Here is a 72,089-nt window from a genome sequence, read left to right as displayed (position 1 = left end):
GGAACATAGAGCTGTGGCTGAAATGGAGAGGAACATTGAGCTGTTGCTGAAATTGAGAGGAACACAGAGCTGTGGCTGAAATGGAGAGGAACATAGAGCTGTGGCTGAAATGGAGAGGAACATAGAGCTGTGGCTGAAATGGAGAGGAACATAGAGCTGTGGCTGAAATGGTTCGGATCATAGAGCTGTGGCTGAAATGGTTCGGATCATAGAGCTGTGGCTGAAATGGAGAGGAACATAGAGCTGTGGCTGAAATGGAGAGGAACATAGAGCTGTGGCTGAAATGGAGAGGAACATAGAGCTGTGGCTGAAATGGTTTGGTACATAGAGCTGTGGCTGAAATGGTTTGGTAAATAGAGCTGTGGCTGAAATGGAGAGGAACATAGAGCTGTGGCTGAAATGGTTTGGAACATAGAGCTGTGGCTGAAATGGTTCGGATCATAGAGCTGTGGCTGAAATGGAGAGGAACATAGAGCTGTGGCTGAAATGGAGAGGAACATAGAGCTGTGGCTGAAATGGAGAGGAACATAGAGCTGTGGCTGAAATGGAGAGGTACCTAGAGCTGTGGCTGAAATGGTTTGGTACATAGAGCTGTGGCTGAAATGGAGAGGAACATAGAGCTGTGGCTGAAATGGAGAGGAACATAGAGCTGTGGCTGAAATGGAGAGGAACATAGAGCTGTGGCTGAAATGGAGAGGATCATAGATCTGTGGCTGAAATGGAGCAGTACATAGAACTGTGGCTGAAATGGAGAGGAACATAGAGCTGTGGCTGAAATTGAGAGGAACATAGAGCTGTGGCTGAAATGGAGAGGATCATAGAGCTGTGGCTGAAATGGAGAGGAACATAGAGCTGTGGCTGAAATGGAGAGGATCATAGAGCTGTGGCTGAAATGGAGAGGAACATAGAGCTGTGGCTGAAATGGAGAGGATCATAGAGCTGTGGCTGAAATGGAGAGGAACATAGAGCTGTGGCTGAAATGGAGAGGAACATTGAGCTGTGGCTGAAATGGAGAGGAACATAGAGCTGTGGCTGAAATGGAGAGGAACATAGAGCTGTGGCTGAAATGGAGAGGAACATAGACCTGAGGCTGAAATGGATAGGAACATAGAGCTGTGGCTGAAATGGAGCAGTACATAGAGCTGTGGCTGAAATGGAGAGGAACATAGAGCTGTGGCTGAAATGGAGCAGTACATAGAGCTGTGGCTGAAATGGAGCAGTACATAGAGCTGTGGCTGAAATGGAGAGGAACATAGAGCTGTGGCTGAAATGGAGCAGTACATAGAGCTGTGGCTGAAATTATTTATGATTAATAAAGGGTTGATCTACAGCCTTGAAGACATTATAAACTGACTGAGGAAGGCAATTAGTCCCAAATAGAATCCTATTCCCTATCCCATTCCTTGAGACAGTGCAACATAGGACTCTGGTCAAAAGTAGTGCACTATGTAGGGAATAGGGAATCTGGGTTGCTGACAGGGAATGTTCTGGGCTGCTGAGGAATGCTTGGTGAGGGACCAGATGGAAGAGAAGAAATTCTTTCTCTTGCTCTGAACGGAGCTCTTAAACTCAGACAATAAACCAAAGCCTCCATTTTCAACAGAAACACTAGTTTTTTAAAAATCACATTGTCTAAAGAATTGAGCCACAGTGCCAAGTCGTCGTAATCAATCTATTTTATTACTGAACAAATAGCTGATGTGTCTGAAATGCCTACCTCATTGCTAAACATGAACCTTTTAAGGATCTTACCCTTTCCCCCCCCCCATTTTCACCTAAAATTACATACAGTACTCAAATCAAACTACCTGTAGCTCAGGACCTGAAGCAAGGAAATGCATATTCTTGATACCATTTGAAAGGAAACACTTTGAAGTTTTTGGAAATGTGAAATAAATGTAGGAGAATATAACACATTAGATCTGGTTAAAGATAATACAAACCAAAAAACATGCATTTCATTACTTTTTTTCCCATCATCTTTGAAATGCAAGAGAAAGGCTATACTTACAGATAGGAGTCTAGGTGTAATTTAGATTTTTGCCACCAGATGGAAGCAGTGCGTGTGCAAAGTTTCAGACGGATCCAGTGAAGAATTACATTACTGCATAATAATTTATATCAAGTCTGCTAGGAGTTTGCCCAAATGTACCGAATTGATACATTTTATTTATACATTTAAAACATTTTTTTTTTTACCCCTTTTTCTCCCCAGTTTCATGGGATCCAGCTGGAAGTTACAGTCTCGTGGTATCCAATTGGTAGTTACATTCTAGTGGTATCCAATTGGTAGTTACAGTCTAGTGGTATCCAGTTGGAAGTTACAGTCTAGTGGTATCCAGTTGGAAGTTACAGTCTCGTGGTATCTAATTGGTAGTTACAGTCTCGTGGTATCCAATTGGTTGTTACAGTCTAGTGGTATCCAATTGGTAGTTACAGTCTAGTGGTATCCAATTGGTAGTTACAGTCTAGTGGTATCCAATTGGTAGTTACATTCTAGTGGTATCCAATTGGTAGTTACAGTCTAGTGGTATCCAATTGGTAGTTACAGTCTAGTGGTATCCAATTGGTAGTTACAGTCTAGTGGTATCCAATTGGTAGTTACAGTCTAGTGGTATCCAATTGGTAGTTACAGTCTAGTGGTATCCAATTGGTAGCTACAGTCTAGTGGTATCAATTGGTAGCTACAGTCTAGTGGTATCCAGTTGGAATTTACAGTCTAGTGGTATCCAGTTGGAAGTTACAGTCTCGTGGTATCTAATTGGTAGTTACAGTCTCGTGGTATCCAATTGGTAGTTACAGTCTAGTGGTATCCAATTGGTAGTTACAGTCTAGTGGTATCCAATTGGTAGTTACAGTCTAGTGGTATCCAATTGGTAGTTACAGTCTAGTGGTATCCAATTGGTAGTTACATTCTAGTGGTATCCAATTGGTAGTTACAGTCTAGTGGTATCCAATTGGTAGTTACAGTCTAGTGGTATCCAATTGGTAGTTACAGTCTAGTGGTATCCAATTGGTTGTTACAGTCTCGTGGTATTTAATTGGTAGTTACAGTCTAGTGGTATCTAATTGGTAGTTACAGTCTAGTGGTATCTAATTGGTAGTTACAGTCTCGTGGTATCTAATTGGTAGTTACAGTCTAGTGGTATCCAATTGGTAGTTACAGTCTAGTGGTATCCAATTGGTAGTTACAGTCTAGTGGTATCCAATTGGTAGTTACAGTCTAGTGGTATCCAATTGGTAGTTACAGTCTAGTGGTATCCAATTGGTAGTTACAGTCTAGTGGTATCCAATTGGTAGCTACAGTCTAGTGGTATCAATTGGTAGCTACAGTCTAGTGGTATCCAGTTGGAAGTTACAGTCTACTGGTATCCAGTTGGAAGTTACAGTCTCGTGGTATCTAATTGGTAGTTACAGTCTCGTGGTATCCAATTGGTAGTTACAGTCTAGTGGTATCCAATTGGTAGTTACAGTCTAGTGGTATCCAATTGGTAGTTACAGTCTAGTGGTATCCAATTGGTAGTTACAGTCTAGTGGTATCCAATTGGTAGTTACAGTCTAGTGGTATCCAATTGGTAGTTACAGTCTAGTGGTATCCAATTGGTAGTTACAGTCTAGTGGTATCCAATTGGTAGTTACAGTCTAGTGGTATCCAATTGGTTGTTACAGTCTCGTGGTATCTAATTGGTAGTTACAGTCTAGTGGTATCTAATTGGTAGTTACAGTCTAGTGGTATCTAATTGGTAGTTACAGTCTCATGGTATCTAATTGGTAGTTACAGTCTAGTGGTATCCAATTGGTAGTTACAGTCTTGTGGTATCCAGTTGGTAGTTACAGTCTAGTGGTATCCAATTGGTAGTTACAGTCTCGTGGTATCCAATTGGTAGTTACAGTCTAGTGGTATCCAATTGGTAGTTAAAGTCTAGTGGTATCCAATAGGTAGTTACAGTCTAGTGGTATCAATTGGTAGCTACAGTCTAGTGGTATCAATTGGTAGCTACAGTCTAGTGGTATCCAATTGTTAGTTACAGTCTAGTGGTATCCAATTGGTAGTTACAGTCTTGTCTCCTCGCTGCAACTCCCGTGCGGACTCGGGAGAGGCGAAGGTCAAGAGCCGTTCGTCCCCCGAAAAAAAACATCCCAACCAAGCCGTACTGCTTCTTGACACAATGCCCACCTAACCCGGAAGCCAGTGTGTCAGAGGAAACACCTGGCGACCGTGTCAGCATGCACTGCAACCAGCCCGCCACAGGAGTCGCTAGTGCATGATGGGACAAGGACATCCCTGCCGGCCAAACCCTCCCTTAACCCGGACAATGCTGGGCCAATTGTGCGCCGCCCCATGGGTCTCCCTGCAGAGCCTGGACTCAAACCCAGAATCTCTAGTGGCCACAGCTGGCACTGTGATGCAGTGCTTTAGACCACTGCGCCACTCGGGAGGCCAATTGATACATTTTCAAGTACATGACTGTAGAGAACATATGGTAATAAATGGTAATAAAAAAATGAATGTTTACATACTCCCAGGAATGTCGTACATGATGGATCATTAGCTTATACACTAACTTTCACACATCTAGATGGCCGGTCGGGTGGGTGTGTAGCTAGAGATAGTAGTGGGGTCAAACTGTAGACCCCAGTTCCTACATTTGAACATAAAAATAGATTTTATCAAACAAAACTATGCTACATTTTATCTCTGGGACCTCCAGGATGACAAATCAGAGCAAGATCACTGAATGTAGGTACATTATTTACCTTCAGAGGTGAATGTATCAAACCAGTTGCCATGATAGAAGTGTTTTGTTGTTGTCCACTCTCCTGAAACAATAGCATGGTATTTTTTCACTGTAATAGCTACTGTTAATTGGACACTGCAGTTAGATTAACAAGAATTAAAGCTTTCTGCCCATATGAGACATGTCTATGTCCCGGGAAATTTGGCTGTTGTATTACAAAGTCATTCCAGTCACATTAGCGCACGTTAGCAACAACCGTCCCAGTTTAGGGACATCCATCCTATAGAGGTCAAAGGTCCAATCCAGCCAATTTCATCTACATACAAATGAAGTGCCTTACTGTAATTGTTTTCAATGGAATTGTAAAAAAAAAAAAAAAGAAGCAAAAAATAACTTCTTAGCAAAGAGCAATTTCTCAGGCAATAAGTTGGCTAGGACTGTCTGGGAGTGGTCTGAGAGGGGAGGGTACATTTTAAAACTAGCTTGTTAATTGGCAGGGAGGTTTGGAACTCTTCCTTATTGTTCTATAAACTAAGCATGGTGATGTCACCATGGAAAGGCCAAAGCTCCATCCAACCAAAACGGGCAGAAATTTTAGGCAGTCTTTTCAAACAGTTCTTACACTTAAAGGGCATTATCATAATTGATGTGTGGAAATATATATAAAACACAGGGAAATCACATTTTTTTTATTGCACTGGGCCTGTAGCCCTTTCCTGAAGTCAAATGACCTAGTGGCCTCATGGATGGAATGTTATATTTTTCATAATTTCATAATTAATATATATTTATTTTTTTCTTCTGAAAAATCTGGAATTCCTGTGTTTCTATGTCAAACAGTTTTGTTATATTTTCAGTCTTCTGTGATGTACAGTACCAGTCAAAGGTTTGGACACACCTACTCATTCAAGGGTTTTTCTTTATTTGGACTATTTTCTACATTGTAGAGTAATAGTGAATACAGTGGGGCAAAAAAATATTTAGTCAGCCACCAATTGTGCAATTGGTGGCTGACTAAATACTTTTTTGCCCCACTGTATATCAAACTATGAAATAACACATATGGAATCGTGTAGTAACCAAAAAAGTGTTAAACAAACCAAAATATATTTTATATTTGAGATTCTTCAATGTAGCCACCTTTTACCTTGATGACAGCTTTGCACACTCTTGGCATTCTCTCAACCAGCTTCACCTGGAATCAGTTTTTAGGAGTTTTAAGGAGTTACCACATATGCTGAGAACTTGTTGGCTGCTTTTCCTTCACTTTACGGTCCAACTCATCCCAAATCATCTCAATTGGGTAGGGCTTGGCAGGATTGTGTTTAGGAGGACGCATGGCTTTAGAACTTCACTTCTCCCGAATCCGTAAGGGAGTTGTAGCAATGGGACAAGACTGCAACTACCAATTGGGGAGAAAAAGGAGTAAAAAGTGCCACAAAAAAAGTAGCATGGACTCACTTAGTTTAATGTTGAACATGATTTTAGAATGACTAAGTTATCTATTTACCCCACACATACAATTATCTATAAGGTCCCTCAGTCAAGCAGTGAATTTCAACCATAAAGACCAGAGAGGTTTTTTCAATGTCTCGCAAAGAAGGGCACCTCTTGGTAGATGGGTAAAAAAAAACACACATTGAATATCTCTTTGAGCATGATGAAGTTATTAATTACACTGAAGTATCACTCTTCATATTTTTTCAAGCATGGTGGTGGCTGCATCATGTTATGGGTCTGCCTGTCATTGACAAGTACTAGGGAGTTTTTTTAGATTAAAAAAAACTAAGCACAGGCAACATTTTTGAGTAAAACCTGGTTCAGTCTGCTTCCATCAAACACTGGTTAAATTCACCTTTTAGCAGGACAATAACCTATAGTACAAGGCAAAATATACAATGGAGTTGCTTACCAAGATGACATTAAAGGTTCCTGAGTGACCTAGTTACAGTTTTGACTGAAATCAGCTTGAAACTCTATGGCAAGATTAGAAAATGGCTGTCTAGCAATGATCAGCAAACCAACTTGACAGAGCTTGAAGAATTTTGAAAAGCATAATGTGCAGATATTGTACAATCCAGGTATGCAAAGCACTTAGAGAATTACCCAGAAAGACTTACAGCTGTAATCGCTGCCTTAGGTGATTCTAACATTCTAACTCAGGGTTGTGAATACTTGTGTAAATGAAATATTTCTGTATTTAATTTTTCGATAAATGTTTTAAATGTGGTATTGTGTGTAGATGGGTGATTAAAATGTAATATTTAATTGATCATGAATTCAAGGCTGTAACACAACTAAATGTGGAATAAGTCAAGGGGTATGAATACTTTGTTATGCCATTGTTTAAACCTCCTCAAACTTGTTAAGACCTTGTTGTCGATGGTTCACATTAGTTTGGATATTTACAAGCTCCTATTTTAATTACATTTAACCTTTATTTAACTAGGCAAGTCAGTTAAGAACAAATTCTTATTTACAATGACGGCCTACCACCGGCCAAACCCGGACGACACTGGGCCAATTGTGCACCACCCCATGGGACTCTCAATCACAGCCGGTTGTGATACAGCCGGTTGTGATACAGCCTGGAATCAAACCATGGTGTCTGTAGTGACACCTCTAGCACTGAGATGCAGTGCCTTAGACAGCTGCGCCACTCAGGAGCCATGTCAGAACCAGTCCAGAACCACTCAAATAGGGGACTTAACATCTAAGATTGACTTACCCATTTAAGCTAATTTTTGAGGCAAGACTTTTTTAACAGAGGTGTTTCCTATAATAGGTGTTAGTTAGCTACCCTCTAATACAGAAAACTAACACATGGCTATTCTGGGGTTATGAGTTTAATTAATGTGTCCAAGCTTTTGTTGCTATCATCAAATAACCATCTTGATTTCTCTCTCCCCCCTCCTCTATCGCTCTATTACTCTTTCTCTCACTCTCTCCCTCTCTCTCTTCCTGCATCCCCCCCCCCCCCCCCAGACCTGACGCGTAGTGCCAGCCTATCAGAGAAGGAGTTGAAGGAGGCGAGGGTGAGGTCACAGATCATCGCGGCCCAGCTGACCGTCCCGTCTGGCTGCTCCAACTCCCGCGGAGTCCAGCTCTTCAACCGCCGCAAGCAGAGGGTCGACGCCTTCACGCTAGAGAGCTGCGGGGAAAGAACGAGAGGAGTGGAGAGAGACGGAGACAACAGGAACAACAACCTGACATGGGAAGGTGAGAGGGAGGGTCCTAGTGGAGGGACAGAGACAGACAGACAACTGAACTGGAAGAAGGGCAGCGGGACAAAACCACCACTCTGGTCGCCACCTTTTGGAAGTGAGGTCACAGGAAGTGACATCATGGAGGACCCAGGTGACGAGCACATCTACGAGGAAGTGGACGTGATACAAGAGAGACACTTCCAGCCAGTGAACGAGAGAGAAGAGGAGGAGGAAGAGAGGAGTGGAGAGAGAGAAAGAGAGGAGATATACGAGGATATTGAGGGTGAAGTGAAGGATGAGATTATATCAGTAAATGACAACAACACTGGTCCAGTCAGAGAGGAAGTGGGGATGAATAGGGGGTCATACACATACCCCACAGCTCCCCCTGAGAGCCGGCGTAATGGCTTCCACAGCACCCAGGGCTCTGCTGGAGAGATCCAAAATGGCGGGCGAGTTTCTATGTCCCTGTCCAGACAGGCCCCCACCATCGTCAACCGGACAGCCAGACCCTTCTTCTCCCCACCCACCGTACAGCTTAAGTCCCCAGAGGCCAGGAGTCCTGTCATGGATAACAACATACCTCCAGCTCCCTCCTATCCTACCTCCACTCCTCCCTCAGCCCCCTCCTACTCCACTCCCCCTCTCCCTGCTTTCACTGCCACTCGCCCTGTCGCCTTCTCCCCTCCGTCTTGCCCTGTCGCCTTCTCCCCTCCGTCTTGCCCTGTCACCTTCTCCCCTCCTCCCCCTCTTTCCTCATGCCCCATGTCTCCTCTCCCTGCCTTCCCCATCCATCCTCCTCCTCCCTCCCAGTCTCTCTCCAGTCCTCCTCCCAAGTCTACCGTCATGTTCCCTAGGTCTACACCCGTCCCCCAGTACAACCCTGCTCCTACAGCTGCCCCAGTGTCCCAGTATCTACCCCCCAACCCTCTTGTCACCCAATACATCCCTCCTCCAACCTCCCCCAGACCCAACACCTTTGTCCCCTTCACCCCTCAGCCTATTGGTCAACAGAACCAGCAGCAGCCAATCAAAACGGGCATTCTGGAGAAAGGGGCGGCGGCCATCAGACGATCGTCAACAGCCAGGAAGTCCATGTTCACCTTTAAGGAGAAGCCTGTCATGGCACCCAACCCTGAACTCCTCTCTCTGGTCCAGGGGAACGATGATAGGAAGAAGCACGGCCTCCGCTCCGTTCCCGACTCAGCCCCAGAGGAGGAGCTGCTGGCTCTGGGGGCCGAGGCCTCTAACTTCTTAGCCAAGGAGGAGGTGAAGGCGGAGGCTGCCAACGTGCCGGAGTGGTCCTCCTGTCTCAAGAGCTCCAGAACCAGGGAACCCAGGGAGCAGCACCAGCCAGAGCAGACCCTGACCAACGCATCAGGGAAGGGGGCCGAGCTGTTCGCTAAGCGCCAGTCGAGGATGGAGAAGTACGTAGTGGAGAAACATAATGTGTCCGGTGGTGGAGGTGGCCAGATGAGGTCTCCATCTCCCACCGCATCTCTGCCGCCGTCTTGGATCTATCCATCTAATATGCCTGGCCGGGTCAAAGCTATTGCTAACAACACTGACCTCAGCGCCAGGCTGACACGGACCCTCCAGACCCCTCAGCCTGGGAACAGGAGGCCCAGCCAGCAGGCTTCAACCCCAGCCCCGGTCCTTGCAGAACCACCCCTAGAGTACGGCTGCACCAAGATAGAGATGGACCTCTCCAGGCACCAGCCCTACCAGCTCAACTCCTCCCTGTTCATCTTCAACCCAGTCCAGGACTCTGCCAGCACCGTGCTGAGCGCTCTGCCCCGAGTGGCCCCTCCACCACCCAAACCCCTGATCTCATCTGAGGCCTACTCCAGGCAGGCCTACCTGCCCTCCTCCAACCCTCAGTCACACAAGTACAACAGCCTGCCTCGCTTCAGGCCTACCATGTCCCCGTCACTTCAGCCCCCATCAGGAGGAATTAGAGGTGGGGATAATTATCCTCCACAGCACGGGGGGACTCCACAGCTGAGGGACCCCAGGATCACCTCTCCTGTCTCTGCCTTCTCTCCGGAGAGAGTGGCCTCTCCTCGGTCGAGCGTCCAGGCACCCAGACCCACCTTCTCTGCCAAGAGGGCAGGGATCGAACCCCAGGTGTGGAGGCCTTCTTTCTTCTTCTACTGATATATTTACTCTGCTTCTACTCTGTTTCTACTCTGTTTCTACTCTGCTTCTACTCTGCTTCTACTCTGTTTCTACTCTGCTTCTACTCTGTTTCTACTCTGCTTCTACTCTGCTTCTACTCTGTTTCTACTCTGCTTCTACTCTGTTTCTACTCTGCTTCTACTCTGTTTCTACTCTGTTTCTACTCTGTTTCTACTCTGCTTCTACTCTGCTTCTACTCTGTTTCTACTCTGCTTCTACTCTGCTTCTACTCTGCTTCTACTCTGTTTCTACTCTGTTTCTACTCTGCTTCTACTCTGCTTCTACTCTGCTTCTACTCTGTTTCTACTCTGCTTCTACTCTGTTTCTACTCTGCTTCTACTCTGCTTCTACTCTGTTTCTACTCTGCTTCTACTCTGTTTCTACTCTGCTTCTACTCTGCTTCTACTCTGCTTCTACTCTGTTTCTACTCTGCTTCTACTCTGCTTCTACTCTGTTTCTACTCTGAATTGTGTTAACACGACCAAAGTACAACAGCTAGACAGACAGGAGAACCTTATTTTACTATATTGCACACGACAGATAGTGGATACACACACGCTAGATTTTTTTGGATACCTAGATACTACAGGATTGGACGTCACTGTTGATGTTATTTCACAGTACAAAGCTCAACATAGATTAGTTCCTTGTGGAATCTTGATTTCATGGTTTGGATTTTTGCTGCTTCATTAGTGATTAAACAAAACAAGTCAGCTATGCAACTGACAAACACCCTCTGTATGCTATAGATCAACTAACACTATGCTATAGATCCAAAGATCAACAAACACTATGCTATAGATCAACAAACACTATGCTATAGATCAACTAACACTATGCTATAGATCCAGAGATCAACAAACACTATGCTATAGATCAACTAACACTATGCTATAGATCCAGAGATCAACAAACACTATGCTATAGATCAACAAACACTATGCTATAGATCAACTAACACTATGCTATAGATCCAGAGATCAACTAACACTATGCTATAGATCCAGAGATCAACAAACACTATGCTATAGATCAACAAACACTATGCTATAGATCCAGAGATCAACAAACACTATGCTATAGATCCAGAGATCAACAAACACTATGCTATAGATCCAGAGATCAACAAACACTATGCTATAGATCCAGAGATCAACAAACACTATGCTATAGATCCAGAGATCAACAAACACTATGCTATAGATCCAGAGATCAACTAACACTATGCTATAGATCAACTAACACTATGCTATAGATCCACAGATCAACTAACACTATGCTATAGATCCACAGATCAACTAACACTATGCTATAGATCCAGAGATCAACAAACACTATGCTATAGATCCAGAGATCAACAAACACTATGTTATAGATCCAGAGATCAACTAACACTATGCTATAGATCAACAAACACTATGCTATAGATCCAGATATCAACTAACACTATGCTATAGATCAACAAACACTATGCTATAGATCCAGAGATCAACAAGCACTAAAAAACTATTTGCGAGCCAAAACTATTTGCCAAATAGTACCAAATATAAAAACCACTAAGTGCACTTGAGCTTTGGAAAAGCCCAATTTTCTGTCAGCTCCTAAATAACTTTGGGATGAGAAATCGGTTCACACTTCTTCTTCTTCTTTAGTTTTACATTGTTATTCCCATCTCCAGAAAGACTTGAGACAGAGAGAGATACAAAGCCCTTTAACAGATGCTCTGGCGTCTATTTTATGATCTATGATTTTGTAATTTAATACAAGCTTACAGACATGAAAGTATCAGGCAGGGGACTCCCTTTTACTGTCTCTGTTTCTAATATAGACTGACTGCTGTTTGAAATTCCACCCCATTCCCTTTATGGTACACTACTTTTGACCAGGGCCCATAGGGGGCGCAGTTTCTCTGCGCTTTAGTTCGAGAACTACCAAATGATATACTACTACTACAACCGTCCTGTGAGCCCTGGCTCTGACACCATCGATGTCAGTCATGTACACACTGCACCTCTGCATGCAATTTGACGTAATGTTAACTTCCACGGTTTTACGACTCGACTGATTTATACCTAGAACAACATAGAATGAAAATATAACTCAAGAGTGTTTTTAGATTCACCGTGTTGATCACTAAACCAGCTAGCTAGCTGACAACAACGACTATGGTTTCTCTGTTTCTGTTTTCTTTGATGGACTGATTTCTGTTTTCCTATTAAGTTTCTGCATCTATAAACCTCTCTTTTCTGTTGGACTGTTTCTGCATCTATAAACCTCTCTTTTCTGTTGGACTGTTTCTGCATCTATAAACCTCTCTTTTCTGTTGGACTGTTTCTGCATCTATAAACCTCTCTTTTCTGTTGGACTGTTTCTGCATCTATAAACCTCTCTTTTCTGTTGGACTGTTTCTGCATCTATAAACCTCTCTTTTCTGTTGGACTGTTTCTGCATCTATAAACCTCTCTTTTCTGTTGGACTGTTTCTGCATCTATAAACCTCTATTTTCTGTTGGACTGTTTCTGCATCTATACACTTTCTGTTTCCCTCCTGGTTTAAAGCTTTCTGCTTTCTGTTTCTCTCCTGGTTTAAAGCCTTCTGCTTTCTGTTTCTCTCCTGGTTTAAAGCCTTCTGCTTCTGTTTCCCTCCTGGTTTAAAGCCTTCTGCTTTCTGTTTCTGCATCTATAAACTTTCTGTTTCTCTCCTGGTTTAAAGCCTTATCCTTTCTGTTTCTCCTGGTTTAAAGCCTTCTGCTTTCTGTTTCCCTCCTGGTTTAAAGCCTTCTGCTTTCTGTTTCTGCATCTATAAACTTTCTGTTTCTCTCCTGGTTTAAAGCCTTATCCTTTCTGTTTCTCTCCTGATTACAGCCTTCTGCCTTCTGTTTCTCTCCTGGTTTAAAGCCTTCTGCCTTCTGTTTCTCTCCTGGTTTAAAGCCTTCTGCTTTCTGTTTCTCTCCTGGTTTAAAGCCTTCTGCCTTCTGTTTCTCCTGGTTTAAAGCCTTCTGCTTTCTGTTTCTGCATCTATAAACTTTCTGTTTCTCTCCTGGTTTAAAGCCTTCTGCTTCTGTTTCCCTCCTGGTTTAAAGCCTTCTGCTTTCTGTTTCTCTCCTGGTTTAAAGCCTTCTGCTTCTGTTTCCCTCCTGGTTTAAAGCCTTCTGCTTTCTGTTTCTGCATCTATAAACTTTCTGTTTCTCTCCTGGTTTAAAGCCTTATCCTTTCTGTTTCTCTCCTGGTTTAAAGCTTTATCCTTTCTGTTTCCCTCCTGGTTTAAAGCTGTATCCTTTCTGTTTCTCTCCTGGTTAAAGCTGTATCCTTTCTGTTTCTCTCCTGGTTAAAGCTGTATCCTTTCTGTTTCTCTCCTGGTTAAAGCTGTATCCTTTCTGTTTTCCTGGGACCTGCTTCCTTTTGTTTTGTCTTTCTACTTTTTCCTTCTTTTCTTCTGTTTCTTCTATCCTGCTGTTTTCCATTCATCTACTTGTATTGTACCTTAAACTTTCGGTTCTTTTTCTGCTCTGACTCTTCTGTTGTCGTAGTTTACTGAAGCATATAGTACACTGAACAAATGTATATCTCTGCAGGAAAACCTTTGAAAACAGTGTATAGACACAGAATGAATGTTTTTTTTTTTCCTGAAGGCTAACACCCAGTTTAACAGTCGAAGAGCTGGCAGAGTACACAACAGTATACGTACATCAATGCAAAACAGACAATAAGGCCTTTTAAAAGATTCTCTCTGAAGATAAAGGAAACACCCTGTACAATATGAGTGATTACACTGCATTCCACAATCTGTTTTTTTTTTTTTTTTGTGAAGGAAGGGTCTTAGCTTTCTAAAAGCCTATCAGAGTTAAAAGCATTCAGACAAATGGTATTACCCATGGCCCCTACCTTCAAAAGAATGGTATGACCCATTGGCCTTTCTTGCCTAGCATGAAAACACTCCAGGCTCAAGGTAGAAATTAGCCTGACCTGGTGAAATATACATGGCGGACGCTCAATCAAATGGTATTACCCATGGCCCCTACCTTCAAAAGAATGGTATGACCCATTGGCCTTTCTTGCCTAGCATGAAAACACTCCAGGATCAAGGTAGAAATGAGTCTGACCTGGTGAAATATATGTGGCGGACGCTCAATCAAGCTAGTAGTCTGGACTACTTTCTTATTCAATTCTCGCTAGCACCAAACGTTAAAAAAGTGTTGATAGGTGACAGAATGTGGTCGGACCATCAAATAATTGGCGCATACATTACTCTTACAGATTTTTCACGTGGGCGGGGATATTGGACATTTAATCAAAGCCTATTGGTTGATAACTTGTTTTTAACTTGGACAGAAGAATTTATAGACCGATTTTTTTCCCAACATAACATAGGTACAGAAGATCCCCTTATTGTATGAGACACTTTTAAATGTGCCTTTAGAGGCCATGCAATTCAAACCTCATATTTAAAACAATGAATTTCAGTCAAAATAGTTCATATTAACAAAAGTAATAAGAGGCACTAACAGTACAGATAGACGGAAATAAAAACTGTACCACAGAGACACAGAGTAAGTTAGAGGAAAAACACAAAGAAATGGAGGAACTTATTCAGGAAAGATCAAGTGTAATGGATGGCCCCTACCTTCAAAAGAATGGTATGACCCATTGGCCTTTCTGGATGGAATATGTGCGAAAATGCACCAAACAATGGTTCTAATCTTCAACATAGAAATGCTACCAAATTATTTTTACTGAAACATGTTACAAATGGAGTCAAGTTTTAATTTCAGTCTCCTCCATCTCCACTAACCGAAGTTAATCGTAAGGATTTTCCTCCTATTAATAATGTAAAATGAACAGCTGTACATAAAGACGAACACTGTTTTGAAAGAGGAAGCAAAAGTACTTGACAGAGGAACTATACGTGGCAAAATAGAAATCATTACTGGATGGTGTTCAGAGATCTATGAGAGGGGTTGAGTGAAGCTATAGGATGGGACTTAAAAACACACGAAAGATAACTAATAACTAACTAATAACTAACTAATGATAACTAACTAATGTAAAAATCTACTGTGTCCGTAAAATGTACATACACTGGAAAAAAATATTGAAACGTAATATGCAAAAAATCAAAGATCAAAGATTTGACCGAGTTACATTTCATATAAGAAAATCAATAAATTGAAATCAATTCATTAGGCCTTAATCAATGGATTTCTGTTGGTCACATATGTTGGTCACACAATGTCCACATCATAACCCCACCGCCATCTGTTCACAACATTGACTGACATCAGCAAACCCACACTAACACACACTGTCTGCCACCTGTGTAACGATCATGCCGTTTAATCAGCTTCTTGATATGCCACACCTGGTCAGGTGGATGGATTATCTTGGCAAAGGGGAAATGCTCACTAACAGGGATGTAAACACATTTGTGCACAAAATGTAAGATAAATACGCTTTTTGTGCAGTATGGAACATTTCTGAGGATCTTTTTATTTCAGCTCGTGAAACATGGGACCAACACTTTACATGTTGCGTTTATATTTTTGTTCAGTATAGTATGTAGAAGCTGGAAGTAGAAGCCTAAGTGTTGTTGTCCATTAGTTTACTCCAATTAGGGGAGGGTGGTAGGGTTAGGGCAAAATAATAATGGAAAATATACTTAAAAATATATATTTGATATATTTACAAAAAAAATATGGGTGATTGGAAATTCTGCAGACAATTACATTGATGGAAGCTACAATCTTTCTGCAAGAGTTACCCTTAGGGCCTAGGCCTATCCTGTCTATACACACCATTCACATACGGTGGCTTGCGAAAGTATTCACCCCCTTGGCATTCTTAAAACTGGAATTAAAATAGATTTTTGGGGGGTTTGTATCATTTGATTTATACAACCACTTTGAAGATGCAAAATATTTTTTTATTGTGAAAATACCAAGAAATAAGACAGAAAAACAGAAAACTTGAGCGTGCATAACCTTATTCACCCCCCCCTCCCAAAGTCAATACTTTGTAGAGCCACCTTTTGCAGCAATTACAGCTGCAAGTCTCTTGGGGTATGTCTCTATAAGCTTCGCACATCTAGCCACTGGGATTTTTGCCCATTCTTCAAGGCAAAACTCCTCCAGCTGCTTCAAGTTGGATGGGTTCCGCTGGTGTACAGTCTACTGGGGTACTTCAATCTTTAAGTCATACCACAGATTCTCAATTGGATTGAGGTCTGGGCTTTGACTAGGCCATTCCAAGACATTTAAATGTTTCCCCTTAAACCACTCGAGTGTTGCTTTAGCAGTGTGCTTAGGGTCATTGTCCTGCTGGAAGGTGAACCTCCATCCCAGTCTCAAATCTCTGGAAGACTGAACATTTCCATCCATCATTCCTTCAATTCTGACCAGTTTCCCAGTCCCTGCCGATGAAAAACATCCCCACAGCATGATGCTGCCACCACAATGCTTCACTGGGGATGTTGTTCTGGCGGTGATGAGAGGTGTTGGGTTTGCGCCAGACATAGCGTTTTCCTTGATGGCCAAAAAGCAACATTTCTGTCTCATCTGACCACCTCATCTGACCACCTTCTTCTATATGTTTGGGGAGTCTCCCACATGCCTTTTGGCGAAACCAAAAGTGTTTGCTGATTTTTTTCTTTAAGCAATGGCTTTTTGTCTGGCCACTCTTCCGTAAATCTCAGCTCTGTGGAGTGTACGGCTTAAAGTGGTCCTATGGACAGATACTCCAATCTCTGGTGTGGAGCTTTGCAGCTTCAGGGTTATCTTTGGTCTCTTTGTTGCCTCTCTGATTAATGCCCTTCTGGTCTGTGAGTTTTGGTGGGCGGCCCTCTATTGGCAGGTTTGTTGTGGTGCCATATTCTTTCCATGATCTGTACTTCTCCACAACTTTGTCCCTAACCTATTTGGAGAGCTCCTTGGTCTTCATGATGCCACTTGCTTGGTGGTGTTGCAGACTCTGGGACCTTTCAGAACAGGTATATATATATATATATATATATATATCTATACTGAGATCATGTGACTGATCATGTGACACTTAAATAAAGTCCACCTGTGTGCAATCTAACTAATTATGGTGCTTCTGAAGGTAATTGTTTGTACCAGATCTAATTCAGGGGCTTCATAGCAAAGGGGGTGAATTACATATGCAGTTCTTTTTTTTAAATTTCACTTCACCAATTTGGACTATTTTGTGTATGTCCATTACATGAAATCCAATTAAAAATCTATTTAAATTACAGGTTGTAATGAAACAAAATGGTAACAATGCCAAGGGGGATGAATACTTTTGCAAGGCACTGTACATGTATTAATATTCTTGACTCTGACATTGCTCTTTCTGATTTGTCCTTTTTAAACGTATGGATGATCTGTGTATTGTTATTGTTTTGCTAGATATTACTGCACTTTTGGAGCTGGAAACATAAGCAATTTGCTGCACCGGCAATAACATAAGCAGAAACGTGTATGCGATAAATACATTTAGATTCCATTTGATTTGTATAGGGGGGGGGGGGGACTTCAGAGTTACACTGGTTCAAGGGTAAAACAAAGCTCCCGAAGAGCCTAGGCAGGGTAACAGCAAATCCAGATAACATTTTCTCAAAGTTCATGTTGTCCTTAGGGCAAAATAGGCACAGATCTAGGATCAGCCTGCCCATGCCAAATACTAAATATAACCAGTAGGGGGTTGAAAAGTACAATACTGACCGTAGATCAGTGTCGTACTCTGAATCTGATCAACACTAGTTCAAGGTGAAAAGAAGGCTCCCCAGGAGTCTTTGCCGGGTATCAGCAAAGCCTGTGAGACCATAACATTATAAGAAACTCTCTTGTAAAAGCAGACCTACAGTACCAAAGCCAACATAGGTCTAGAGGTCAGCAGACCTACCACGCTCTTCAGGAGCCTAGAGAACAGCAGACCTAGAGTACTACGCTCTTCAGGAGCCTAGAGAACAGCAGACCTACAGTACCACGCTCTTCAGGAGCCTAGAGAACAGCAGACCTACAGTACCACGCTCTTCAGGAGCCTAGGGAACAGCAGACCTACCACGCTCTTCAGGAGTCTACCACGCTCTTCAGGAGTCTAGGGAACAGCAGACCTAGAGTTCCATGTTCTTCAGGAGCCTAGGGAACAGCAGACCTAGAGTACCACGCTCTTCAGGAGCCTAGGGAACAGCATATCTACCAAGCTCTTCAGGAGTCTAGGGAACAGTAGACCTACCACGCTCTTCAGGAGCCTAGAGAACAGCATATCTACCAAGCTCTTCAAGATCCTAGACAACAGCAGACCTACCAAGCTCTTCAGGAGCCTAGACAACAGCAGACAAACCAAGCTCTTAAGGAGCCTAGGGAACAGCAGACCTAGAGTACCAAGCTCTTCAGGAGCCTAGAGAACAGCATATCTACCAAGCTCTTCAGGAGTCTAGGGAACAGCAGACCTACCACGCTCTTCAGGAGTCTAGGGAACGACCTATCAAGCTCTTCAGGAGCCTAGAGAGCAGCAGATCTCCATAAAGGTTAGTCACCTCAGCTTGGCCAAACTGTGGTAACGTGAGAGGGACACTGGAGACCAGGTATCCTGTTTGGTTAATAAGGAAGCTCACACACACACACAGATTTGAGCTGATAGTCTGGGTTGCTATGCGGTCTGTTTTCAGCCCGACTTGTTGTTTTCATGTCAAGGAAACCATGTAGCATTGTTGAAAACAGTTAGGTAGCCAAGTTTGTGAGCTGAATGAATAGAGCTAAATTCCTCCGTAGATCATGATCAATATATTCAAACGTTTTAAATGGAGAGTTCACTATATTTTCCTTAAATACACCCGGTGGTAGAAAAAGTACTCAATTGTCATACTTGAGTAAAAGTAAAGATATCCTTAATACAAAATGACTCAAATAAAAGTGAAAGTCACCCAGTAAAATACTACTTGAGTAAAAGTCTACAGGTATTTGGTTTTAACATATACTTTAAATATACTACTAAAATGTACTAAAGTATCAAAAGTTAAAGTATAAACCATTTACAATTCCTTATATAAAGTAAACCAGATGGCACAATTTATTTAGATTTTTTTATTCACGGATAGCCAGGGGCTCCAACACTCAGACATAATTTACAAACGAATAATTTGTGTTTAGTGAGTCCTCCAGATCAGAGGCATTAGGGATGACCAGAGATGTTCTCTGTTTAGTGAGTCCGCCAGATCAGAGGCAGTAGAGATGACCAGGGATGTTCTCTGTTTAGTGAGTCCTCCAGATCAGAGGCAGTAGGGATGACCAGGGATGTTCTCTGTTTAGTGAGTCCTCCAGATCAGAGGCAGTAGGGATGACCAGGGATGTTCTCTGTTTAGTGAGTCCACCAGATCAGAGGCAGTAGGGATGACCAGGGATGTTCTCTGTTTAGTGAGTCCACCAGATCAGAGGCAGTAGGGATGACCAGGGATGTTCTCTGTTTAGTGAGTCCTCCAGATCAGAGGCAGTAGGGATGACCAGGGATGTTCTCTGTTTAGTGAGTCCTCCAGATCAGAGACAGTAGGGAGGACCAGGGATGTTCTCTGTTTAGTGAGTCCTCCAGATCAGAGGCAGTAGGGATGACCAGGGATGTTCTCTGTTTAGTGAGTCCACCAGATCAGAGGCAGTAGGGATGACCAGGGATGTTCTCTGTTTAGTGAGTCCTCCAGATCAGAGGCAGTAGGGATGACCAGGGATGTTCTCTGTTTAGTGAATCCTCCAGATCAGAGGCATTATCATAGTGTCTTACATTAATGCCTCTATACCCTAGACTAACATTATCATGGTGCCTTACATTCGTGTCTCTTTAATCTAGATTAACATTATCATGGTGTCTCACATTCATATCTCTTTACCATGATAATGTTAATCTAGGGTGTCTCCCATTCATGTTTCTGTACTTTTAATCTCTCTCCACAGATGAGGAAGGAGTCCCCTCCGACCCCCACCACCACCCCCACCAGGACACCGCAGTTCACCCGTCGGTTCAGCAGCCCGGAGGGACCCCCCACTTCCAGGCCCCTCCACCAGGCGACAGCCACCTCCCCTGCATCCCCACCGTGGGAGACGAGGTGCATGTCACCCACGGTGGTCAACCAAACCACCAAACCCTTCTCCACAGCCTCTTTATCCAGGCCTAAACCATCCACTACCACCTCACCTATATCGTCTGTACCTCCCTGGGGGTCCCGCTGTCAATCCCCTAACATCAACCAGACAACCAAGCCTTTCTCCACCACCATCTCCAACTCTTCCTCTTCCAGACCCTCTCACCAAGGCACCATCACCTCTCCTCTCTCCCCCTCACCCCTATCCCCTCCCTGGGGTTCCAGATGCCAGTCTCCCATCGTCAGCCCCAACAACTCCAAGGCAAACCATCGCCTGTTAGCGAAGAACATCATCAACGCCGCCAAACGTAAAAACAGCCCGTCCCCAGGTGCTCTGAGCGGCCACAACCTCCCAATCTCCCCGCTAGGTGACAACACCACCCACCAGCACCACCAGGGCTACGACCACCAGCACCACTACAGCAGCTCCAAACCCCCCTTCAGCCCCTACCAGCCCAGGGCCATGGGGTGCCAGTCTCCACCCTTCGCCAGCCCTCCTCCCACCCCTACAGGGGTGATCCGGTCCCCAGTAAGGCTCTACAACACCAGGTCCCTCACTGACTCGGATGCTTCGGTGGAGTCGGAGGACTCTGGGCTGAGGTCTCCAGGACTGCAGCGTACCCACAACACCTGTCCCCGGGGCTGGGGCGGCAGCCTGAGGGTGAAGAGGGGTAGTGTTGGCACCGACCTATAGGGGGAGCCGGGGAGAGAGGGTCAAGAGAACGGACCACTGAGCTTACCCAATAAGAGAAGAAGAAAACCCAGAGAGGACATTGATACGGGGACTGGTGGGTTTTGGGTAATTTTTTATTTCATTGATGTATAGGAGCATCTAAGATGGAGGGCTCAGAGCTTGCCTCAGGTGAGATATGGAAAGGACTTTTAAAGGAACTGATCTTGTGTGTTTGTTGCTTTGGAGCCTCCAGGAGTAAGGGAAAATAATGGTGACCACACAGTAAAGAACCTGATGCCCTTACAACGCAGCTGGGACATAGAAGCAACCTGTCTGGTGATTCTAAAGTCAACTAAAACCCACTGATTTGGCTGGCAGGCTATAGAGTCCAGAACCATCAAGCTCAGAGCTAGCTCAACAGTGGGATTACTGAGAGGAGATAGAAGGGACAATTCACTGTTGCCTCTGCCTCTCATTCTTACGTTTTTTAAAAATACTTTATACATTTATTTCACAAAAAAAAAGGAAATGTAAGTAATTCTAAAATCCAAAGCGACCTGTCTACAATTTTATATTTGGACCTTGTCTTTGAAAAAACGAAATGTATTTTATTCAGGAATTGCTGAAATGTAAAACTAGCTTACTTGCATTTGACTACGACAAAAGTTCCATTGAAAAATACAATTATTACAGTAGCTTACATATGTTTACTCTAAATAATAGTTTATTCTAAATCTAAGGGCTAGAAGAAAAATACCAAAGATAATATCTGGAATGATGTTTTCAAAACAGTGTTACACTTTTCATCCCCCACATAAGACATTAATGATGTGAGGGCGTAGATAGGCCCTTTGCAGTTATTCCGTATATATATATATATATATATATATATATTTATATATATAAATTTATATATAGAAATATATATATATATATATATATATATATATATATATATATATATATATATATATATATATATTTATATATATATATATATATATATATATATATATATATATATATATATTTATATATATAAATGTATATATATATATATATTTAAATATATATATATATATATATATATATATATATATATGTATGTGTTTTAATATTGCTGGGTATACATTGGAGTAGAAAGGAATGCAGTTAAACCACATGATGTTTGCAGATCTGACACAGGTCAAACTGGGGAGAGAGAGAGAGAGAGACTGTAATTCAAAATGGAACCCTATTCTCTACAGTATATAGTGCACTACTTTTGACCCAAGCATTATGGAACCTGGTCGAAAGTAGTGCACTGTATAGGGAATAGAGTGTCATTTGGGATATAGACAGAGAGTATTGATGGGTCAGTTTCAGTACCGTAGTAGTAGTGTCTACAGGGAGGCAGGTATAGGAGTTTTGTAATATAATATTACAGTTTACTGGACTATGCTTTCATCAAACAAATCCCTTTGAATGTTGGCTTGATAGTTAGTAGATTTTTGAAAACAAAGATGGACTATACTCTTCCCTCTGAATGAGTACGTAGAGATAGAATGCGTACAGTCAGAGACATAGATTTACATTGACATTTTATAGATGGTTCTGGGTACATTGTAGTTTCTCTACCATTCCATAACATTACTATGCAAAGAGTCAAGGAACATTGGCGTTAATTGTGGTATTGATAGCATCATAAATGGCCCAAAAAACATACACTACACTACAAGTACATCCTTTTTAGTGAACAGGGAAACAACAAACGTACACTACAGTACAACCTTTTTAGTAAACAGGGAAACAACAAACGTACACTACAGTACATCCTTTTTAGTGAACAGGGAAACAACAAACGTACACTACAGTACAACCTTTTTAGTAAACAGGGAAACAACAAACGTACACTACAGTACAACCTTTTTAGTAAACAGGGAAACAACAAACGTACACTACAGTACATCCTTTTTAGTGAACAGGGAAACAACAAAACTTCTTATGCAGTCTTTATCTATCGCAGTGCAATAATGCATCTATCCCCTCTATATACTGTATATACAGTTACTGTATGTTGTTTTGTGTACAGCTTTGTTTCAAATGAATGTACAGATTGGCAGGTAGAAAGGTAGAAGAGAGACAGAGACAGACAAAAGAGGAAGTTTGTGTAGGTTTACAGTATAAGTTAACCGATGGGACACAATGTTATCGTTTCTAATACTGATATGTCTACTGTCCGGGCACCGAAAACAAAACGAACAATGGCTGGGGACATCAAAATGACAACAAATACAGTATGTAGAAACACTACCTTCTGAGAGATCGATAGGAAACCAAGGTTTTGTTGTCACTAATGTTGTAGGGACAAACATCTGTGCGTACCACAACGATCAAGGTAGCCAATAGGAAAGATGATTTTTTTTTTTTTTTTAAAAGAAGGCATTCCACAAGAGATGGTTGAGAGAATGTTGCTGTTGGATGTTAGGTTGAGATGGGACGATAAGAGTAGGTTTGTTTAAGTGACCAAACTCTTGCTGAAGCAAGGCCCTGTATTCCGCGTACAATACTCTAAATGCACGTGCACATTTCAGTTTGCTTTAGATTTTTTGTATTTGATCAAGTTTCACTTGATTTTGCACTTCTTTGATTCATTCCACGTTCCCATTGGCACACACCGTATTGGACTGACTTTGATTGGCCTGAAACAGGTGTCATTCACACACGACACCACGCTGTTCTCCATAAATGTCATAGTAACAGTCTGAGACCGCCGCCACACGCTAAACACAACACATTGTAATAGCCTGTTTATGTTATACAGTTATAACAAAAATTTTTATCAGGAAATGTAAACGTTCCACTTCAACCCTCTGGAGGCATTGTATTTCAAGGCAGGCGGGGGTGGGTGGTGGAGGGGGGGGGGGGGGGTCACCAAGGCCACCGACGTCATTCCACATCTCTGCCTCCGGCCCCGTAGCGGATCACAAACAGAACAGGACCACAGGAAATACAGGATCCTTGTATCCTTGTCCCCTAAACACAGGGTAGCCTAGTGGTTAGAGTGTTGGACTTGTATCCCAGTCCCCTAAACACAGGGTAGCCTAGTGGTTAGAGTGTTGGACTTGTATCCCAGTCCCCTAAACACAGGGTAGCCTAGTGGTTAGAGTGTTGGACTTGTATCCCAGTCCCCTAAACACAGGGTAGCCTAGTGGTTAGAGTGTTGGACTTGTATCCCAGTCCCCTAAACACATAGGACTCTATGTGACCGCTGCATCAGCAGATTATTGACTCGTCACATGTGGGCTGCATTCATTAGACACCCAAACAGAAGAAAAAAAGGGACTGAAACAGGAAGGGACTACCTGAGCTTGTCCAATAAGGATTTGTTTTCCATTGCACAGCATTTTGCTACAGTGTGCTCTAATGAATATGACCCTAGTGTGTTGAATCTCTGACTGACAGAGACAGCTGGTATTGTGGTGCCTTGGCACCTTGGGTAAGCAGGAATAACCTTCTCACTGACATGTATTTGTCTTAAATGGCACCCTATTCAGAGTAAACACATTTAGCGACTTGGTTTTCCTTGTGACGGCGAAGGTTGTCGTCAGAACATTCACAACAGGAAAGGTGAAATGCAAAAAACATCCAAATGCTACGAACGGTGAAAGATCAACAATATATCAACAACTCAATTTAGAGCTATGGTGGCATTTCTGATGCAGCCACTGTGGGTTTGTTTCAGCCTTGAGTAAACCCCCCATTCCCTGAGAGTCTCCCCCCCTGCCAATCAACACAGGAGCCACTGTGGGTTTGCTTCAGCCTTGAGTAAACACCCCCCCCCCCCCCCCCCCCCCCCCCTGAGAGTCTCTCTCCTGCCAATCAACACAGGAGCCACTGTGGGTTTGCTTCAGCCTTGAGTAAACCCCCCTCCCCTGAGAGCCCCCCCCCCCCCCCCTCCCCTGCCAATCAACACAGAATGACTATGTCCCAATCCCAAATGTTGATTGTAATTAGTATTTTAACAAGAGGGGGGGGGATTTTCTTGAGTTTGGGACACAGGTTTAGTAATATGACTAACAATCAATGATGTTGTGTTTGTGTGTGTATCAAAAATAGGTCTCATGTACCCCTCCTTAATTCTGTGTTATTTAAACAACGGAACACAAAACTAAATAAAAGTGCTGACACTAATTATATCAATGTTGTGTGTGTGGTCTCTGTATCTCTGTCTCTTTCCACTTCAGCTCACTAAACACTTCAGTTACATGACAGCAGTAGGAAGGGCCTATGTAGATGTGGTAGAGGCTAATCTGGGATGTTACAACAGGAAGGGCCTATGTAGATGTGGTAGAGGTTAATCTGGGATGTTACAACAGGAAGGGCCTATGTAGATGTGGTAGAGGCTAATCTGGGATGTTACAACAGGAAGGGCCTATGTAGATGTGGTAGAGAATAATCTGGGATGTTACAACAGGAAGGGCCTATGTAGATGTGGTAGAGGCTAATCTGGGATGTTACAACAGGAAGGGCCTATGTAGATGTGGTAGAGGTTAATCTGGGATGTTACAACAGGAAGGGCCTATGTAGATGTGGTAGAGGCTAATCTGGGATGTTACAACAGGAAGAAGACTATGTAGATTTTGAACAGGCTAATCTGGGAATACCTAAATTCATGGTGTTCTGTAACGACACATAATGCTACACAGTTACCGCGGTTCTTATCCACGCTCATAGTCTTTTATAGTATATGACAGGGGAAAAGGACTATGACGACATACTAACTCAGAATCATTTAATTCAGCACACCAGCAGCCACCAAGAGAAAATCAATACAGATAGCAGCTAACAAGCAAAGGCAAGTCTGTCCGGCAGACCACTGGGCTTTCTGCGCCCCTTCAGCTATCTAATCTTTTTCTGCATCTTAAATAGAACCCTATTTCCTAAATAGTGCACTACTTTTGGCCATGACCCGTAGGTTTCTGGTCTAAAGCAGTGCACCATATAGGGAATAGAGAATGTAATTTGGGACGCAGGTGAATGTATTCATGAGGGAAATCTTTCATTCGCACAGCCAGCTAGTGACAACAAACTATATTGATTCTAGATTTAAACATCCACTGACTTTATTCACATTTCAAGAACTACACAGTAGGTTTTTAAGAACAAATTCTTATTTACAATGACAGCCTATCCAGACAATTGTGCGCCACCCCGTGGGACTCTCCACCCTGTGGGACTCTCCACCCTGTGGGACTCTCCACCCTGTGGGACTCGCCGCCCCATGGGACTCGCCTCCCTATGGGACTCTCCACCCTATGGGACTCGCCGCCCTATGGTACTCTCCACCCTATGGGACTCTCCACCCTATGGGACTCTCCACCCTATGGTACTCTCCACCCTATGGGACTCTCCACCCTATGGGACTCTCCACCCTATGGTACTCTCCACCCTATGGGACTCGCCGCCCTATACTACCAATCACAGCCGGTTGTGATTAAGACTGGATTCCAACCAGGATGTCCGTAGTGATGCCTCTAGCACTGAGATGCAGTGCCTTAGACCACTGTGCCACTCGGGAGCCCAAAGTTAGCCTCAGGAAATCCTAGAGTATTGCTGTGTCTATTTTAATAACTAATTTTGTCATGAGAACATAGCCAGACAGTAGCTACACATCATCTTGGGGATACTGACGTATGGAAATCTGATTTGATGTAGCCTACATATTGGGCAGCTATACACATGCAAATGAAGGAGGTATAATTATTGGTGATTTAAAGACATGCATAGACTGCCATCTGTAGGACTAAAGAGGGGAGTTTTAATGTCCAGTATCTCCATCTGTAGTAATCTAACATAACACCAGGTTGCAGTACAACACAGGTCAGATATGGACAGGTCAGGAATCACTGATATAGCCTGGCTGACACAACCCACAGTGACTCACAGCACTGGGAAAGCTGTGACACTGACTGGCTGACACAACCCACAGTGACTCACAGCACTGGGAAAGCTGTGACACTGACTGGCTGACACAACCCACAGTGACTCACAGCACTGGGAAAGCTGTGACACTGACTGGCTGACACAACCCACAGTGACTCACAGCACTGGGAAAGCTGTGACACTGACTGGCTGACACAACCCACAGTGACTCACAGCACTGGGAAAGCTGTGACACTCTGGAATGGAGGCCATTTGTTAAATGCAATCAACGCTCAGAAATTGATCGACGGGTTTGATTGGTTCTCTCAAATGTTTTCTTTGCCTCAAGGGATTGAGACTTGTTGTTTCAAATCAAATATATATATATTTTTTTTTGGGGGGGGGGGTTGAAAAAATATCCAACCGTTGTTATGGAAGCGGGGGACTGTGTGTGGCTGTGTTTGGAAGCGGGGGACTGTGTGTGGCTGTGTTTGGAAGCGGGGGACTGTGTGTGGCTGTGTTTGGAAGCAGGGGACTGTGTGCGGCTGTGTTTGGAAGCGGGGGACTGTGTGTGGCTGTGCTTTGTGGGTGTTTGAGTGAGAATAAACACAGAGAGCCAAGCAGTAAAATCACATCCCCCTTCATTATAGATGCATTGTGCCGACAAGGTCAAAGAGCCATTCCTTCCAGACCCCGTGTTAAGTGTTAGCCAGACTATCACTGATAGGCTCACAGCCACAGCACAATCCCCCCCCCCCACAACATATATTTAAAGTTGTTAATTGCTGCACATTTTTGTCTTATTATGTATTGCTTAATTTTTGGTTGTTTTAGTTTAGTAGTTGTACAAGGTTTACATGTCATGATTTTTTTTTTTTAAGTAACATTTTAAACTGTCAAATAACAAATGCAAGAATTACCAGTGCCTCTTACTTGGTACATGTTATTATTGGTACGTTATTTATGTTGTACAAATAGCTAAATTGTTTTCAGAGGGGTATGTTCATTATTCACCATTGTTCTGTTTGGTCTGTGTACTGCACCAGTGGGGGGAAAAAGCAGCAGTGCTGTTCCCTGAATAACCCCAGTGCAGGTCTCGCTCTAGATATACAACTTGTCCAGATGGGTTTCTTCAGCTCAGTTCATTGGACAACGACGGTTGTTGTCAACAAGAAAAGGTGAAATGTAAAACAACCAAATGCTATGAACGGGAGAAATCGACTATATTTATATCATCAACAAAACAAAGTAATTCTTTGGATTTATTTTTATTTTTTAGCTTTCAACTATATGTTTAGTTATGGAGAGTAACGTTGTACGTTGAACCGCAGATGAATGTCTATTTTGTTTACACATCCAAAAGTGTTTTTGGATCTGTTGTTAGCTAGTAGGCTAACTAGCTAGCCGGCGATGTATTTGTGATTTGGCTGGCTAGCTAGCTGAATTTTCTTTCTTCTCAAAGTTGTTTTATGGAGATAGTTAGCTTGTGTGTTACACAAATAGTAGTTCGTTTGTCATTGACGTGATTGTAGGTTAGCTAACTAACCAGTGGCGTCTACATTGTTGGCTAGCTAGCTAGTTAGCCTCGACGTTTACAGGATGAGTAACGTTAGCAGTCAAAAACGCCAGCATTTTAAAGGAGCCGAAGTGAGCTGCAGTGTCAAATACTTCTTGTTTGGATTTAACATCATATTTTGGGTAAGTAGCTGACATTTTTGTATTTCACACCCGCATGTAATTATTCTAAACAATAGTTTTTCTAGTGCTGCCCGAAAGAGACAAATTAAACAAGTTAAAACTATGCTCGATCGCCTAGCCCTAAAACTATATTCCGATGTTCTTTATCGAATAAATCCTAAAATACTGTTCAGTAAGTTAGTCCCATTAGATAGTGATCATTTCCTGTTATTGATTTGGTGATGCTAGCTACCTTTCTTGACAGTGATCATCGGCCAGGTGAATGTGTCATACGTAACTTATGCATCCCACCATTATGAGTGATTTGTTAATTTGAAACGGTCAATTTTTCAATTTCCTCTCTCTCTCTCATATATATATATATATATAACTGTTTTATGATCAATCATCCATCTGCTAATATTTGACTCATTGGGCATTATTGTGCCTATTTGTGTGAAGTATATTGTGTGGTTCCCAGCAGCCCTAATGTGATAGTAATGTAGGACAGCAGAATGCCAACAATAGTAGGTAGTAACTTACACTGTGGGTGGGTGCTCCCCATAGTTCTGATGAATAGCTGTTTGTAGGGTAGGTTTGGGTGTGTATAGGCCTATGTGTGTTGGGCTATTGGAGTCAGACAGCTAGCTAACTGTCTCTGTACTCTACTGCCTTAATGCCTGTCCTATCCGTGCCTGTTAACCTCATACAATAGCCACTCTCACTCTGAGCTAACCTACTCCACCCATACACACCTCTTAAAGCATGGCTTAGACAGTGAGCTAGTGTACAGTACACAGTAGCCACTGAGTCCATTGTCAGCAACACTGTCATGGTCACACACAAAGAGCTGATAGGCTACTAGCCAGGGACATTATTTCATGTTGCAAGCCTAAGTAGTAATTATAAAACTGGTTGTTTGGGTGCTGATTGGATGATAGCAGGGAGTTATAGTGCCACAGTCCCTGAATTCTTCAGGTAATACCTGTGAACAGTTCTATTAGATTTAATAATTCTCTTCCACTGTCCCACATTCCAGCCAGTCAATTTATAAACTTAATCTCCCATAGTAAAACGTGTCTAGATAATATTTCCCCATGCTATTAGACTAGGATTTGGTTTGCAACATTTGGGGTTTGTCTAAACTTTGCAGTCTGCCTCTCTGACCTGTGGAAAATGTTTTGTTTTTTGTGTGATCTCCACCGTGCCATGCAAATATGAACGTCATCATTTTTGGACAGAAAGTTTCAGATTTTTGCAATGTTACAATGTCTACCCACACACTCACTGGACTCTACCCACACACTCACTAGACTCTACCCACACACTCACTAGACTGACATTCCAACACACACATACATGCAAACACACACCAGTGGAGGCTGCTAAGGGAAGGGCGGCTCATAATAATGTCTGGAACGAAGCAAATAGATTGGCGTCAAATACATGGAAACCATTTTTTTTTTAATGCTATGATACCATTCCCCTAATTCCTCTCCAGCCATTACCACGAGCTCATCCTCCCCAATTAAGGTGCCACCAACCTCCTGTGACACACACACACACGTGCATGTTGACGACACACACACTCACACATAGACAGTCTTTCATACACTGCTGCTACTCTTTTTATTGTCTATCCTGATTGCCTGGTCACTTACCCCTTCCCACATGTACCTCAACTACCCCGTACCCCTGAACATTGACTAGGCACTGGTACTTCCTGTATATAGCCATGTTATTACCTGGTACTCCCTGTATATAGCCTAGTTATTACCTGGTACTCCCTGTATATAGCCATGTTATTACCTGGTACTTCCTGTATATAGCCTAGTTATTACCTGGTACTCCCTGTATATAGCCATGTTATTACCTGGTACTCCCTGTATATAGCCATGTTATTACCTGGTACTCCCTGTATATAGCCATGTTATTACCTAGTACTCCCTGTATATAGCCATGTTATTACCTGGTACTCCCTGTATATAGCCATGTTATTACCTGGTACTCCCTGTATATAGTTATGTTATTACCTGGTACTCCCTGTATATAGCCATGTTATTACCTGGTACTCCCTGTATATAGCCATGTTATTACCTGGTACTCCCTGTATATAGTTATGTTATTACCTGGTACTCCCTGTATATAGCCATGTTATTACCTGGTACTCCCTGTATATAGCCATGTTATTACCTGGTACTCCCTGTATACAGCCATGTTATTACCTGGTACTCCCTGTATATAGCCATGTTATTACCTGGTACTCCCTGTATATAGCCATGTTATTACCTGGTACTCCCTGTATATAGATAGCCATGTTATTACCTGGTACTCCCTGTATATAGCCATGTTATTACCTGGTACTCCCTGTATATAGCCATGTTATTACCTGGTACTCCCTGTATATAGCCATGTTATTACCTGGTACTCCCTGTATATAGCCATGTTATTACCTGGTACTCCCTGTATATAGCCATGTTATTACCTGGTACTCCCTGTATATAGATAGCCATGTTATTACCTGGTACTCCCTGTATATAGATAGCCATGTTATTACCTGGTACTCCCTGTATATAGATAGCCATGTTATTACCTGGTACTCCCTGTATATAGCCATGTTATTACCTGGTACTCCCTGTATATAACCATGTTATTACCTGGTTCTCCCTGTATATAGCCTAGTTATTACCTGGTACTCCCTGTATATAGCCATGTTATTACCTGGTACTCCCTGTATATAACCTTGTTATTACCTGGTACTCCCTGTATATAGCCATGTTATTACCTGGTACTCCCTGTATATAACCTTGTTATTACCTGGTACTCCCTGTATATAACCATGTTATTACCTGGTACTCCCTGTATATAGCCATGTTATTACCTGGTACTCCCTGTATATAACCTTGTCATTACCTGGTACTCCCTGTATATAACCATGTTACTACCAGGTACTTCCTGTATATAGCCATGTTATTTTTATACTATTTCCTTTTAACTCAAATAATGTATATTTTTTTCAGCTCTGCTTTGTTGGGACGTAAGTTAGCATTTCACTGTAGAGGCTACACCTGTTGCATTCGGCGCATGTGACCAATACAATTTGATTTGAACTGTGCGTGAGGTGCTTCAGGGGTGCATTCATTCCTCCGATTTTTATTGCAAATGTTTCTTAAACAGAAGGAGATGGGACATCTTTGAATTTGTCCAATAGAAGCTCCTTTTGCAGTCTAGGTTGTAGCAACCTTATGGGTATAGGGAACATTAAAGTATCATTTAGTATCCTAAACTTATCCATGTTACATTGAACTGGGTGAATGGAATATGAACAACAGTCCTCCAATATGCTGCTAGGCTAACTGCTAGACCTATAAGGAAGTAGGCTAGCTAACTTGAGACCTACTAGGCCTCCAGATTTCTTTCTAATGGTCATTTTGGTTAGTTGTTGACTTCCAGAAATAACACCTACCTGTCTAGCTCAGCGATTCTCAGCTGGTGGGTCGCGTTTTTTTTGAGTAAAAACATAACATTTGTTTGAATGATGAAGTTAGTGTGTATAATTGTTAATTTACGATTGTAAATCATTTCATCTCGGAACAAATTGTCTTCAAACAGAACTATCGGCAAGGGCATTTTGGTAGATTTTATTTTTTTTTGGTCTCAAGCCAGTGAGTTTAATATTCTTCGGCAAGAATTTGGGCAACATTTTATTATTGACAATGAAAGAGGTGAGAATGTTGTTCCCTTGTTGTTATGTAATTGCTACATTTACTATCAATGTAGCGTAACTAAAAGCGTTTTCTCCAGATTGTATTTTGGGTGCCGAGGATAAACCAGTTGAGAACCACTAATCTAGCTTGTAAACATAATTAGCCGACTGTCTCTTATCCACGTCGTCATTAATCACGTTTTTCACTCCACTTCTCAGATGTTCTGCGAACCTTACAGGGTTGTAATTACCAGAAGATTAAGAAGATGGAGGCTCAGAGTGTCTGAGCAGCCTGAATGTTATCTGCATGAACCTTATGGTCTCTACTGTTACATTATACAACTCTGTAAATATCAGGTCTCTACTATAACATTATACAACTCTGTAAATATCTTAATGTAGTCTAGTCCCTGGGAAAGGCAGTTGTGTGGTTTGTTGCAACAAACCACACAACACATCCAGTCGTCTGATAGGCCCTACGTTGATTACACAGTATGAGATGTGGTGAATTGGGAATGTTTGAATCTTTTTGTGTGTGTGTCGTATCACCAGCAGAGTATATAACCAATGCAAGTGGTTGGCTTTGAAAGGTCATTCATTCATCTGTTGATGAAAGTGTCTAGTATGTAGGCCCTTCCCTAGTTTATTTAAAGCACTGAGATGAGCATGGGACTGGTTGTGTAGCCTAGGGTTAAGGTTGGGGAAACTGAGGTTAACACACACTCACACTCTGAGGCGTAGGATAACCGGATCATATGGATTAAAGGAGAGCTTCTCCCCCCAACTGTCTATAATCCTACTGTCCACATGGAGATAGGATGGAATCCCTAGCCGCAGTGTGATTATGATACATACACCCAAACATGAGAGATGGAGAGAGAGATGGAGAAAGAGAGATAGATGGAGAGAGAGGTGGAGATGGAGAGAAAGGTGGAGGGAGAGAGAGAGATGGAGAAAGAGAGAGAGAGAAAGCTGGAGAGAGAGGTGGAGATGGGGAGAGATGGAGGGAGCGCGAGAGAGAGATGGAGGGAGCGCGAGAGAGAGCTGGAGGGAGCGTGCGAGAGAGAGATGGAGGGAGAGCGAGAGAGAGATGGAGGGAGAGCGAGAGAGATGGAGGGAGTGTGAGAGAGATGGAAGTAGAGAGCGATGTAGAAAGAGAGGTAGAGAGAGAGAGAGAGAGCAGTTGAGTGAGCGTTTCCATCTCGCTAATCCCACTGGATTAGTTTGATGGGACTATACTAACGTCTGATCTCCAGCTAATACCTCACCTGGACTCACTCTGGTGTACTCCCGAGTAGAGGTCGACCGATTATGATTTTTCAACACCGATACCGATTATTGGAGGACCAAAAAAGCCGATACCGATTAATCTGCAGATTTGTATTTTATTTTTATTATTTGTAATAATGACAACAATACTGAATTAACACTTATTTTAACTTAATATAATACATCAATAAAAATAAATTTAGCCTTGTCAGGCGCCAATTCGTTGATATATATGTTGAAGAGGGTGGGGCTTAAGCTGCATCCCTGTCTCACCCCACGACCCTGTGTGAAGAAATGTGTGTTTTTTGCCCATTTTAACCGCACACTTGTTGTTTGTGTACATGGATTTTATAAGGTCATATGTTTTACCCCCAACACCACTTTCCATCAATTTGTATAGCAGACACTCATGCCAAATTGAGTTGAAGGCTTTTTTGAAATCAACAAAGCATGAGAAGACTTTGCCTTTGTTTTGATTTGTTTGGTTTGTCAATATAAATGGTATCCACGAGTTCATTTGACTCTAGATAAAGTGCCACATTCCCAAAATGATCCCTTTTTTAAAACAATTTGTCTGAACAACCTCTCGCGCTCGCTCTCGTTAATGTCACCTCTCCCAGCTTTTACTGACACCTACCCATGAGCACCCTCTCTTTCCATTCACTGTAACCAGCATCCTCACCCACTGAGCACCGACACCGGACACCAATGGATATTGACAGACTGGACTGGACCAAATCTGAACCTATCGTAGACGTACAGTACCAGTCAAAAGTTTGGACACGCCCACTCATTCCAGGGTTTTTTCTTTATTTGGACTAGTTTCTACATTGTAGAATAATAGTGAAGACAACCAAAACTATGAAATAACACATGTGGAATCATGTAGTAACCAAAAAAGTGTTGATTTGAGATTCTTCAAAGTAGCCACCCTTTGCCTTGATGACAGCTTTGCACACTCTTGGCATTCTCTCAACCAGGTTGGTTGGTTTCCCTGCTCACCCAGTATCTCTCCTGGAGGTTGGTTGGTCTCCCTGCTCACCCAGTATCTCTCCTGGAGTTTGGTTGGTCTCCCTGCTCACCCAGTATCTCTCCTGGAGGATGGTTGGCCACCCTGCTCACCCAGTATCTCTCCTGGACTATGGTTGGCCACCCTGCTCACCCAGTATCTCTCCTGGAGGATGGTTGGCCACCCTGCTCATCCAGTATCTCTCCTGGAGGATGGTTGGCCACCCTGCTCATCTAGTATCTCTCCTGGAGGATGGTTGGCCACCCTGCTCACCCAGTATCTCTCCTGTAGGATGGTTGGCCACCCTGCTCACCCAGTATCTCTCCTGGAGGATGGTTGGCCACCCTGCTCACCCAGTATCTCTCCTGGAGGATGGTTGGCCACCCTGCTCACCCAGTATCTCTCCTGGAGGATGGTTGGCCACCCTGCTCACCCAGTATCTCGCCTGGAGGATGGTTGGTCTCCCTGAGACATTACAACCAAATGCTTGATATGTCTTTTAAAATAATTCCTCGTTCAGTGAACCAGGTGGGTGAGGTAGCCAACTGAGATGTTTATCTATTTATAAATATTCAGTGTTCAGGGGAGATCTTGACAGCATTGGAGTTTCTTATCAATTAGGCTATTCTAAGAATATTTTTTTACTTTGTCAGAATTACATGGCCAGTACTGAATAGAGGAGAATCAATTGGCCAATTGTGAGCGCTTCAGAGATTGTTTTACAACCGATGTATGCAGCATTGGTTTCATCAACTGAACGTCTGTGTGAACTGCTTCTCAGGCAACCAGACAAGCTTTAATGTCTTTTTGTACTGAACTATACTCTACTGTACTGTATCGGACTCTACAGTACTGAACTATACTGTACTGTATTAAAGTCTACTTTACTGAACTATACTCTACTGTACTTGTATTGGACTCTACGGTACTGAACTATACTGTACTGTATTGAACTCTACGGTACTGTGCTATACTCTATTGTACTGTATTGAACTCTACAGTACTGTGCTATACTCTATTGTACTGTATTGAACTCTACGGTACTGTGCTATACTCTATTGTACTGTATTGAACTCTACGGTACTGTGCTATACTCTATTGTACTGTATTGAACTCTACGGTACTGTGCTATACTCTATTGTACTGTATTGAACTCTACGGTACTGTGCTATACCCTATTGTACTGTATTGAACTCTACGGTACTGTGCTATACTCTAATGTGCTCTATTGAACTCTACGGTACTGTGCTATACTCTATTGTACTGTATTGAACTCTACGGTACTGTGCTATACTCTATTGTACCGTATTGAACTCTACGGTACTGTGCTATACTCTATTGTACTGTATTGAACTCTACGGTACTGTGCTATACTCTATTGTACCGTATTGAACTCTACGGTACTGTGCTATACTCTATTGTACTGTATTGAACTCTACGGTACTGTGCTATACTCTATTGTACTGTATTGAACTCTACGGTACTGTGCTATACTCTATTGTACTGTATTGAACTCTACGGTACTGTGCTATACTCTAATGTGCTCTATTGAACTCTACGGTACTGAACTATACTCTATTATACTGTGTTGAACTCTACGGTACTGAACTATACTCTATTGTACTGTATTGAACTCTACGGTACTGTGCTATACTCTAATGTGCTCTATTGAACTCTACGGTACTGAACTATACTCTATTGTACTGTGTTGAACTCTACGGTACTGTGCTATACTCTATTGTACTGTGTTGAACTCTACGGTACTGAACTATACTCTATTGTACTGTGTTGAACTCTACGGTACTGTGCTATACTCTAATGTGCTCTATTGAACTCTACGGTACTGAACTATACTCTATTGTACTGTGTTGAACTCTACGGTACTGTGCTATACTCTATTGTACTGTGTTGAACTCTACGGTACTGAACTATACTCTATTGTACTGTATTGAACTCTACGGTACTGTGCTATACTCTATTGTACTGTGTTGAACTCTACGGTACTGAACTATACTCTACTTGACTGTACTGTTCTCTTTGAATGAACCTATTTGTCTCCCTCTGATTTTTTTTGGGGGTCTGTGTTACTGAAGAGTAACATCAACTGCTAACAACTATATATACAAAAGTATGTGGACACCTCTTCAAATGAGTGTATTTGTCTATTTCAGCCACACCCGTTGCTGACAAGTGTATAAAATTGAGCACACTGTCATGCAATCTCCATAGACAAACACTGGCTGTAGAATGGCCTCGCTGAAGAGCTCAGTAACTTTCAACGTTGCACCGTCATAGGATGCCACTTTTCCAACAAGTCAGTTTGCAAAATGTCTTCCCTGTTAGACCTGCCCCGGTCAACTGGAAGTGCTGTTATTATGAATTGCAAACATGTAGGAGCAACAACGGCTCAGCCGAGAAGTGGTAGGCCACATAACCTCACATAACAGGACCGCCGAGTGCTGAAGAGCGTAAAAATCTTCTATATTCGGTTGTAACACTCACTACTGAGGTCCAGACTGCCTCTGGAAGCAACGTCAGCTCAAGAACTGTTCGTCTGAAGCTTCATGAAATGGGTTTCCATGGCCGAGCAGCCACACACAAGCCTAAGATCACCATGCTCAATGCCAAGCGTCGGCTGGAGTGGTGTAAAACTCGCCTCCATTGGATTATGGAGTGATGAATCATGCTTCACCATCTGACAATCCAATGGACGAATCTGAGTTTGGCGGATGCCAGGAGAATGCTACCTGCGCCCAACATACAATGACATTCTAGACGACTTTGTGGAAACTGTTTGTGCAAGGCCCTTTCCTGTTTCAGCATAACAATGCCTCCGTGCACAAACCGAGGTCTGTACGGAAATGGTTTTGTGGAAGAACTTGACTGGCCTCCACAGAGCCCTGACCTCAACCCCATCGAACGCCTTCGCGATGAATTGGAAAGCCAACTGTGAGCCAGGCTTCATCACCCAACATCAGTGCCCGACCTCACTAATGTTCATGGCTGAATGAAAGCAAGTCCCCACAGCAATGTTCCAAAATCTAGTGGAAAGACATCCCAGAAGAGTGGAGGCTGTTATAGCAGCAATGTTCCAACATCTAGAGGAAAACCTTCCCAGAAGAGTGAAGACTGTTATAGCAGCAAAGGGGGGACCATTAATAACTCCTTATTAATGCCCATGATTTTAGAATGAAATGTTTGACGAGCAGGTGTCCACATACTTTTGCTAATGTAGTGGTTATGTGTACAGTCAGTTTACTGTGATGGAATATGTGTAGTGTTTGTATGTCAGGTAACCTTCTGTTTCTGTGTTTTATTCAACAGCTACTGGGAGCAGCCTTCCTGGGCATAGGACTGTGGGCATGGGCCGAGAAGGTAAGAAACATTTATTATGCAAATATTTTCATGACATTTTTTCAGGTATCCGGATAGTCCAAATTCTAAACAAAATATCTTTAAAAAAAAAAAAAAAAAAAAATAGCAAACATGGTGCTTTTCTCTGGTTGTTTGGCTAACAGCAGAAGAGAAGTCAGATTTTTCACCGTGATCGAACTGGTCATGGCTTTTCTGGTGAATATTTTGCATTGATCTGTGTCAGGTATTGTTGAAACTCTCTTATCTGAGCACCTGTAGATGCTATTTGAATTGGGGGAATAGCATGCTGATGTCAGGGTAGCCTGGATGGAATAATACATGCTGATGTCAGGGTAGCCTGGATGGAATAATACATACTGATGTCAGGGTAGCCTGGATGGAATAATACATACTGATGTCAGGGTAGCCTGGATGGAATAATACATACTGATGTCAGGGTAGCCTGGATGGAATAATACATACTGATGTCAGGGTAGCCTGGATGGAATAATACATACTGATGTCAGGGTAGCCTGGATGGAATAATACATACTGATGTCAGGGTAGCCTGGTTGGAATTATACATACTGATGTCAGGGTAGCCTGGATGGAATAATACATACTGATGTCAGGGTAGCCTGGATGGAATAATACATACTGATGTCAGGGTAGCCTGGATGGAATAATACATACTGATGTCAGGGTAGCCTGGGGGGTTAAATACATACTGATGTCAGGGTAGCCTGGATGGAATAATACATACTGATGTCAGGGTAGCCTGGATGGAATAACACATACTGATGTCAGGGTAGCCTGGATGGAATAATACATACTGATGTCAGGGTAGCCTGGATGGAATAATACATACTGATGTCAGGGTAACCTGGATGGAATAATACATACTGATGTCAGGGTAGCCTGGATGGAATAATACATACTGATGTCAGGGTAGCCTGGATGGAATTATACATACTGATGTCAGGGTAGCCTGGATGGAATAATACGTGCTCATATCAGGGTAGCCTGGATGGAATAATACATACTGATGTCAGGGTAGCCTGGATGGAATAATACATACTGATGTCAGGGTAGCCTGGATGGAATTATACATACTGATGTCAGGGTAGCCTGGATGGAATAATACATACTGATGTCAGGGTAGCCTGGATGGAATAATACATACTGATGTCAGGGTAGCCTGGATGGAATAATACATACTGATGTCAGGGTAGCCTGGATGGAATAATACATACTGATGTCAGGGTAGCCTGGATGGAATAATACATACTGATGTCAGGGTAGCCTGGATGGAATAATACTTGCTCATATCAGGGTAGCCTGGATGGAATTATACATACTGATGTCAGGGTAGCCTGGATGGAATTATACATACTGATGTCAGGGTAGCCTGGATGGAATAATACATACTGATGTCAGGGTAGCCTGGATGGAATAATACATACTGATGTCAGGGTAGCCTGGATGGAATAATACATACTGATGTCAGGGTAGCCTGGATGGAATAATACATACTGATGTCAGGGTAGCCTGGATGGAATAATACTTGCTCATATCAGGGTAGCCTGGATGGAATTATACATACTGATGTCAGGGTAGCCTGGATGGAATTATACATACTGATGTCAGGGTAGCCTGGATGGAATAATACATACTGATGTCAGGGTAGCCTGGATGGAATAATACATACTGATGTCAGGGTAGCCTGGATGGAATAATACTTGCTCATATCAGGGTAGCCTGGATGGAATTATACATACTGATGTCAGGGTAGCCTGGATGGAATTATACATACTGATGTCAGGGTAGCCTGGATGGAATAATACATACTGATGTCAGGGTAGCCTGGATGGAATAATACATACTGATGTCAGGGTAGCCTGGATGGAATAATACATACTGATGTCAGGGTAGCCTGGATGGAATAATACATACTGATGTCAGGGTAGCCTGGATGGAATAATACATACTGATGTCAGGGTAGCCTGGATGGAATAATACATACTGATGTCAGGGTAGCCTGGATGGAATAATACATACTGATGTCAGGGTAGCCTGGATGGAATAATACATACTGATGTCAGGGTAGCCTGGATGGAATAATACATACTGATATCAGGGTAGCCTGGGGGGTTAAATACATACTGATGTCAGGGTAGCCTGGATGGAATAATACATACTGATGTCAGGGTAGCCTGGATGGAATAATACATACTGATGTCAGGGTAGCCTGGATGGAATAATACATACTGATGTCAGGGTAGCCTGGATGGAATTATACATACTGATGTCAGGGTAGCCTGGATGGAATAATACGTGCTCATATCAGGGTAGCCTGGATGGAATAATACATACTGATGTCAGGGTAGCCTGGATGGAATAATACATACTGATGTCAGGGTAGCCTGGATGGAATTATACATACTGATGTCAGGGTAGCCTGGATGGAATAATACATACTGATGTCAGGGTAGCCTGGATGGAATTATACATACTGATGTCAGGGTAGCCTGGATGGAATAATACTTGCTCATATCAGGGTAGCCTGGGGGGTTAAATACATACTTTACCCTGATCTCCGTTCAGCACTGTGACTTTACCCTAATCTCCCTTCAGCCCAGCACTGTGACTTTACCCTGATATAATTTTCAGCCCAGCACGGTGACTTTACCCTGATCTCCCTTCAGCCCAGCACTGTGACTTTACCCAGATCTCCATTCAGCCCAGCACTGTGACTTTACCCTGACCTCCCTTCAGCCCAGCACTGTGACTTTACCCTGATATCCCTTCAGCCCAGCACTGTGACTTTACCCTAAACTCCCTTCAGCCCAGCACTGTGACTCTACCCTAATCTCCCTTCAGCCCAGCACTGTGACTTTACCCTGATCTCCCTTTTTATTTATTTTTTTATTTCACCTTTATTTAACCAGGTAGGCTAGTTGAGAACACCTTTATTTAACCAGGTAGGCTAGTTGAGAACAAGTTCTCATTTGCAACTGCGACCTGGCCAAGATAAAGCATAGCAGTATGAGCAGACAACACAGAGTTACACATGGAGTAAACAATTAACAATTACCCTGACCTCCCTTCAGCCCAGCACTGTGACTTTACCCTGACCTCCCTTCAGCACTGTGACTTTACCCTGACCTCCCTTCAGCCCAGCACTGTGACTTTACCCTGAACTACCTTCAGCCCAGCACTGTGACTTTACCCTGATATAATTTTCAGCCCAGCACGGTGACTTTACCCTGATCTCCCTTCAGCCCAGCACTGTGACTTTACCCTGATCTCCCTTCAGCCCAGCACTGTGACTTTACCCTGACCTCCCTTCAGCCCAGCACTGTGACTTTACCCTGATATCCCTTCAGCCCAGCACTGTGACTTTACCCTAAACTCCCTTCAGCCCAGCACTGTGACTCTACCCTAATCTCCCTTCAGCCCAGCACTGTGACTTTACCCTGATCTCCCTTCAGCCCAGCACTGTGACTTTACCCTGACCTCCCTTCAGCCCAGCACTGTGACTTTACCCTGACCTCCCTTCAGCACTGTGACTTTACCCTGACCTCCCTTCAGCCCAGCACTGTGACTTTACCCTGATCTCCCTTCAGCCCAGCACTGTGACTTTACCCTAATCTTCCTTCAGCCCAGCACTGTGACTTTACCCTGAACTCCCTTCAGCCCAGCATTGTGACTTTACCCTGATATCATCTTCAGCCCAGCACTGTGACTTTATCCTAATCTCCCTTCAGCCTAGCACTGTGACTTTACCCTAATCTCCCTTCAGCCCAGCACTGTGACTTTAACCTGATATAATTTTCAGCCCAGCACGGTGACTTTACCCTGACCTCCGTTCAGCCCAGCACTGTGACTTTACCCTGACCTCCGTTCAGCCCAGCACTGTGACTTTACCCCGACCTCCCTTCAGCCCAGCACTGTGACTTTACCCTCATTTCCCTCAATAATAAAGAACCTTGTTAGTTAACAGCTACGGCTGGCTAAATAGAAAAGTCTAATTTTACATTTAGATTACAATGACATCACTTTTAAAATATGGGGAATTGTCATTGTGTGTACCGGACCCTCACACAACAACCACTACCACAATGAGAAACCATATGCTTTACATTTGAGAGACAGCGATCACCATCAGACATATTAGTTATGTCTTTGTATCTAGGACGCGGTATGTCTGACAGCAGATAACTACAGATTAGATGACATATTTTAATGTCAGTCTGGGTAATAACATTTCTTTGCCCCTCTCTGTCTCTAACCTCGGTCTCTCTTTCTGTCCTCTGCTCTCTCTCTGTCTACCTCTACCTTCATCGTCTCGCTCTCTCAATCTTCTCCTTCTCTCTACACCCCCCTCTCTCTCTCTTCTCCCTCGCTCTACACCCCCTCTCTCTCTCTTCTCCCTCGCTCTACACCCCCTCTCTCTCTCTTCTCCCTCGCTCTACACCTCCTCTCTCTTCTCCCTCTCTCTACAACCCCTCTCTCTTCTCCCTCTCTCTACAACCCCTCTCTCTTCTCCCTCTCTCTACAACCCCTCTCTCTTCTCCCTCTCTCTACAACCCCTCTCTCTTCTCCCTCTCTCTACAACCCCTCTTTCTCCCTCTCTCTACAACCCCTCTCTCTTCTCCCTCGCTCTACACCCCCCCTCTCTCTCTTTCTGTCCATCCCAATAAACTGAAGGTCAGGTAGAAGATGTTGTTCTGTGATGTGTTGAAAGTGGGATACATTCAGAACCTCATTACAGGTTAACAATTCCTAAATGGTCAATTAGGTCATTAATTAGCTGGAAATGGACCAGTCAAGATGTTAATGGCCAATGTGGAAACGGTCTGCTGTTTTGTAATACTGTTAGGATGATGTTAGGATTCATACTGAATTCATGTTCCAACAGGTTGCTTTTTCTTAACACATTAAGTCATGCATAAGATCTAAGTCATACTACAGTATTTTGTAGGTCAAGGTTAGCTTGACAACAAAGAGCCTTTTGTAGAAGGTCTCCAGTTTCCTGTGTAACCACAACATAAAAGGATCATATGAACCACAAGAGGAATCTGTGCCATAGATGATTCTGTGGTGCCGTAGCCTCAGGTTGAGGTCAAGGATCATGGCCCAGTTTCTTTTTTGGATTACACCACACCTGAGAAGGCTACAGAATGGAGAAACTAGAGCTCAGAATGCCACCAGAAGCCAAATTCCAATGTCAATCAATCAATCAAATGTATTTATAAAGCCCTTCTTACATCAGCTGATATCTCAAAGTGCTGTACAGAAACCCAGCCTAAAACCCCAAACAGCAAGCAATGCAGGTGTAGAAGCACGGTGGCTAGGAAAAACTCCCTAGAAAGACAGGAACTTAGGAAGAAACCTAGAGAGGAACCAGGCTCTGAGGGTTGGCCAGTCCTGTTCTGGCTGTACTGGTGGAGATTATAACAGAACATGGCCAAGATATTCAAACGTTCATAAATGACCAGCATGGTAAAATAATAATAATCACAGTAGTTGTCGAGGATGCAGCAAGTCAGCACCTCAGGAGTAAATGTCAGTTGGTTTTTCATAGCCGATCATTAAGAGTATCTCTACCACTCCTGCTGTCTCTAGAGAGTTGAAAACAGCAGGTCTGGGACAGGTAGCACGTCTGGAGGGACAGGTAGCACGTCCGGTGAACAGGTCAGGATTCCATAGCCGCAGGCAGAACAGTTGAAACTGGATCAGCAGCACGGCCAGGTGGACTGGGGACAGCAAGGAGTCATCATGCCAGGTAGTCCTGAGGCATGGTCCTAGGGCTCAGGTCCTCCAAAAAAGAGTGAGCGAGAAAGAGAGGGAGCATACTTAAATTCACACAGGACACCGGGTAAGACAGGAGAAATTCTCCAGAAATAACCGACTGACCCTTGACCCCTGACACAAACTACTGCAGCATAAATTCCGGGGAAAGAGAAAGGATGTCTTCAGGGCAGAATGTGAATTGGGCAGCTAGAGTGAGAGAGGAAGTCACCTGAAGTTGACCAGTACCCAGCCACAGGGTTTAGAGGGGGAGGCAGGGTGTTAGGGGGAAGCAGAGTGTTAGGGGAAAGAGAAAGGATGTCTTCAGGGCAGAATGTGAATTGGGCAGCTAGAGTGAGAGAGGAAGTCACCTGAAGTTGACCAGTACCCAGCCACAGGGTTTAGAGGGGGAGGCAGGGTGTTAGGGGGAAGCAGAGTGTTAGGGGAAAGAGAAAGGATGTCTTCAGGGCAGAATGTGAATTGGGCAGCTAGAGTGAGAGAGGAAGTCACCTGAAGTTGACCAGTACCCAGCCACAGGGTTTAGAGGGGGAGGCAGGGTGTTAGGGGGAAGCAGAGTGTTAGGGGAAAGAGAAAGGATGTCTTCAGGGCAGAATGTGAATTGGGCAGCTAGAGTGAGAGAGGAAGTCACCTGAAGTTGACCAGTACCCAGCCACAGGGTTTAGAGGGGGAGGCAGGGTGTTAGGGGGAAGCAGAGTGTTAGGGGAAAGAGAAAGGATGTCTTCAGGGCAGAATGTGAATTGGGCAGCTAGAGTGAGAGAGGAAGTCACCTGAAGTTGACCAGTACCCAGCCACAGGGTTTAGAGGGGGAGGCAGGGTGTTAGGGGGAAGCAGAGTGTTAGGGGAAAGAGAAAGGATGTCTTCAGGGCAGAATGTGAATTGGGCAGCTAGAGTGAGAGAGGAAGTCACCTGAAGTTGACCAGTACCCAGCCACAGGGTTTAGAGGGGGAAGCAGGGTGTTAGGGGGAAGCAGGGTGTTAGGGGGAAGCAGGGTGTTAGGGGAAAGCAGGGTGTTAGGGGAAAGCAGGGTGTTAGGGGGAAGCAGAGTGTTAGGGGAAAGCAGGGTGTTAGGGGGAAGCAGGGTGTTAGGGGAAAGCAGAGTGTTAGGGGGAAGCAGAGTGTTAGGGGGAAGCAGAGTGTTAGGGGGAAGCAGAGTGTTAGGGGGAAGCAGGGTGTTAGGGGAAAGCAGGGTGTTAGGGGGAAGCAGGGTGTTAGGGGGAAGCAGGGTGTTAGGGGAAAGCAGAGTGTTAGGGGGAAGCAGAGTGTTAGGGGGAAGCAGAGTGTTAGGGGGAAGCAGAGTGTTAGGGGGAAGCAGAGTGTTAGGGGAAAGCAGGGTGTTAGGGGGAAGCAGGGTGTTAGGGGAAAGCAGAGTGTTAAGGGGAAGCAGAGTGTTAGGGGGAAGCAGGGTGTTAGGGGAAGCAGGGTGTTAGGGGAAAGCAGAGTGTTAGGGGAAGCAGAGTGTTAGGGGGAAGCAGAGTGTTAGGGGAAAGCAGAGTGTTAGGGGGAAGCAGGGTGTTAGGGGAAGCAGAGTGTTAGGGGGAAGCAGGGTGTTAGGGGAAAGCAGAGTGTTAGGGGAAAGCAGAGTGTTAGGGGAAGCAGAGTGATAGGGGAAGCAGAGTGTTAGGGGGAAGCAGAGTGTTAGGGGGAAGCAGGGTGTTAGGGGAAGCAGAGTGTTAGGGGGAAGCAGGGTGTTAGGGGGAAGCAGGGTGTTAGGGGAAGCAGGGTGTTAGGGGGAAGCAGCGTGTTAAGGGGAAGCAGAGTGTTAAGGGGAAGCAGAGTGTTAGGGGGAAGCAGAGTGTTAGGGGGAAGCAGGGTGTTAGGGGGAAGCAGGAAGCAGAGTGTTAGGGGGAAGCAGGAAGCAGAGTGTTAGGGGGAAGCAGAGTGTTAGGGGGAAGCAGAGTGTTAGGGGGAAGCAGAGTGTTAGGGGGAAGCAGAGTGTTAGGGGGAAGCAGAGTGTTAGGGGGAAGCAGAGTGTTAGGGGGAAGCAGGAAGTTAGGGGGAAGCAGGAAGCAGAGTGTTAGGGGGAAGCAGGAAGTTAGGGGGAAGCAGGAAGCAGAGTGTTAGGGGGAAGCAGGGAGCAGAGTGTTAGGGGGAAGCAGAGTGTTAGGGGAAGCAGAGTGTTAGGGGGAAGCAGGAAGCAGAGTGTTAGGGGGAAGCAGGAAGCAGAGTGTTAGGGGGAAGCAGAGCGTTAGGGGGAAGCAGAGTGTTAGGGGGAAGCAGAGTGTTAGGGGGAAGCAGAGTGTTAGGGGGAAGCAGGGTGTTAGGGGGAAGCAGGAAGCAGAGTGTTAGGGGGAAGCAGGAAGCAGAGTGTTAGGGGGAAGCAGAGTGTTAGGGGGAAGCAGAGTGTTAGGGGGAAGCAGAGTGTTAGGGGGAAGCAGAGTGTTAGGGGGAAGCAGAGTGTTAGGGGGAAGCAGAGTGTTAGGGGGAAGCAGGAAGTTAGGGGGAAGCAGGAAGCAGAGTGTTAGGGGGAAGCAGGAAGTTAGGGGGAAGCAGGAAGCAGAGTGTTAGGGGGAAGCAGGGAGCAGAGTGTTAGGGGGAAGCAGAGTGTTAGGGGAAGCAGAGTGTTAGGGGGAAGCAGGAAGCAGAGTGTTAGGGGGAAGCAGGAAGCAGAGTGTTAGGGGGAAGCAGAGCGTTAGGGGGAAGCAGAGTGTTAGGGGGAAGCAGAGTGTTAGGGGGAAGCAGAGTGTTAGGGGGAAGCAGAGTGTTAGGGGGAAGCAGAGTGTTAGGGGGAAGCAGGGTGTTAGGGGAAAGCAGAGTGTTAGGGGAAGCAGAGTGTTAGGGGGAAGCAGAGTGTTAGGGGGAAGCAGGGTGTTAGGGGAAGCAGAGTGTTAGGGGGAAGCAGGGTGTTAGGGGAAGCAGGGTGTTAGGGGGAAGCAGGGTGTTAGGGGGAAGCAGAGTGTTAGGGGGAAGCAGAGTGTTAAGGGGAAGCAGAGTGTTAGGGGGAAGCAGGGTGTTAGGGGGAAGCAGGAAGCAGAGTGTTAGGGGGAAGCAGGAAGCAGAGTGTTAGGGGGAAGCAGAGTGTTAGGGGGAAGCAGAGTGTTAGGGGGAAGCAGAGTGTTAGGGGGAAGCAGGAAGTTAGGGGGAAGCAGGAAGCAGAGTGTTAGGGGGAAGCAGGAAGTTAGGGGGAAGCAGGAAGCAGAGTGTTAGGGGGAAGCAGAGTGTTAGGGGGAAGCAGAGTGTTAGGGGGAAGCAGGAAGTTAGGGGGAAGCAGGAAGCAGAGTGTTAGGGGGAAGCAGAGTGTTAGGGGGAAGCAGAGTGTTAGGGGGAAGCAGGAAGCAGAGTGTTAGGGGGAAGCAGGAAGCAGAGTGTTAGGGGGAAGCAGAGCGTTAGGGGGAAGCAGAGTGTTAGGGGGAAGCAGAGTGTTAGGGGGAAGCAGAGTGTTAGGGGGAAGCAGAGTGTTAGGGGGAAGCAGAGTGTTAGGGGGAAGCAGGGTGTTAGGGGAAAGCAGAGTGTTAGGGGAAGCAGAGTGTTAGGGGGAAGCAGAGTGTTAGGGGGAAGCAGGGTGTTAGGGGAAGCAGAGTGTTAGGGGGAAGCAGGGTGTTAGGGGAAGCAGGGTGTTAGGGGGAAGCAGGGTGTTAGGGGGAAGCAGAGTGTTAGGGGGAAGCAGAGTGTTAAGGGGAAATAGAGTGTTAGGGGGAAGCAGGGTGTTAGGGGGAAGCAGAGTGTTAGGGGGAAGCAGGAAGCAGAGTGTTAGGGGGAAGCAGGAAGCAGAGTGTTAGGGGGAAGCAGAGTGTTAGGGGGAAGCAGAGTGTTAGGGGGAAGCAGAGTGTTAGGGGGAAGCAGGAAGTTAGGGGGAAGCAGGAAGCAGAGTGTTAGGGGGAAGCAGGAAGTTAGGGGGAAGCAGGAAGCAGAGTGTTAGGGGGAAGCAGAGTGTTAGGGGGAAGCAGAGTGTTAGGGGGAAGCAGGAAGCAGAGTGTTAGGGGGAAGCAGAGTGTTAGGGGGAAGCAGAGTGTTAGGGGGAAGCAGAGTGTTAGGGGGAAGCAGAGTGTTAGGGGGAAGCAGGAAGTTAGGGGGAAGCAGGAAGCAGAGTGTTAGGGGAAGCACGGTGTTAGGGGGAAGCAGGGTGTTAGGGGGAAGCAGAGTGTTAGGGGGAAGCAGGAAGTTATGGGGAAGCAGAGTGTTAGGGGGAAGCAGGGTGTTAGGGGGAAGCAGAGTGTTAGGGGGAAGCAGGGTGTTAGGGGGAAGCAGGAAGCAGAGTGTTAGGGGGAAGCAGGAAGCAGAGTGTTAGGGGGAAGCAGAGTGTTAGGGGAAGCAGGGTGTTAGGGGGAAGCAGGGTGTTAGGGGGAAGCAGGGTGTTAGGGGAAGCAGGGGGAGGGCTGTCTGTCTGTGTTTATTGTCCTGGAAGGGAAAGGCAGTGGAATGCCTAGTGTCTCTCTGACAGTAAGATGTGGTGTTGTATTGTATTATATCATGCCAAAGAAGACGTTGCACAACACTGCTTTCTTGCAGATCTATCACCGCCATTTCTTACTTTTTACTTTTGGGGTCTTATGCTTTCAGTGGTAAAAAAACACATCTGAATTAACCTCATGGTCCTCCTGTCCTCTAGGGGGTGCAGTTCAACATGGTGTCGCTTACAGACCTGGGAGGTTAGGGTGCTGTAGATCTGTAATAACACCTTGGTCCTCCTGTCCTCTAGGGGGTGCAGTTCAACATGGCCTCCATAACAGACCTGGGAGGTTAGGGTGCTATCTGTCTATACATCTGTAATAACACCTTGGTCCTCCTGTCCTGCAGGGGGTGCTGTCCAACATGGCCTCCATAACAGACCTGGGAGGTTAGGGTGCTGTAGATCTGTAATAACACCTTGGTCCTCCTGTCCTCTAGGGGGTGCAGTTCAACATGGCCTCCATAACAGACCTGGGAGGTTAGGGTGCTGTCTGTCTATACATCTGTAATAACACCTTGGTCCTCCTGTCCTGCAGGGGGTGCTGTCCAACATGGCCTCCATAACAGACCTGGGAGGTTAGGGTGCTATCTGTCTGTACATCTGTAATAACACCTTGGTCCTCCTGTCCTGCAGGGGGTGCTGTCCAACATGGCCTCCATAACAGACCTGGGAGGTTAGGGTGCTGTAGATCTGTAATAACACCGTGGTCCTCCTGTCCTGCATGGGGTGCTGTCCAACATGGCCTCCATAACAGACCTGGGAGGTTAGGGTGCTATCTGTCTGTACATCTGTAATAACACCTTGGTCCTCCTGTCCTGCAGGGGGTGCTGTCCAACATGGCCTCCATAACAGACCTGGGAGGCTTCGACCCCGTGTGGCTGTTCATCGTAGTGGGAGGAGTCATGTTCATCCTGGGATTCGCTGGTTGCATCGGAGCGCTACGGGAAAACACTTTGCTGCTCAAATTTGTGAGTTTGAATTAAATATCCTTTATTTCTCCTTTAAGAGAGTTCAACTCTTTCTTCCTCACACAGGCTTACTTAGTTTAATCTCTCTGTGGGGTGGTAAGACTGTGTGCCTTGGACGATACCACATTGAACCTCGTATGGTTAATTTCTACTTTCTGCTCTGCTATCCACACCTTTGGGTTTGCAGTTCAGTAATTTACACCTTGGTTCACACCTTTTTAGGTCTTCATTTAGGTATTACTTAGAGGAGGGAAGAGAAGAGGGAAGGAGGGAGGTACATCCTAGTTTGATTCACAAAAATAACTCTGGCTTCGTTTGATCTGAAAGTTGAGGTCATTCATAGCAGTTGGCTACTTACTGTAAATGAACAACTAGGATTGGTATTGATCTAGATGGGAAATAATAAACCACTCGTTTATAAAAGCCTGACACATCCATTATTGAGTACACAAACCTAAGCATGGGGGTAAATATCTGGGGGGAAAAAACAATGACATCATTCGGAGAAGTTATGTCAGGTTCAACTTTGACAATGGAGTCTGAGTGACAGAGACAAACTGGGCCTCATAGCCAGCTGTCACTCTCAGTGGCTATTACCTCCACTACTCTGTCCATTAACTCCTGACTGCCCAGCCTACAGAAGAGGAGAAAGGGAAGGGATGGCTCCTGGTTGGCCAGCCTACAGAAGAGGAGAAGGGTAAGGGATGGCTCCTGGTTGGCCAGCCTACAGAAGAGGAGAAGGGTAAGGGATGGCTCCTGGTTGGCCAGCCTACAGAAGAGGGGAAAGAGAAGGGATGGCGCCTGGTTGGCCAGCCTACAGAAGAGGAGAAAGGGAAGGGATGGCTCCTGGTTGGCCAGTCTACAGAAGAGGAGAAAGGGAAGGGATGGCTCCTGGTTGGCCAGCCTACAGAAGAGGAGAAAGGGAAGGGATGGCTCCTGGTTGGCCAGCCTACAGAAGAGGAGAAGGGTAAGGGATGGCTCCTGACTGCCCAACCTACAGAAGAGGGGAAAGAGAAGGGATGGCTCCTGGTTGGCCAGCCTACAGAAGAGGAGAAAGGGAAGGGATGGCTCCTGGTTGGCCAGCCTACAGAAGAGGAGAAAGAGAAGGGATGGCGCCTGGTTGGCCAGTCTACAGAAGAGGAGAAGGGTAAGGGATGGCTCCTGGTTGGCCAGCCTACAGAAGAGGAGAAGGGTAAGGGATGGCTCCTGACTGCCCAACCTACAGAAGAGGGGAAAGAGAAGGGATGGCGCCTGGTTGGCCAGTCTACAGAAGAGGAGAAGGGTAAGGGATGGCTCCTGACTGCCCAACCTACAGAAGAGGAGAAGGGTAAGGGATGGCTCCTGGTTGGCCAGCCTACAGAAGAGGAGAAGGGTAAGGGATGGCTCCTGGTTGGCCAGCCTACAGAAGAGGGGAAAGAGAAGGGATGGCTCCTGGTTGGCCAGCCTACAGAAGAGGAGAAAGAGAAGGGATGGCGCCTGGTTGGCCAGTCTACAGAAGAGGAGAAAGGGAAGGGATGGCTCCTGGTTGGCCAGCCTACAGAAGAGGAGAAAGGGAAGGGATGGCTCCTGGTTGGCCAGCCTACAGAAGAGGAGAAAGGGAAGGGATGGCTCCTGGTTGGCCAGCCAGGCATCCTGTTCTGATGTTCTCTCTCTGTGTTCTAGTTCTCAGTGTTCCTGGGTCTGATCTTCTTCTTAGAGCTGACAGCAGGCATCCTGGCCTTTGTGTTCAAAGACTGGATCAAAGACCAGCTCAACTTCTTCATCAACAACAACGTCAAGGCTTACCGCGACGACATCGACCTGCAGAACCTCATAGACTTCACACAGGAATATGTGAGTAGTACTATATGTTATAGAGTTAACAGTAATATGTCAGTAGTACTAGATGTTATAGAGATAACAGTAATATGTCAGTAGTACTAGATGTTATAGAGTTAACAGGGATATGTCAGTAGTACTAGATGTTATGTCTTGTACCTTTAACTGGACTGTACTGGCAGCATGTCTCGTACCTTTAACTGTACTGTACTGGCAGCATGTCTCGTACCTTTAACTGGACTGTACTGGCAGCATGTCTCGTACCTTTAACTGGACTGTACTGGCAGCATGTCTCGTACCTTTAACTGGACTGGACTGGCAGCATGTCTCGTACCTTTAACTGGACTGGCAGCATGTCTCGTACCTTTAACTGGACTGGCAGCATGTCTCGTACCTTTAACTGGACTGGCAGCATGTCTTGTACCTTTAACTGGACTGTACTGGCAGCATGTCTCGTACCTTTAACTGGACTGGCAGCATGTCTCGTACCTTTAACTGTACTGGACTGGCAGCATGTCTCGTACCTTTAACTGGACTGGACTGGCAGCATGTCTCGTACCTTTAACTGGACTGGACTGGCAGCATGTCTCGTACCTTTAACTGTACTGGCAGCATGTCTCGTACCTTTAACTGGACTGTACTGGCAGCTAGTGCCTTAACCTTGATTGGATAACTGTACATATACTGAAGCCAACCAGAGCCAGCCTCTTTATCATAGCAGACTTGGTTGTCGTAAGACTTTATAAGGGCTCAACGATGCTTATAACATGCGATAAAGCCTTATACCTGTCTCTGTCTGTGTGTGTGTGTGTGTGTGTTTTAGTGGTCGTGCTGTGGAGCCCACGGTCCTAATGACTGGAACCTGAATATCTACTTCAACTGCACTGAGTTTAACCCCAGTAGAGAGCGCTGTGGAGTCCCCTTCTCCTGCTGCGTCAAAGACCCTGCCGTGAGATGCCTTATTGGGCTACAGAACATTATAAACCTCAGACTTAATTCAGTTTAACACATTAAACATATTCTACAGATCGTAATGGAAGACCCACGTTCTTCTTGTTCTCATGATAGTTTTGCTTTCATTCGTTTCAGGAAGACGTCCTTAACACACAGTGCGGCTACGACGTGAGACTTCAAGGGGTTGGTTTTTCTCTTGTGTTTTTCCAATCAGACCCAATCAGTCTTTCAAACCATGCTGGTCGTTATCCAGAGAGAGAGGGAGAGAGGCGGCGGACATTTCAACCTTTCCTCTGAACATCTAGCCAGGCATGGTAGTTAGGGGTTAAGTAGCTAGCTAGCGTTCAGGCTCCTCTCCTATTTTACTCCTCTTTTCCTAGCTAGCTAGCGTTCAGGCTCCTCTCCTGTCCTCATCTCTTCCTAGCTAGCTAGAATTCAGGCTCCTCTCTTCTGTCCTCATCTATTCCTAGCTAGCTAGCGTTCAGGCTCCTCTCCTCTGTCCTCCTCTCTTCCTAGCTAGCTAGCGTTCAGGCTCCTCTCCTCTGTCCTCCTCTCTTCCTAGCTAGCTAGCGTTCAGGCTCCTCTCTCCTGTCCTCCTCTCTTCCTAGCTAGCTAGCGTTCAGGCTCCTCTCCTCTGTCCTCATCTCTTCCTAGCTAGCTAGCGTTCAGGCTCCTCTCCTCTGTCCTCCTCTCTTCCTAGCTAGCTAGCGTTCAGGCTCCTCTCCCCTGTCCTCATCACTTCCTAGCTAGCTAGCGTTCAGGCTCCTCTCCTCTGTCCTCATCTCTTCCTAGCTAGCTAGCGTTCAGGCTCCTCTCCTCTGTCCTCTCTTCCTTAATAACAGGGTGTTTCTCTAACAGTGCTGATTAGTCTCCAGTTATAGCCCTGGGAAGCATCACAGCACTACACTCTATAATTGGGGATTCAGTGGGTTATGCCTCCCTCCTGTGTGTGGGTGTGTGGGGGTGTGGGTGTGTGCACTCATACAGCTCTCCACCAGAGCACTGTTGCTATGCGTACTGTTGCTCTGCGTACTGTTGCTCTGCGTACTGTTGCTCTGCGTACTGTTGCTCTGCGTACTGTTGCTCTGCGTACTGTTGCTATGCGTACTGTTATGTAGCGTAGCCCCCCCCCCATTTGATAGTTTTCCAAGGCTTGGAGGCTTTGCTATGAAAATCTATTGAAACAAGCTGTGAGCTGTACTTTGTTTGTGTAGTGTTTCGGGGGTGGGAGGGGGGAGAGAGAGACGGAGAGAGCGAGAGATGGAAAGAGAGAGGAAGAGAATAGCAGAGATCAAGAAAAAAAAAACTGAAATGGAAATTGCTCTAGGGGAAGTTCACTGTCACCGTAGAAAACATTTCATTGGACGGCCAGGGATTCCGTTACCTCCCATTGGTGGAGAGTTGGTTTCCAGGTTTTAGCTTTGGAACAAGGGAATCCTTGGTGGAGTGTCTCTGTTGAGAGAAAAAGACAACCTTTATGGGTCAGACCCTCTTTGTCGTTGGAGCTGAACAGGACCTTCAGTAGACTTTTGTATGGAAACGCAACAAAATACACAGCTTCATCCACAGTGTACACACACACAGCTTCATCCACAGTGTACACACACACAGCTTCATCCACAGTATACACACACACAGCTTCATCCACAGTATACACACACACAGCTTCATCCACAGTGTACACACACACAGCTTCATCCACAGTATACACACACACAGCTTCATCCACAGTATACACACACACAGCTTCATCCACAGTGTACACACAGACACACAGCTTCATCCACAGTGTACACACACACAGCTTCATCCACAGTGTACAAAAAACACACTGCTTCATCCACAGTGTACACACACACACAGCTTCATCCACAGTGTACACACACACAGCTTCATCCACAGTTTACACACACACAGCTTCATCCACAGTGTACACACACACACACAGCTTCATCCACAGTGTACACACACACACAGCTTCATCCACAGTATACACACACACAGCTTCATCCACAGTGTACACACACACAGCTTCATCCACAGTGTACACACACACACACACAGCTTCATCCACAGTGTACACACACACAGCTTCATCCACAGTGTACACACACACACACACAGCTTCATCCACAATGTACACACACACACAGCTTCATCCACAGTGTACACACACACACAGCTTCATCCACAGTGTACACACACATACAGCTTCATCCACAGTGTACACACACATACAGCTTCATCCACAGTGTACACACACACACACACAGCTTCATCCACAGTGTACACACACACACAGCTTCATCCACAGTGTACACACACACACACACACACAGCTTCATCCAAAATGTACACACACACACACAGCTTCATCCACAGTGTACACACACTAGAGCTGTCCCCGACCAACCAAAATCATGGTCGACCGAGAGTCGTCTGTTCTTTTTCCATATATAGACACAGCCGTCTGATGCTTTAAGCGAAATGTTTGATGTAAAAAAATAAGACACACATATGACTCGAGGGAGTCTGACCTCAATTGATTTGTGCCGGGCCGGGCTTAGACTTGCTGCGCTTTGTTACAAAAAGCGAGTGACTGTGACTAGCGGTATGGAAGTATGAAGGTAGTTTTGTGTATACTTAAAATAGTTCCTTTAGATTCTAATTCAAATGGCTAAATTATCTAAGTTAGTCTCTCGATTTTAAACTGTCAACATTTCCTCCTCTTTCCAACTGTCGTTTGATGTTCCAGCAGCTAAACAGCTAGATGTTCCAGCAGCTAAACCACTAGATGTTCCAGCAGATAGATGTTCCAGCAGCTAAACAGCTAGATGTTCCAGCAGCTAGATGTTCCAGCAGCTAAACAGCTAGATGTTCCAACAGCTAGATGTTCCAGCAGCTAAACAGCTAGATGTTCCAGCAGCTAAACCGCTAGATGTTCCAGCAGCTAAACCGCTAGATGTTCCAGCAGCTAAACCGCTAGATGTTCCAGCAGCTAAACCGCTAGATGTTCCAGCAGCTAAACAGCTAGATGTTCCAGCAGCTAAACAGCTAGATGTTCCAGCAGCTAAACAGCTAGATGTTCCAGCAGCTAAGCAGCTAGATGCTCCAGCAGCTAAACAGCTAGATGTTCCAGCAGCTAAACAGCTAGATGTTCCAGCAGCTAAACCGCTAGATGTTCCAGCAGCTAAACCGCTAGATGTTCCAGCAGCTAAACCGCTAGATGTTCCAGCAGCTAAACCGCTAGATGTTCCAGCAGCTAAACAGCTAGATGTTCCAGCAGCTAAACAGCTAGATGTTCCAGCAGCTAAACAGCTAGATGTTCCAGCAACTAAACAGCTAGATGCTCCAGCAGCTAAACAGCTAGATGTTCCAGCAGCTAAACAGCTAGATGCTCCAGCAGCTAAACAGCTAGATGTTCCAGCAGCTAAACAGCTAGATGTTCCAGCAGCTAAACAGCTAGATGTTCCAGCAGCTAAACAGCTAGATGTTCCAGCAGCTAAACAGCTAGATGTTCCAGCAGCTAAACAGCTAGATGTTCCAGCAGCTAAACAGCTAGATGTTCCAGCAGCTAAACAGCTAGATGTTCCAGCAGCTAAACCGCTAGATGTTCCTGCAGCTAAACAGCTAGATGTTCCAGCAGCTAAACCGCTAGATGTTCCAGCAGCTAAACAGCTAGATGTTCCCCTAAACTCTAACCACTAGGCTACCTGCCGCCCCCACACTCTAACCACTAGGCTACCTGCCGTCCCTACGCTCTAACCACTATGCTACCTGCCGCCCCTACACTCTAACCACTAGGCTACCTGCCGCCCCTACACTCTAACCACTAGGCTACCTGCCACCTCTACACTCTAACCACTAGGCTACCTGCCGCCCCATCCCAGAAATACATGAAAAGGGAATGAAAAGGAGAAACCAGTAACTAAATGGCACCCGATTCCCTTTTATAGTGCACTTCTTTCAACTAGGTCCCATGGGAAACAGGGTGCCATTTGGGAGTCATCTGGTATTTGTTATCCTTCGTGTTCTATGAGTCGTAGTCAGTGGTCTGGTTTGGTTTGGCTTGGTTTGGTCTGGTTTGGCTAACTCAATGTTTAAAAAAAAGCTTTTTCTCCAAACTGTTGGTTGGAGAAACACTGTATTTAAAACATTTATCTAATTTCTCCTCTCAGGAGTTGGACCAGCAGAAGTACATCCACACCAAGGGTTGTGTGGGTCAGTTTGAGAGGTGGCTTCAGGACAACCTGATCATTGTAGCTGGGATCTTTGTGGGCATTGCACTTTTACAGGTAAGGAGGACCCCCAGACACATTATTTAACAAATGTATATTTAAAGAGCTTTTGTGTGAATCAGATCATGTCTGCATTTACAGTCACCATCATGGCTGGAAGTCAGGGTTTCCGTTAGCCGGCAATTACCGACTTTTTGGCCCCAAAAAATTATATGAAAAGCAGATAAATAAAACTGCTGCCGGCCAAAATGACCCAACAAAATAAATCCCCAAATAATGCTTTTTATAATTTGATGGAAATGCCAGTCGATGGAAATATATTTGACCATCATGCTTATTAGTCTATAGGTTAATATGCATAATTTATTGGAATTAAATTGTCCTGTGTGTATTTTTGTTAGTTATCTTGTATCTTATTTGTTGACTTGTCTTTTTACGGGGTGAGTTTGCTGATTCTCTCTATAGGCCAATACAGTGCATTCAAAAAGTATTCAGACCCCTTGACTTTTTCCACATTTTGTTATGTTACAGCCTTATTCTAAAATTGATTAAATAAAACATTGTCCTCATCGATCTACAAAATAATACCTCGTAATGACAAAGCGAAAACAAGTTTTTGTGCTCTCACATGCACTGTGAACTGTGGGACCTTATATAGACAGGTGTGTGCCTTTCCAAATCATGTCTAATCAATTGACTTTACTACAAGTGGACTCCAATCAAGTTGTAGAAACATCTCAAGGATGATCAATTTAGCGAAGGGTCTCATAGCGAAGGGTCTGAATACTTAAGTAAATAAGGTATTTTTAATCAATTTGCAAAAACTTCTAGCCTCTTTTCGCTTTCTCATTATGGAGTATTGTGACGTCATTATGGATTATTGTGACGTCATTATGGATTATTGTGACGTCATTATGGATTATTGTGACGTCATTATGGATTATTGTGACGTCATTATGGAGTATTGTGATGTCATTATGGAGTATTGTGTGTAGATTGATGAGGGGGAAAAAAACAGTTGAATCATTTTTAGAATAAGGCTGTAAAGCCAACAAAATGTGTAGAAAGTGAAGGGGTCTGGATACTTTCCGAATGCACAAGTACAGTACCAGTCAAAAGTTTGGACACACTTACTCATTCCAGGGTTTTTATTTATTTGTACTATTTTCTACATTGTAAAATAATAATGAAGACATCAAGACTATGAAATAAACACATGGAATCGTGTAGTAACCAAAAAAAGTGTTAAACAAACCTAAATCTATTTTATATTTGAGATTCTTCATAGTAGCCACCCTTTGCCTTGATGACAGCGTTGCACACTTGTGCTGACCAATAGGGAGACGTCTATGAGCTTGTGATTTGAAACAATCCACAGCTATTTTTTTTAAACAATGATGATCCTCGATTTATTTTTGGGGCCGGAAGTGTTGTGAATGATTTTGTTTCTTTCCGTATAGACAGTAGTAATGATATCATTTTGGCCAATGTATTTCCATTTACTTCCCTATTGGATCCACCACTCTGCCATTTTCTCCTGTTCTATTGGTTTTCATACCAACTTTCTTTCGTCGTCCAGAAGCCAAAGGCACAATCCTGGTCATATTAACAACCCGTCCTAGTTGTTGCCTGGTAACAACCCGTCCTAGTTGCTGCCTGGTAACAACCCGTCCTAGTTGCTGCCTGGTAACAACCCGTCCTAGTTGCTGCCTGGTAACAACCCGTCCTAGTTGCTGCCTGGTAACAACCCGTCCTAGTTGTTGCCTGGTAACAACCCGTCCTAGTTGTTGCCTGGTAACAACCCGTCCTAGTTGCTGCCTGGTAACAACCCATCCTAGTTGCTGCCTGGTAACAACCCGTCCTAGTTGCTGCCTGGTAACAACCCGTCCTAGTTACTGCCTGGTAACAACCCGTCCTAGTTGTTGCCGTGTAACAACCCGTCCTAGTTGCTGCCTGGTAACAACCCGTCCTAGTTGCTGCCTGGCAACAACCCGTCCTAGTTGCTGCCTGGCAACAACCCGTCCTAGTTGCTGCCTGGCAACAACCCGTCCTAGTTGCTGCCTGGCAACAACCCGTCCTAGTTGCTGCCTGGCAACAACCCGTCCTAGTTGCTGCCTGGCAACAACCCGTCCTAGTTGCTGCCTGGCAACAACCCGTCCTAGTTGCTGCCTGGCAACAACCCGTTCTAGTTGCTGCCTGGCAACAACCCGTTCTAGTTGCTGCCTGGCAACAACCCGTCCTAGTTGCTGCCTGGCAACAACCCGTCCTAGTTGCTGCCTGGTAACAACCCGTCCGAGTTGCTGCCTGGCAACAACCCGTCCTAGTTGCTGCCTGGCAACAACCCGTCCTAGTTGTTGCCTGGCAACAACCCGTCCTAGTTGCTGCCTGGCAACAACCCGTCCTAGTTGCTGCCTGGCAACAACCCGTCCTAGTTGCTGCCTGGTAACAACCCGTCCTAGTTGTTGCCGTGTAACAACCCGTCCTAGTTGCTGCCGTGTAACAACCCGTCCTAGTTGCTGCCTGGCAACAACCCGTCCTAGTTGCTGCCTGGCAACAACCCGTCCTAGTTGCTGCCTGGCAACAACCCGTCCTAGTTGCTGCCTGGCAACAACCCGTCCTAGTTGCTGCCTGGCAACAACCCGTCCTAGTTGCTGCCTGGCAACAACCCGTCCTAGTTGCTGCCTGGCAACAACCCGTCCTAGTTGCTGCCTGGCAACAACCCGTCCTAGTTGCTGCCTGGCAACAACCCGTTCTAGTTGCTGCCTGGCAACAACCCGTCCTAGTTGCTGCCTGGCAACAACCCGTCCTAGTTGCTGCCTGGCAACAACCCGTCCTAGTTGCTGCCTGGCAACAACCCGTCCTAGTTGCTGCCTGGCAACAACCCGTCCTAGTTGCTGCCTGGCAACAACCCGTCCTAGTTGTTGCCTGGCAACAACCCGTCCTAGTTGCTGCCTGGCAACAACCCGTCCTAGTTGCTGCCTGGCAACAACCCGTCCTAGTTGCTGCCTGGTAACAACCCGTCCTAGTTGCTGCCTGGTAACAACCCGTCCTAGTTGCTGCCTGGTAACAACCCGTCCTAGTTGCTGCCTGGTAACAACCCGTCCTAGTTGCTGCCTGGTAACAACCCGTCCTAGTTGCTGCCTGGCAACAACCCGTCCTAGTTGCTGCCTGGCAACAACCCGTCCTAGTTGCTGCCTGGCAACAACCCGTCCTAGTTGCTGCCTGGCAACAACCCGTCCTAGTTGCTGCCTGGCAACATCCCGTCCTAGTTGCTGCCTGGTAACAACCCGTCTTAGTTGCTGCCTGGTAACAACCCGTCCTAGTTGTTGCCTGGTAACAACCCGTCCTAGTTGCTGCCTGGCAACAACCCGTCCTAGTTGCTGCCTGGCAACAACCCGTCCTAGTTGCTGCCTCAGAGATTTCTATCTCTGTCACATATGGAACCTCTATCAGGTGTGCTGTTTAGAATGCTGTTTTCCCTCAAATATCATTTTGGCAAATGTTTGAAAATGACGTTTTATTGTGCTGCTTCATTGCATAATTTGCATATTCTCTTAAGCGCTATTACCATAATCTAAATGAGATTTTTCTGGCACTGTGGTTGGACGTCCTAATGGGTTATGCACCCAATGCATATGGGTCTGGTAAATTTCTCAAATGGCCGTTAAATTAAATTCTTCCCGGTCATGTTGTCCTGCACCACATTTTCCTAACGGAAACCCTGCTTGGAGTTTAGACTGTTTAGACTGCCATCTGCTGGTGAGAATCATGATTACATCCTTCTCCTTGAGTGTCATTCCAGTTAGTTAGCTTTATGTCAGAGCTAACCTGTGATGTCATTTCCTGTTTAGATATTTGGGATCTGCCTGGCTCAGAACCTGGTGAGTGACGTCAAGGCCGTGAAGGCCAACTGGTGACGCCAGGACCCTGAGGGGGAGGGAGTACTCTGACCTTTGACCCCCAACATCCAGCTCACCTCCCACTGACCGCTAAGAGATGAAAACACAAAGAGCTGTTTAGGCTGAGAGATGAAAACACAAAGAGCTGTTTACCTCTGGACCTGCCAGGCTGAGAGATGAAAACACAAAGAGCTGTTTACCTCTGGACCTGCCAGGCTGAGAGATGAAAACACAAAGAGCTGTTTACCTCTGGACCTGCCAGGCTGAGAGATGAAAACACAAAGAGCTGTTTACCTCTGGACCTGCCAGGCTGAGAGGTGAAAACACAAAGAGCTGTTTACCTCTGGACCTGCCAGGCTGAGAGGTGAAAACACAAAGAGCTGTTTACCTCTGGACCTGCCAGGCTGAGAGGTGAAAACACAAAGAGCTGTTTACCTCTGGACCTGCCAGGCTGAGAGGTGAAAACACAAAGAGCTGTTTACCTCTGGACCTGCCAGGCTGAGAGGTGAAAACACAAAGAGCTGTTTACCTCTGGACCTGCCAGGCTGAGAGGTGAAAACACAAAGAGCTGTTTACCTCTGGACCTGCCAGGCTGAGAGGTGAAAACACAAAGAGCTGTTTACCTCTGGACCTGCCAGGCTGAGAGGTGAAAACACAAAGAGCTGTTTACCTCTGGACCTGCCAGTCCGTCTATTTCACCTGGTGTCACTTTCAACCCTACTTCCACTAGGATTTCAAAACAGCCCTTCAGAAAGACCTTCCAGAGCTGCTTGTTGGATACCTCCTATCCCACTTGTACAGCCTTTCTGTCTTCTGTACAGTATAGAGTGGGTTGCTGACTGACCTACCGGCTGGCTGACAGGATGGCATTTCTTTCCCGTTATCCTATGACCACTGAAAGACATTAAGCTCTCTTCATGTTAGGGTAAAATTCAGAAAATTCACAAGATGGCAAGTCTGGCGTTAGCAAGGCCTTGCTACAGATGCATGTCTTTAACCAGCTGTTTGTTGAACAGCATGTTTTAACATAAAAAAAAATGGTATTTTCTTTTGTCTGTCGATGTTTTGAGTTTAATCAAACAGACAGACATACGGAGAGGATTTTTCTCTCCCGGCATCCCTGAAGCACATGGGGATAGTAGGCTTTTACTTGATCTAACCTTTAACCTTACACTAACGTTAAATCTACGTTATACTGATGTCGAGGCGACGTTTGTACGTGTTTATTCTGTCTCTCTTCTGGACTCCCACCACTACCTTTTGGAAGCTTGAATTACCTGACACCCTAGTTGTTATTCTGATCTGTCTGGTCTGTCTGGATTTGTACTTTTCTCCTCTCTTAGTGTTTTTTTCTCCTAGTGTTTGTTGGTGTGTTTGTTGTCTATCTGTCTTAGTTGGACTGTTTTTTTTTTAACTAGTTTGTATAGAATAACAAATACTTGTTTAATATCTTCTTGTATAAATAGTAACACGTTTTCTCAATATAACATGAAGGCTGCTTCATCATTGTGTCTTGGAGGATTGATATGAGTAAGTAGACTTCCTGGTACATTTCCCATGTTTCCCAGAAATCCTGGTTGTAGGATTCCGTATTTCCTGTTTATTCCTTCCTGATTTCTAGGAACTCTTCCACAACCAGGATTTCTGGAAATCTGGGAATTTGGGGAAAAAGTTCAACAAAATGTTTTCAAATCTATTAGTATGTTATTTGTAACCAGGTCTAAAGCTTACATGGTGAAATTAAATCCATATTATTATTCTGATCTTTATTAGAACTGAGAAAGTGGTGGTTATGCCATATTCATGTTTTTTATTTTATTTACTTGCGTTATTTCCTTGTCAGTACAGAGTTTACACCATAGCATACCAGTACATTTGAAGCACGTTATCAGATTTGTAGCAGTATATGGTTTGAATTGAATTGTATTTATTGGGATTTGGGGATTTTAAATTATGTCTGGCATGAATATATTCCCTGCAGCTTCTGTCTGGCCGCTCTCCAAAATGTCAGCTCTTGTACACAGTTATTGCTCCACTCGTTAAGGTCCCTTAGATATATACCTTACCACTGTCTCGCTCTTCCTGTGGTGTGTACAAGGCCTATGTGTAGGAGCTGTAGTGTTACTCCTCTTGGGGGAATCCTTCCTGGTTGGGCTGCTGTTGTAGTAACAGGCTTGATTCTTAGCTGTTTTTACCATGTACTTCCCTGCTTGTCAGAGCTCTTTAATGCTGTGGTTCAGCACCATGGGCTTTACTACCCTGCGTGTCAGAGCTCTTTAATGCTGTGGTTCAGCACCATGGGCTTTACTACCCTGCGTGTCAGAGCTCTTTAATGCTGTGGTTCAGCAGCATGGGCTTTACTACCCTGCTTGTCAGAGCTCTTTAATGCTGTGGTTCAGCAGCATGGGCTTTACTACCCTGCGTGTCAGAGCTCTTTAATGCTGTGGTTCAGCACCATGGGCTTTACTACCCTGCGTGTCAGAGCACTTTAATGCTGTGGTTCAGCAGCATGGGCTTTACTACCCTGCGTGTCAGAGCTCTTTAATGCTGTGGTTCAGCAGCATGGGCTTTACTACCCTGCTTGTCAGAGCTCTTTAATGCTGTGGTTCAGCACCATGGGCTTTACTACCCTGCGTGTCAGAGCTCTTTAATGCTGTGGTTCAGCAGCATGGGCTTTACTACCCTGCTTGTCAGAGCTCTTTAATGCTGTGGTTCAGCAGCATGGGCTTTACTACCCTGCGTGTCAGAGCTCTTTAATGCTGTGGTTCAGCAGCATGGGCTTTACTACCCTGCGTGTCAGAGCTCTTTAATGCTGTGGTTCAGCACCATGGGCTTTACTACCCTGCGTGTCAGAGCTCTTTAATGCTGTGGTTCAGCACCATGGGCTTTACTACCCTGCGTGTCAGAGCTCTTTAATGCTGTGGTTCAGCAGCATGGGCTTTACTACCCTGCGTGTCAGAGCTCTTTAATGCTGTGGTTCAGCACCATGGGCTTTACTACCCTGCGTGTCAGAGCTCTTTAATGCTGTGGTTCAGCAGCATGGGCTTTACTACCCTGCGTGTCAGAGCTCTTTAATGCTGTGGTTCAGCAGCATGGGCTTTACTACCCTGCGTGTCAGAGCTCTTTAATGCTGTGGTTCAGCAGCATGGGCTTTACTACCCTGCGTGTCAGAGCTCTTTAATGCTGTGGTTCAGCACCATGGGCTTTACTACCCTGCGTGTCAGAGCTCTTTAATGCTGTGGTTCAGCACCATGGGCTTTACTACCCTGCGTGTCAGAGCTCTTTAATGCTGTGGTTCAGCACCATGGGCTTTACTACCCTGCGTGTCAGAGCTCTTTAATGCTGTGGTTCAGCAGCATGGGCTCTGGGTGTTTGCGTCGTTCGTCAAGTAGCCTTGAACGATGGTTTGCTTGAATAGGAGAGAAACCAGTTTGTGTGTCAGGCTAGGTTTTTATGCAAAAAAAAATAAAAGATTATTCTGACATTAGAACAGGATGTTTGTTTTAAAGGTCTAATTCAGCAGTTTTTTTTTTAAATCTCTTGTCAAATAAGTTCAGGGTATAAATGAAATACCTTACTGTGATTTTGTTTTTCATTAAAATTGTTTAAAAAAAATATATCTTTTAAAATATATATAAAAAAAATGCTTCTTAGCAAAGAGCAATTTCTCAAGCAAGAATTTAGCTAGGACTGTCTGGGTCTGAGTGTGGAGGGGAAAACCGAAAACTAGCTGTTATTGGCAGAGAGTTTCGGGAACTCTTTCTTGGTCACCAGGCAGGCCAAAACGCCAACCCACCAAAACAGACTCTTTTATTACGCTGGGCCTTTCATTTCATTTGAAATTCTGCTTTAGTATTAAAAAAAAAAAGCTATAGGTTGTTGAATTTGTTTTGTTTTGTCCTTTTGATCGTGATGGCCTTACAACATGATCCCTTGTGATGTTTCATATTTTCTCCTAGGTTTGTGTCCCAGAATCACACTATTCAATATTACAGTTTATTACACTTCCTCCTTTAATTGAAATTCCGCTGCTCTATCGATCGCTCCACACAACAGTGTGAACTTGCACGAGTCGTTTGTAATGATGTCAAAAATTCAGTGATTTATTATTCGTGTAGGCCAACTCTGGTCCAACCCATCGGTTTCTTGGTCCAATCAGAATGTGTTTGAATGTGTTTGCATTTAATAAGTCATCGAGGAGGAAAATCCAGACTCTTGGTGGAGAAGAAACCTTAGTGGGCCTTGGCATCTGTCTGGAGCCATGTGGAGCCTCTAGTCAAAAGTTGTGTACTATATAGGGAATAGGGTGCTATTTCGGGCACACCCTTCCCTCCCTAAGATAGATGGTATCATTCCAGAGCATCATTCCAGAGCCTCCTGCATAATCATGAATGTATACCTACGGATGAATCTCAATTGTATTTCCTTGATTCCTTCCATACGCTCTCCTTGCCTCCTCCTTCTCCAGTCAAAACACATTGAAGGAGGAGTTCCAAAGGGAAGATTGAGATTCACCCTGTCTGTTACCATCTGTTACTTAGACCTGTTCCAATGCATTTCACCCTAACGTGTCATCACTACCCTTGAGCAGTGCAATGAACACACATCTGATGTGAAAATAAGAAATGTGAAAATAATAAACCTAAGATCTGTTATGTTACATCATTACAAACTTTAGCATTTATTTTGTATTTTTTACACGAAATCAAATAGTTCCATTCCATTTTCAGGTGCTTGGTTTTCTTCCTTTTCACTTCCTGTTCCTGTTTTACTTCCAGTGTACTTCCTTTGTTACTTCCTGTGTATGTGCATTGTCATCTCAGGAAAAAAAAGGAATCTGCAAAATATATCTATATTTTTTACCTTGACACGTCGCTTCATGAATGATTTGCTAGATTTCAAAGCACGTCTGTACCTAGGCGGGGCTGTACTATAGGTCTACCCGAGTTCCTGCTGTAAGCTACAATCCTCTCGTTGATAACACTGATCTGTTATAGAGAGACAACATTGTCTCTGTGTTTTAGGTTCACATCATACATGTGCATTTATCAATGATTTCTAATACATACTGGTGTCTGGTGTTTCGCAGAACATGACTGAAGTGTTTCTCTGTTTTATAAAATGAAAAGTATGTCTGTGGTTACTTACTGTTATTAACTAACCTGTTTGGTGGGGGTTTAAAAAAATAAAAAGTTTATTTGTATTTTATCTCAAAGCCTTTTAAGATATTGTCTTTACGTTCCCCACATGTACATTTCCAGAGTCTACCTCATTTTAAGAGAGGTGTCCTTTTTAAAAAAGCTAGTGGTTGGATTTGTTCCTTGGCCCGTCAGAAAGACGCTGAGAGGTGTAGAGAATCTCTACTGTTTGTTAAAACCTATAAGAGAGTCACGACAGGAAGACAGTAGGTCCTTAAGTTACAACATACAGGTGATTTTATAGGGTTATTTCTACTTCCTGAGGACGTAGCATAGTTTCTATTCTGATGACAAGCTACACTACAGTATGGTGATTTTAAGGTTCATTTGGTCAAAATGTTTTGACAAGTTTGTCCTGATCTTGAAATGGTGTTGTGTAATATCTACCACCGCAGTGACAGTACCATGCCTGTCATAGCCATTCCCCTTTTAATGATGATTCCAAATTATATTTCTCTTATTATTATTATTATTTTGAAGATGTAACATTCTTATTGTAGCATTTTTTTATTTTATTTAATTTTTTTATAGAATTTTTGAAAATTATATTTCTCTCAATTTCTTGAATTCCATTTTGTTATTAATACAGCTGGAATGTAAATAAATTAAAATAAACATTATGTTAGTCCTTACAAACCTCTAAAATTGATTCATTTTATTTTAGCAATGTTTTGATTGTCATTACGTTAATGTCTTAAAGGATAGTATTGCTGAACAGAGATGCTGAAAACGAGTTAGATGCCTTTCGATAGGGGGACACGGTCTGTTACACTGTACCATTGTGTTACAAATATACTTATTTTTCAGATTAAATAAAAAGGACTTATGAAAAACATCAGGCCTCCAATTGCTAGTTTGGATGCGTCAACAAAATTATGTCTGTCTGTATGCATGTACAGTATGTCTGTCTGTCTCTCTGTTTATTTGGTTTGAAGAGAGAAAGGCTAGGTGGTCTTGACCAGACGGTTGGTTTATTTGAAATGAAATGTCATAGCTGTGCCACTAGAGGGTGACACTCGTAAAGAATATCTCTGCTCATCTGTTGTACTGTATGCGTCAGGTCTCTTGAGTAGGAGTGCTGATCTTGGACCACGTCCTCCCTTACCCAGTCATGTAATCTGATCAGGTGAAAGTGTTCCTGAATCAGGATGTGGAGGCTGATGTTAGTAAAGGGTTTTATAAGGTGAAACTGTGAAAAGATGACACTTGGTGAAATGACCAGGTTGATGGATTAAATTCTGTGACAGGATGTGTTTAGCTGTTTCCAAATAGGACCTCCAAAGACAACCAAATAGAACCTCCAAAGACTACCAAATAGGACTACCAAATAGGACCTCCAAAGACAACCAAATAGAACCTCCAAAGACTACCAAATAGGACCTCCAAAGACTACCAAATAGGACCTCCAAAGACTACCAAATAGGACCTCCAAGGACTACCAAATAGGACCTCCAAAGACTACCTAAAAGGACCTCCCAAAGACTACCAAATAGGACCTCCAAAGACTACCAAATAGGACCTCCAAAGACTACCAAATAGGACCTCCAAGGACTACCAAATAGAACCTCCAAAGACTACCAAATAGGACATCCCAAAGACTACCAAATAGGACCTCCAAATACTACTAAATAGAAACCTGTGGGGTGGTTGTCTTTGGAGGTTACATTGCGTTTTGCACACATCCAACAGAAAAGCCTCTATAGAGAAGAGTCCGATCACTGTTTGTTTCTAAGGGATCTTTAAATTAAGCCAAGGCGGAAATATAAACAATGTTTTTGACAGACACAGTCTTTGTTTGGTCACGTAGGTTTGTTTGTGTGAAAATGCTTTATTAAAGAGGACTTTGAGTACAGAGATTTATTTATAAAAATAAAAAAATGTATCCGTTATTTTACCAGGTAAATTGACTGAGAACACATTCTCATTTGCAGCAACGACCTGGGGAATAGTTACAGGGGAGAGGAGGGGGATGAATGAGCCAATTGTAAACTGGGGATTATTAGGTGACCAGATTGGGAATTTAGCCAGGACACCAGGGTTAACACCCCTACTCTTACGATAAGTGCCATGGGTTCTTTAATGACCTCAGAGAGTCAGGACACCCGTTTTAACGTCCCATCCGAAAGACGGCACCCTACACAGGGCAGTGTCCCCAATCACTGCCCTGGGGCATTGGGATATTTTTTTAGACCAGAGGAAAGAGTGCCTCCTACTGGCCCGTCTTTTCAATCATGTATTCAAAGCAAATCAAATTGTATTTGTCACATATGCCGAATACAACCGGTGTAGAGTTTACAGTGAAATGCTTACATAAAGCACTAAACCAACAATGCAGTTTTAAGAAAAATACAAAAAAATTGTTCCTGGATGGCATGAAACTTGGCCCCAGTGATGTACTGGGCCGTACGCACCAACACTCTGTAGTGCCTTGCGGTTGGAGGCCGAGCAGTGTCCTTACGAGGCAGTGACGCAACCCGTCAGGATGCTCTTGATGGTGCAGCTGTAGAACTTTTGAGGATCTGAGGACCCATGCCAAATCTTTTCAGTCTCCGGAGGGGGAATAGGTTTTGTCATCCCTCTTCACAACTGTCTTGGTGTGTTTGGACCATGTTAGTTTGTTGGTGATGTGGACGCCAAGGAACTTGAAGCTCTCAACCTGCTCCACTACAGCCCCATCGATGAGAATTGGGGTGTGCTCGGTCCTCCTTTTCCTGTTGTCCACAATCATCTATCTTCATCACGTTGAGGGAGAGGTTGTTGTCCTTGCACCACACGGTCAGGTTTCTGACCTCCCTATAGGCTGTCTCGTCGTTGTCGGTGATCAGGCCTACAACTGTTGGGTCATCGGCAAACTTAGTGATGGTGTTGGAGTCGTGCCTGGCCGTGCAGTCATGAGGGGACTGAGCACTCACCCCTTAGCGGCCCCCATGTTGAGGATCAGCTTGGCGGATGTATTGTTACCTACCCTTACCACCTGGGGGCGGCCCGTCAGGAAGGCCAGGATCTAGTTGCAGAGGGAGGTGTTTAGTCCCAGGGTCCTTAGCTTAGTAATGAGCGTTGAGGGCTCTATGGTGTTGAACGTTGAGCTGTAGTCAATGAACAGCATTCTCACATAGGTGTTCCTTTTGTCCCGGTGTGAAAGGGCAGTGTGGAGTGCAATAGAGATTGCATCATCTGTGGATCTGTTATGGCTGTATGCAAATTGGAGTGGTTCTAGGGTCCCCCTTTTTCCTCAGAACATAACGATGGTCATTATGGCCAAACAGTTCTATTTTTGTTTCATCAGGCCAGAGGACATTTCTCCAAAAAGTACGATCTTTGTCCCCATATGCAGTTGTAAACCGTAGTCTGGCTTTTTTATGTTGGTTTTGGAGCAGTGGCTTTTTCCTTGCTGAGTGGCCTTTCGGTTTACAGTATGTCGATACAGGACTCATTTTGTGGCTGTAGATTATTTTGTACCTGTTTCCTCCAGCTTCTTCACAAGGTCCTTTGCTGTTGTTCTGGGATTGATTTGCACTTTTCGCACCAAAGCACTTTGATCTCTAGGAGACAGAACGCGTCTCTTTCCTGAGCAGGATGACGGCTACTTGGTCCCATGGTGTTTATACTTGCGTACTATTGTTTGTACAGATGCACGTGGTACCTTCAGGCGTTTGGAAATTGCTCCCAAGGATGAACCAGACTTGTGGAGGTCTACAATTGTTTTTCTGAGGTCTTGGCTGATTTCTTTTGATTTTCCCATGATGTCAAGCAAAGAGGCACTGAGTTTGAAGGTAGGCCTTGAAATACATCAACAGGTTCACTGTCAATTGACTCAAATGATGTCAATTAGCCTATCAGAAGCTTCTAAAGCCATGACATAATTTTCTAGAGTTTTCCAAGCTGTTTAAATGGCACAGTCAACTTAGTGTATGTAAACTTCTGACCCACTGGATTTGTGATACAGATAAGTGAAATAATCTGTCTATTAACAATTGTTGGTAAAATGACTGGTGTCATGCACAAAGTAGATGTCCTAACCGACTTGCCAAAACTATAGTTTGTTAACAAGACATTTGTGGCGTGGTTGAAAAATGAGTTTTAATGTCTCCAACCTAAATGTATGTGATCTTACAACTTAAACTGTAAGTTTCTCTGCATTAAAGTCCCCGGCCACTAGGAGCGCCACCTCTGGATGAGCGTTTTCCTGTTTGCTTATGGTGGAATACAGCTCATTGAGTGCGGTTTTAGTGCCAGCCTCGGTCTGTGGTGGTATGTAGACAGCTACAAAAAATACAGATGAAAACTCTCTAGTTAGATAGTGTGGTCTAGAGCTTATCATGAGATACTCTACCTCAGGTGAGCAAAACCTTGAGACTTCCTTAGATATCGTGCACCAGCTGTTTTACAAATATACATAGACTGCCACCCCTTGTCTTACCAGAGGCTACTGTTCTATCCTGCCGTGGCAATGTATAACCCACCAGCTGTATGGTAATCATGTCGTCGTTCAGCCACGACTCGGTGAAACATAAGATATTACCGTTTTTAATTTCCTGTTGATAGGATATAAGTGCTTTTAGTTCGTCCAATTTATTATCCAGCGATTGTACGTTGGCCAATAGGACTGATGGAAAAGGCAGATTAGCCACTCGCCGGCGGATCCTCACTAGTCACCCCGATCTCCTCCCGTGATATCTCTTTACGTCTCTTTCTCATGCTAATGACGGCGTTGAATGCCTGTTCTGGTGTCTGGAGTAAGTCCCTCTCGTCCGACTCATTAAAGAACAATGATTTGTCCAATTCAAGGCGAGTAATAGCTGTTCTGTTGTCCCGAAGCTCTTTTCGGTCAAACGAAACGATAAGCAGAAACATTCTGTACAAAATAAGTTACAAAAAATGTGGGGGGGAAAAAACAAAGAAAAGTACCACGCGGTTGGTTAAGAGCCAAATGAAACGGCAGCCATTCTCTCCAGCGCCATTACAGATCTGAACCAGAATGAACACCATTTGGAAGTGTGGCAAGTGAGGAAAAATGAACATGCTGCAGGATACCCACCTAACATGTCTGACCTGACCTCTACACCATGCATTCCTGCATCATTTTCTCCCTTCTCTCCCTCAGGCTCGGCTCAAGAGTTGATATGTTTGTATTTTTTTATATATAGGCCAGCCAGAACAGATCATTTCCTGTAGGGCTACCAGTCCAGAGTAGATAATTTCCTGTAGGGCTACCAGTCCAAGGCAGATCATTTCCTTTAGGGCTACCAGTCCAGAGCAGATCATTTCCTGTAGGGCTACCAGTCCAGAGCAGATCATTTCCTGTAGGGCTACCAGTCCAAGGCAGATCATTTCCTTTAGGGCTACCAGTCCAGAGCAGATCATTTCCTGTAGGGCTACCAGTCCAGAGCAGATCATTTCCTTTAGGGCTACCAGTCCAGAACAGATCATTTCCTGTAGGGCTACCAGTCCAGAGCAGATCATTTCCTGTAGGGCTACCAGTCCAGAGTAGATAATTTCCTGTAGGGCTACCAGTCCAAGGCAGATCATTTCCTTTAGGGCTACCAGTCCAGAGCAGATCATTTCCTGTAGGGCTACCAATCCAGAGCAGATCATTTCCTGTAGGGCTACCAGTCCAGAGCAGATCATTTCCTGTAGGGCTACCAGTCCAGAGCAGATCATTTTCTGTAGGGCTACCAGTCCAGAGCAGATCATTTCTTGTAGGGCTACCAGTCCAGAGCAGATCATTTTCTGTAGGGCTACCAGAATCAGAAGGCGACTATGATGGTTTAAATTCTGCTAGGGCCACCCATGGGAAAATGTATTCACGCACTGCTATAAGTCATATATACACTGAGTGTACAAAACATTAAGAACACCTTCCTCATATTTAGTTCTACTAATATGGACTCTACAATGTGTCGAAGCGTTCCACAGGGATCATGGCCCATGTTGACTCCAATGCTTCCCACAGTTGTGCTAAGTTGGCTGGATGTCCTTTGGGTGGTGGATCATTCTTGATTCACACAAAAAAACTTAAGTGTGGAAAAACCCAGCAGCTTTGTAATTCTTGACACAAACCGGTGCACTAAATAGGGAAATGGACCTCTTTGGAATGCATTCCTGACCATCTGTGCGGGAGGGAGAGAAAGCTAGTGTCCTGTGTTGGTCTTGATTCTAGATCGCCGTGGTATTACAGAACTGATTCCAAAGATAAATCACAACTGACATTAACAGGAAAGTGCTGTGTTCCATCTTTCATTCAAGAGAAAGAATGAAATATATATTTTCTTTCCATACTGATTCCCCACCAGTTAATCCATCAGATGAAATGTTTTATTCTTCCTCTGAAGGCTGGTGGATCTATAATACAGACTGTCTCTCCAGCTCAGCTGCTTCCATCCAAACATATCTACTTCAATTATGTTCCAAATGGAATTCCCCATTCTCATTTGGAAGTGTCTGGCTTCTAAAGGCTTCGAATGGAACGCCGTGTTCATCTGGGTTTAGACAGGATGTATAAAGGCTTCTATGGAACGGCGTGTTCACCTGGGTTTAGACAGGAAGTATAAAGGCTTCTATGGAACGGCGTGTTCCTCTGGGTTTAGACAGGAATTATAAAGGCTTCTATGGAACGGCGTGTTCCTCTGGGTAAAGACAGGAAGTATATAGGCTTCTATGGAACGGTGTGTTCACCTGGGTTTAGACAGGAAGTATAAAGGCTTCTATGGAACGCCGTGTTCATCTGGGTTTAGACAGGATGTATAAAGGCTTCTATGGAACGGTGTGTTCACCTGGGTTTAGACAGGAAGTATAAAGGCTTCTATGGAACGGTGTGTTCACCTGGGTTTAGACAGGAAGTATAAAGGCTTCTATGGAACGGCGTGTTCCTCTGGGTTTAGACAGGAATTATAAAGGCTTCTATGGAACGGCGTGTTCCTCTGGGTAAAGACAGGAAGTATATAGGCTTCTATGGAACGGTGTGTTCACC

At 44.5% G+C, this 72,089-nt stretch overlaps 2 protein-coding genes across 5 annotated transcripts in view; both read left to right on the top strand.

Moving 5' to 3' along the window:
- Positions 1 to 21,822, top strand: part of LOC110504491 (synaptopodin-like) — a 71,922-nt gene extending 50,100 nt beyond the window's left edge. For all 3 annotated transcript variants that reach the window (XM_036969840.1, XM_036969841.1, XM_036969842.1), the window contains 2 exons: positions 7,725 to 10,072; positions 20,064 to 21,822. In XM_036969840.1, coding sequence (XP_036825735.1) covers positions 7,725 to 10,072; positions 20,064 to 20,945 — 3,230 coding nt within the window. In that variant the 3' untranslated portion in view covers positions 20,946 to 21,822. The remainder of the gene's footprint in view (positions 1 to 7,724; positions 10,073 to 20,063) is intronic.
- A 6,066-nt stretch (positions 21,823 to 27,888) lies between these two features.
- LOC110504358 (tetraspanin-17) lies at positions 27,889 to 65,952 on the top strand. Of its 2 annotated transcripts, none has more exons than XM_036969870.1 (8): positions 27,889 to 28,076; positions 37,814 to 37,864; positions 48,866 to 49,012; positions 50,675 to 50,845; positions 51,654 to 51,779; positions 51,920 to 51,967; positions 55,963 to 56,079; positions 59,874 to 65,952. In XM_036969870.1, exons 1-8 carry the CDS (start codon positions 28,032 to 28,034, stop codon positions 59,937 to 59,939), a joined length of 771 nt encoding a protein of 256 aa, XP_036825765.1. In that variant the 5' UTR covers positions 27,889 to 28,031; the 3' UTR covers positions 59,940 to 65,952. The 2 variants fall into 2 exon arrangements, with proteins under 2 accessions (XP_036825765.1, XP_036825764.1); XM_036969869.1 differs by having other exon boundaries at positions 27,896 to 28,526.
- The last annotated feature ends 6,137 nt before the right edge of the window (positions 65,953 to 72,089 follow it).

The sequence above is a fragment of the Oncorhynchus mykiss genome, chromosome 31, assembly GCF_013265735.2.
Source record: "Oncorhynchus mykiss isolate Arlee chromosome 31, USDA_OmykA_1.1, whole genome shotgun sequence".
Lineage (NCBI taxonomy): Eukaryota > Metazoa > Chordata > Actinopteri > Salmoniformes > Salmonidae > Oncorhynchus > Oncorhynchus mykiss.
The sequence above is the reverse complement of the archived record's forward strand: the minus strand, read 5'-3'. Positions and strand labels throughout refer to the sequence as shown.

Bases quoted from the DNA above. Each gene is read 5' to 3' on its own strand.
- LOC110504358 (XM_036969869.1), top strand. From the start codon at position 28,428: ATGAGTAACGTTAGCAGTCAAAAACGCCAGCATTTTAAAGGAGCCGAA. The intron at 49,013-50,674 runs GTGAGTTTGAAT...TCTGTGTTCTAG, and splicing joins ACACTTTGCTGCTCAAATTT to TTCTCAGTGTTCCTGGGTCT. The intron at 56,080-59,873 runs GTAAGGAGGACC...TTTCCTGTTTAG, and splicing joins TGGGCATTGCACTTTTACAG to ATATTTGGGATCTGCCTGGC.